Source organism: Nicotiana sylvestris, chromosome 1 (genome assembly GCF_000393655.2).
Source record: "Nicotiana sylvestris chromosome 1, ASM39365v2, whole genome shotgun sequence".
Taxonomy (NCBI): domain Eukaryota; kingdom Viridiplantae; phylum Streptophyta; class Magnoliopsida; order Solanales; family Solanaceae; genus Nicotiana; species Nicotiana sylvestris.
In genome coordinates this window covers 179084806-179156086 of record NC_091057.1, presented here as the reverse complement: position 1 = coordinate 179156086, position 71281 = coordinate 179084806, and the positions used below count along the sequence as shown (strand labels likewise).

Sequence of the window (71281 nt, the reverse complement as noted above, 5' to 3'; positions counted from 1 at the left end):
ATATTCTGATATCACTAAAACCCCAGAAAAGCCTATAGGTTTACCAAAAGGTCGATATGGGTGGACGCAGAAAGCTGATTCCAGCTCGAGTACTGTGGAAGCAGGGGATGACACAACTACATGTGGTGGTCAATCGAGGGTTGGAGCAGTCAATGCTACTCCTCGGTCCATGAGGACGATAGGAAGGGCGAATTCTGGCTATTCGGAGAGTCATTCTAATCAAACCACACCATCTAAAAGTGTAACTAAGCCTCCAACTCCTTCATTTTGTTTAGCTGGTGGTTCCAGGCCTTTAGCAAGTGGAGGTGCCCGGATGGCCAATTATGCAGCATTGTATAGGGGAATACCGAGCAGTGGTAATTCGTTGACTGTTGTTGATACAGTTGAAGTTCCTCATTTTGACCTCAAGGAAAATCCATCATTCTGGATGGAGCACAATGTACAGGTACGCTGACTTCTATAGCATGCCTTTAAGATTTGGATTTTCTCAGGATATATTTTGTCAACCTGTCATTTTGGTGATCAAGTACTAAACTGCATTGAATTACTATAGGTTTTGATACGAATGCGTCCTCTCAATAACATGGAGAGAAGTACTAATGGGTACAATAGGTGCTTGAAGCAGGAAAGTGCACAATGCATCACCTGGATTGGGCAACCTGAAACTCGGTTTACATTTGATCACGTGGCATGTGAAACAATCAACCAGGTCTGCTATAATTAATATCCAACTTAGAACAATTAATGGGTGCTATAAGATGCTGAAGATGATGCAATTTTATTTTGAAGGAAACACTTTTCAAAATGGTTGGTTTGCCAATGGTGGAGAACTGTTTATCTGGATATAATAGCTCCATCTTTGCATATGGACAGGTGAGGCATATGATATTTGATGAAAAACTATTGGGGTCACTGCTTTTGAACTTGTGCATGAATAGTGTTAAAAGTTGTTACTCCACGTGCTTAAACAAAGTTAACCTAAATGTTTAGAAGGGACTGGAAAAGGGGTTCATGGAGTTTCATTGTCTGCGCGCAACTTGTAAGGAATTTTTCAACCTGGCCTCTGCAAATTGATGTAGAATTTCTCAGGCATTTTAGTGGTTCGAGGAACCAGGATGTGATTGTATTCAGCCAGTTACTTGATCAATTGAATATTGAGTATCCACCACCACCACCCCTTCCAAAAAAAAGAAAAAAAGAAAGAAATCAAATCTCCTAAGTGCTTAGACTGTTATCGTTACATTCAATACAACTCCTTTTGAAGTATCTGCGAATGTTTAGATGCTAAGGCAAGTAGGAAACTGGACACTGTGTATTTATGATTATTATTGTCCATTTATCTTTCTAGTTCTCAAAGCAATGATATCTGTTCTTGATTCATTGTCCACTCACAGTTTTTACTTCTAAAGTTAAGTCAAAATTAGTAGCGCATTCAGATATAACTTCTTCTTGCAGACTGGTAGTGGGAAGACACATACAATGCTTGGTGAGATTGAAGAACTGGAAATCAGGCCGAGCCCCAACCGAGGAATGACACCGCGTATATTTGAATTCTTGTTTGCAAGGATAAGAGCAGTAAGTGGGATATTTATGCCTTCCATTCTTAATACAACTTCTAATTTAGAAATTGTAGGTCATTGCTTCTGTAAACTTCACTTTTGATTTCTATTTTTCAGGAAGAGGAAAGTAGAAGGGATGAGAGACTACAATACAGCTGCAAATGTTCTTTTCTAGAGATTTATAATGAACAAATCACCGATCTCCTTGATCCTTCATCCACAAATTTAATGGTAATTTGTCAATCCCGTATCTGAACTTGAACTGAAAATAAGATGCAACGTACTGCTGTTGGTTCACATTCATACTTTTCTCTTGTAGTTGCGAGAGGATAGCACGAAAGGTGTGTATGTTGAAAATCTGTCCGAATTTGAAGTCCAAACTGTGGGTGACATTCTTAGGCTCTTGACTCAGGTGACAATATCTGTTTTGAGTTTCTTCAATAATATCTTACTCTTTTCGTAGCACACACATGATGCAATTTTTTGCAAGTAGCATAAAAACGTTCTCATGAATTTGATTAAACTTCTTTCAGGGCTCTTTAAACAGGAAAGTAGCATCAACAAACATGAACAGAGAAAGCAGTCGCTCCCACAGTGTTTTTACCTGTATAATTGAGAGTAGGTGGGAAAAGAACTCTACTGATAACTTCCGTTTTGCAAGGCTCAATCTTGTTGACCTTGCCGGTTCAGAAAGGTAATTCATATATGGATAAGAGCAAAAATGTTATGTATTGCTAAGGAAAGAAAGAACTACAAATATTTCAGACATATCATTTACGTGGCCGTTACCTATTACAGACAAAAGACTTCTGGTGCTGAGGGTGAACGTTTGAAGGAAGCTGCAAGCATCAATAGATCTTTATCAGTTCTAGGGTATTTTTCCTGATAACCCTTGCCTCGTCTCCTAGGTCTTTTTCATTCAGTTGACAGAGCATTTCCTTCTGCAGTCATGTAATAATGGTTCTGGTGGACGTGGCCAATGGGAGGCCAAGGCATGTTCCTTACAGGGATTCGAGGTTGACATTTCTACTTCAGGTGAACTTTTAAAACACATTTTCTGCTCAGTGTTTAAACCAGAGCATATCGGCATCCTTCTTATAGTATTGAAATGCAGGATTCACTGGGTGGAAACTCAAAAACGATGATTATAGCCAATGTCAGCCCTTCTATCTGGTTGGTGTTATTTTATCCGTTTTTTTTAATCTTATACTGAGTAGTTTAGGTGAAAAGTTATTGGACTATGCTAATTTGCTTTCCTCAGTTGTGCAGCTGAAACACTGAATACATTGAAGTTTGCTCAGCGAGCAAAACTTATTCAGAACAATGTAAGCATATAACATAGCTGATGACAAAGTGGTGAACCTACATTCAGCCTCAATAATTTGACTTTGTTCCTTTTGTCCTTTTCAAACTGAAGGCTGTCGTCAATGAAGATTCTTCAGCAGATGTCACTGCTCTTAAACATCAAATAAGACTTCTAAAGGTGGAAAACCTCTTTTTAAACATTTATTCTGCAATGGCAGAAGTTAGCGTGAGCTTAAAACCTGATGGAAAAGATTGGTGAATTTTTTGAAACAGGAGGAGCTTTCTTCTTTGAAACGTCAGAATGTATCTAGAGCTTTGTCATTTGGTCAAACAACTATTTCAGGAGACTGTAGGACAGAAGATGACAGCAGTTATGCTGAGAAGGAACTTGAGACAGATCAGCATGGTAGTTTGATTACAAAGGAAGCCAAGGGCATTGTAAGGTTGTCCTCCAAACAGGTACACCATATCTTTTTAGACTGCTTTTCTATGTTGCTCGTCATCTCATATCATATCTTTTTCTTTCATGAATGAAGTTTGCAAGTCAAAAGTATGACACAACACCTCCAATAAGTTTTCAAGTTAGCATTCCATATGCTGCTATCTCACCTCCTGATGTACAAAATACTGAACAATAATAATAGCATTCCATATGCATTGTAAGGTTGTCCTCCAAACAGGTACACCATATCTTTTTAGACTTTTCGATGTTGCTCGTCATCTCATATCATATCTTTTTCTTTCATGAATGAAGTTTTCAAGTCAAAAGTATGACACAACACCTCCAATAAGTTTTCAAGTTATCATTCCATATGCTGCTATCTCACCTCCTGATGTACAAAATACTGAACAATAATAATAGCATGAAAACTATAGTTCAGTTACATTTTACATTTACCAAAGTCTAAAGTTGCAGAATGTGTTGAAACTCAGAAGTCTTCAATGAGAATAGCATGATAATTGATAGACAACAATGTAGCAAATAGCAATAAGATACAGAATAGGATGAATGAACAGAAGAGTGTTTAGATGTGCTATGTGATAGAGAGAGACACATGGTGAATAAGTTCTATAGAACTGTTGTGAGATCAATGATATTATCTTGGAGTGAAGATGAATGTCATATAAATGAATATGTGGTCATAAATAATAAGATAAGAGTAGAAGTGATCATATATGACAGATGGTGCAAGTAGCACACATGGAGGATAAAATGGAAGTAGCTTGAGATATTTTTGGTGTGTCCTACATAGATTTCTTAGATACATCGGTTCATAGGTGTGACAATGTGATGATTGAAGGTTATAAAAGAGGATGAGTTGTACCTAAAATCACATCGAGGAAAGTTGTTTTAAAAGATTTAAGATATCTCAGAATCAATGAAACTTAGTTAAGAATAAACCGCAATGGGAGTAAAGGATCCATACAGGAGATACCAACTAGTTGGGATTAAACTAATTAACTGTGTGGTGTGTAGGATAATTGTGGTCAGAGAACTCCTAATTCTATGTAAGAAGGCAAGTTATTCAATATCAGTATGAAATGGATTTGAATAGAGCGAAATGGCTAGAGGATTCATATAACCGACTGGTTGATTGAGACTAATTGACAAGTATGAGTGCAGGAAAAGAGGAACTATACCTATTCAATCATTGTTTTCTTCTTCTTTCTGATTTTAACTCAAGACCTTCATTAGATAGTTACTTTTCATAGTATCTGAAAACCAGCAGACTCTGCTTCTTTGCTTGTCCCAGCTTGGTTCACTCTGATTATTGCATCTCTATCTGGTGTTCTTACATTCTTGCATCATCGTGGCTAAATAATCAGACCTCACTTTCCAAGTGCTTATCTACTCTGCTGCGCAATGATTCCTCTTGCTTTTATTTCTTTGTTTTTCAGTTGAAATCACTAGAGACCACTCTAGCCGGTGCTTTAAGGAGAGAGCAGATGGCCGAAACTTCTATCAAACAACTTGAAGCTGAAATCGAGCAGCTTAACCGTCTGGTGACCCACTTCTCACTTTTTTGCCTTCCCTCCCATTTCTTTGTTTTGGTTTGACATTTGCAATAGTGCTGCAATAAGATAGCTAACTTTGTTGCTGAATACTACTGTTATTATACTTATCTCTTAGGTTCGTCAAAGGGAGGAAGATAATAGGTGCAATAAGATGATGATAAAGTTCAGAGAAGAGAAAATTCAAAGGATGGAGTCACTTGTCAATGGACTAATACCAGCAGATAGTTATTTATTGGAGGAAAACAGTGCACTTACTGAAGAAATTCAGTTGCTTCAAGCTAAGGTTGATAGAAATCCAGAAGTTACTCGATTCGCATGTGAAAACATTAGGCTTTTGGAACAACTGCGGAGGTAGAATGTTCAAACGGAAATTCAATATAACCGAATGTTGAAGCTCATTTCCTTTTTATTCGTCAATAATGTTCAACTTTGTTGGGAATATAGATTTCAAGACTTTTATGAAGAAGGAGAGAGAGAAATTCTGTTAGCTGAAATTTCGAACTTGCGGGATCAGGTAAACACGGTGCTTTTGTCTATTGTAGTTCTTTTACTTGTTTGAGCCTATAATGCTAAGACAATGTATGTGTTTTCACAGCTACTTATCAATATTGATGGGAGCTTGAAGCAGCACAGCCATTTGGACATGAATATTCCATCTCAGGTAATGTACATTGTAAAATAGATAGAGGATTGAGCAATTTCAATGTCAAGAGGTAACAAGTATATTTACAAGTACATAGAGCCCTAACTATAGAAATAATCAAAAAGGAAATCCTATAGATTTGTTGTGAATCCCTATAATTCTTCTGCTATGTACATTACATAAGAGTATATCTATATTCATTAAGTAACAGAATATGTCGACGTTCATTATGCAACACTCCCCTCAAGTTGGAGCATAGATATTAATCATGCCCAGCTTGTTACGAAGATAATCAACTCGACTTCCATTCAACGGCTTTGTGAACAAATCAGCTGGTTGCTCTCCTGTATTCACGTAGCCAGTGGAGATCAAGTTCTCTTGATTCACGTAGCCAGTGGAGATCAAGTCCTCTTGAATCTTTTCACGAATGAAATGGCAGTCAACCTCAATATGCTTAGTTCTTTCATGATATACCGGATTTGACACCAGAGTTTTGCTGGTATTGGATGCTCCAACCCAATTTCAGTCAAAAGATGATGTATCCACATAATTTCACACGTAGATTGTGACATAGCTCTATACTTGGATTCGGCACTGGATCGAGATACAACACTTTGCTTCTTACTCCTCCACGATACCAGGTTCCCGCTAACAAAAACACAATACCGTGTAGTTGATCTTCTATCAATTTTGGATCCAGCCCAGTCAGCATCTGCAAAACACTCAATATGAGTATGGTCGTGATTGCTATATAATATGCCTAGTCCAGGAGCTCCTTTCAAGTAACATAAAATTTGTTCCAAAGTTGTCCAATGTTTGACCGTTGGTGCAGACATGAACTCGCTAACAACACTTACCGCAAAAGCAATATCTGGACGAGTCACAGTGAGGTAGTTTAATTTTCCAACTAACCTCCTGTATCTCTCTGGATCATTAAAAGGCTCGCCATCATCTTTCATAAGATGTTCATCAGGAACCATTAGAGTGTTACAGGGTTTAGCTGCCAACTTTCCAGTATTTGCAAGCAAGTCAAGAATGTACTTTCTCTCGGACAAAAGAATTCCCTTCTTGCTTCTATTTAGTTCTACTCCCAAAAAATATTTCAACATGCCCAAGTCCTTTGTATGAAACTTCGTATGCAGGAAAGACTTGAGGGAAGAGATCCCCACAGTCACTTCCTGTGATAACAATGTCATCAACATACACAACGAGGAGAATAGTGCCAGCTGCTGATTGCCGATAGAAGACTGAGTGATCACACTTGCTCATTTTCAGCCTAAACTCCTGAACTACTTCACTTAACTTACCAAACCAAGCTCGAGAACTCTGCTTCAAGCCATACAAAGACTTCTTCAAATGACAGATTTTCCCATACTCCCCCCGAGCAACAAAATCGGGTGGTTGCTCCATATACACTTCTTCCTAAAGGTTACCATGAAGGAATGCATTCTTGATATCTAACTGATGTAAAGGCCAATTTCGGAAGCAGCTAGAGAAATAAATAAGCGAACAGAAGTGAGTTTGGCAACTGGGGAGAAGGTATCAGAATAATCCACCCCATAAGTTTGAGCATACCCTTTAGCCACAAGTCTAGCCTTAAATCTTGCCACGGAACCATCTGGATTCACTTTACCTATGAAGACCCTCTTACATCACAAAGGTTCCTTTCCTTTGGGTAAATCCACCAAGTCTCATGTCTGGTTCTCCTCTAAGGCATGTATTTCTTCAAGCATTGCATCAGACCACCCAGGATGATTCAAAGCCTCCTTCACTGTTTTGGGTATCGAGATGGAGTCTAGAAAAGAAATCATAGATCTAGACGCAGAGGATAAGCGATCATAGGAAATAAAATTAGCAATGGAATATATGGATTTGCAAGTACGTATACCTTTGCGAAGAGCAATAGGAAGGTCAAGGTCTTCTGGACGACTAGGCGGATGAGGATCTGATGACGAAGAAACTGTTGCAGGACATGTCTCATTTGTCTCTTGCCTCCGCGAGTAAACTTGAACAATTGACGGTCTTGCTAACATAGTTGGAGCAGGTGCTAAAGGTACACTAGTTGATTGGTGTTCAGTAAAAGAATTAGGAGCTGGAGGAACATCGTCTGGTTGTTCTGTTAAAGCACGAATAACCTGATATGTTAGCCACTAGTCTTCCTCCCCCTGATTAGTAGAAATAGGAGGTGCATAGTAAAATGGTGTAGTTTCTGAAAATACCACATCTGTTGACACCAAATATTTGTCAAGTTCAGTAGAATAACATCGAAACCCCTTCTAAAGGCGAGAATAGCCCAAGAAAACACACTTCAATGCCTTGGGATCCAACTTGGTAACACATGGTCGAACATCTCGAACATAACATGTGCATCCAAATACTATAGGACTGAAATAACTCTGACATTACCACCAAGCACAGTAGATGGCATGCGATTAATTAGAAAACAAGCCGTAGAGACCGCATCATTTGGAACAAAAGTGCCCAAGTAGATGCCTATTCTTCCTCTCCGCAACTCCATTTTGAGAGGGTGTATCAACACATGAAGACTGATGCAATATACCATGTTGTCTCATGTAGGACTGAAATAACTCTGACATGTATTCTTTAGCATTATCACTCCTTAGAATACGCATCAAAGCATTGAATTGAGTTTTGACTTCAGCACAAAAGGCAGAAAAGTGAGTAAATACTTCAGAACGACTCTTCGTAAAATAAATCCAAGTCATTCGAGAAAAATCATCTACAAAAGTGACAAAATATTTATGCTCAATTTTGGAAACAACAGGACATGGTCCCCAAACATTAGAATGAACTAACTCAAAAGCTGATTCAACTCGCTTATTTACCCTTGGACCTAACGAGATGCGATGATGTTTTGCAAATCGACATGACTCACAATCCAATGAAGAAATATTCTGAAACTGAGGACAGAGCTTCTTCAACAGAGGTAGAGAGGGATGTCCCAATCGACAATGTGCTTCAAAAGGAGACACGACATTGGAACATGCAATAGACTGTGGCTCCCATTCATCAAGAATGTAAAGATCACTAGATAGATATCCTTTACCAATAATAGTAACTGGAGAGGGTGCTTTGTGTGAGGGTGGAGAGGGTGCTTTATGTGACGGAAAGCTAGAAAAAATATATGGATTACCTATCATGTGATTTGTGGAACCTGAATCAATCACCCATTTTTTTGAAGAGGTAATAAGTCATGTTTTATCTGACCCAGCAAAAGCAGTTGAATTGAATTCTGAAATTGAAAAATTTTTAGAAACTCATCCGAAACCAAAATTGTTGGGCTAGGTAGGAGCTGTAGTATTATTTCCTCCCTGCATACTATTTATGATCATCTTTCCAAAAACTCCCCAAAGTATCAATATAAATGTTAGAAAAGCTAATAAAGCTCAAAAGTTCTCCACCAGAATAACACTATCCAACGAAACAGCGAACGAAAGACACCCAATGAAACAAAGAAACAGAACTCTAATAGAGCCAATCTAATAGAAAATAATCAATCAAAAGTCCAGCCAATAATGGTAAGAATCAGTAACCAAGAATCACTAACCAACAGATGAATCTCAAAGCTTTATAACCAAAGTTCCACACACAAAGTTAGTTCACTACTAAGGATCAGGCAATCACAGAAGGAAACAAAATTTGAACACAACAAAGAAAAGATGACAAAACCTTGACACTATGAACCGAACCTGGGATGGTCAGAGATTTTCCTGGCCGAGGTTTCCTGAACAAACAAACACCATAAGTTGGACGAAAATGTAAAGTCGATGCCGGAGAACCAAGTCGATGCTTAGTGGTGATGGTTAAACTTCAAATTCCAAACCCTTCAAAAGTATTCTGACCCTAACTGACAGTTCCAGTAAGTTCTCTATCTAACTCCGGTAAAGCCGGAGAACCCGCTTTGTTACCATGTAAAATAGATAGAGGATTGAGCAATTTCAATGTATATTATGTCAAGAGGTAACAAGTATATATACAAGTACATAGAGCCCTAACTATAGAAATAATCAAAAGGAAATCTTATAGATTCGTTGTGAATCCCTATAATTCTGTTATGCACATTACATAAGAGTATGTCTGCATTCATTAAGTAACAGAATATGTCTACGTTCATTATGCAACATAAAACAACAGCTTGTACAGCGTGTTCTTTCCTGTTTCAACTGCTTAAAGGGTCAAAATCAAGCCTGCTTATGTTCAAGCATATTTTCCATGGTGCAGGATTCTACATATGTTTGCGATGAGCAAACTGCACTTCATTCAGAGGTTGGTCTCTAGTCACCCCCTAACTTGAAGTAATTGAACAATCTTGATCTCTGATATGGATTCTCATGTTTCAGTTAAAAAAGACTTTGTACGAGTTGGAGGGATGCCGGACTAACTTAAACTGTTGTTTGGAGAAAAATGAAAAACTCAGCAGGTTAGTGAACCTTTTTAACACCTTACTTTAGTAATACTATCTGTGTTGTGTCTTGTTCAGCTGAGCTTCTATAGACTTTCCTGTTGTTTAACATATTGAAATTCAAACTGCTGCAGCTATTAGTGCCCTCTAACTTGCTCTCAATACTCCTCAGGGAAATAGATGAATTGCGAGGTTCATTAAATAGCATCAGTTCTGCTGACAACGATCACAATGGCGGGAATGAAGTCAGAAAGGTAATTCTCTTTCTGAGTTCCAAACAAGCATGTTTCTGTCATTATATAACTACAAATAAGAGAAAAGAAGAAGAAGAAGAAGGATGATTAGAGACTTTTATCATGATTCAGAAAGTTATTGGACATTTGAATTACAATAAACTTTTCTGACTTAGTAATGAATCTGAGATGAGAATATACCACAATTTGGCCAGAAGAATGTAATCCCACGAAACAACAGAATAATCTTGAGTTGAAGTTGCGCTCAAGCCTCAAAAGCCTTTGGGGTAACGTAATGCTCATAAGTTGACCAATCAAATACACGATATTAGAGCAGTCAGTCCAAGTTCCTACTGTTTTCTGATGATTTTTGACCATGTATTTTGCTTATAGGATCGCACTGAACATTCTATTGTATGATTTACTTTTTTTTTTCATAACTCAAGTTTGCTTATGTTCTTTATGTGGATGACTATAACCATAATTTTTCAGGAGTCAATACCAGAAGCTCTGGCTACTGATGGCAAATCAACAACTGCTGATCAGAAAGAGAAGGAATATACGAGGAAAGAGGATATGATGAAGAAAATTGAGGAGATTATGGATTTGCAACTTGAGTTGGACATTCTGAAAGTTATAGTTCAAGAAGAAAGGTTGCATCGCAATGAATTGGAGCAAAGTGCTCAATCCATGATGCAAGACCTAGAGTCATCAAAAGAGCAGCTTCTGTTAGTGACCAAGAAATGTGAAGATGTTCAGGCAGAACTCAGGGAAGCAAAATCCATTATTGAAGCTCTTGAATCTCAACACCTCTTAGCAATCACTGAGGTAGAAGATCTAAGAAACAGTAACAGCCATTATGCTGAATTACTGCAGAAACAGGAGCTTGAAATCTCTTCCTTGAAGGAGCAAATGATTCGTCAAGAATTGAGAGATCTCTCATCTTCGAAGCTCTTAGAAAGTGATGATTCTCCTTTGCAAGCAAAGCTTAAAAAGATGCATGATTCCCTTGAGAAGGCCAAAATGTTGAATCGGCGGTACCAAAATAACTGTGAATTTCAAGTCTCAAATGAGGAAGCGATGGATGAAATAAGTAGGCAGGCTGAGGCAGAAACTGCTGAAGTGATTGTATGCTTGCAGGAAGAACTCCTTCTTCTGCAGCAGGAAGTCAGAAATAGTAGCTTGAAAGAGATGGAGAGCACAAAGAGGTTAACTGAGCTGGAAACAGAGGTTAAAAGTTTGGAGGCAAAATTGTCTTTGATGACAGAAGAAAATCGAAAACTTGGTGAAATTGTACATGACAAAGAAAAAGAGTTAATAGATATGGCTGAAGAATGGGCACAGGTAAACAGCGAAATTGAAGCTATTGTAAGTGGGGGGAATGAGGCTCTCAAAGATGCATGTGAGCAACTGGATTTTATTTCCAGTACATTTCCAGATAAGAGAAGTAGGATATCTGAACAATTTGGCAGAATGACAAAATGCATTTTTGAAAAGGATTTATTTATTGAAGAGCTCAATCAGAGTCTGGAGAATGCTCTCAACAAAAGAAATGATATGGAATCCATGTTGAGATCTCTTAGAGGGGCAGCTTTAGTTATGACGGAGGCGCACCAGCTAGATTGCCGTGAAAAAGATGCTGAGATACTTTCTTTGACATCCCAGTTAAGCTCAAAGGCACATGTCATCTCAGAACTTGAGAACAAGATTAAGCATGGGGAGGATCAACTCAGAAAGGCGTCGGTCAGTGCAACTGTTGCTTTTGTGGTGGTTAACTGGTTGTCTGAACAGAATTCCAACTATATTGATGCTTTAAGCCAGAAGGACATGCAGCTTAAGGAATATCTAGAAACAAGCAGACAGAAGGATGTTATTCTCTGTGATCAGGCCTCAGTAGTCGCTGCTGCAGAGAATCAAAATGAGTCTCTTGAGGAGCAAAGACAAAAGCTTGAAGAAAGTGATCTGTTGAAAACGATTGAGAAACTTACAGAGCTGCAAGCAGGTGTTTCAACAGTACGTTCGCACCTGAGTGAGTGCGTTGAAATAAGTGGAAGTCCTGGAAAAGATATTAGCAATGAAACTGATGCATCTTTTTCTTCTATTTACAAGTTAGAAACACGGGTAAGTTTTCCGCCATTATGTTTGAAAATTACTCATTCTTATAGTCTATCTGCTTCTTAAGTGGCATGGTAGGTTCCTTTGTATTATTATTGTAATCCAACTTTAATGTATTGTTGCAGACAGGTACTGAGATAAGACAACACAGCCAGCACCTAGAGTCATGCATTCTTGAAGATAGGACAGCTGAAAAACCAGACCATTCATCCGACAAAAGCAATAACATGCTTAAATCAGTCAGCAATTGGAAAACTTTTCAAATGAATTGGAAGGATAAGAATGCCAGAGATGATACAATTATTCTACTAAGGAAAGAAATGGAATCTGCTCTTGAATGCTTAAAAGGAGTGCAAGCTGAAATGGCCAAATTATGCGTTGAGAAAGAAGCATTGCGGTCATCTGAGCAAAAGAGTAGAGAGAGCATTGGAGATTTTGTGACTGCGGTAACTTCTCTACAGACCTATATGGATAAGTTTGAACATGAACTTGAATTTAAAGTGGAGTTAGTAGATGATAAATTACAGAAAATAGAAGATGCTGTGCAAGAGTCCTGCAGCTCCTGGTACGAGCAAAAAAAGGTTAGGCCCATATCATAGAAACATCATACGTTTACTGCTCATGACTTGCAATGTTGAAATCCATCTTTTTGACTGTTATATTACAATTTTATCACTCTAATCCTTGATAACGATCAACTTGACGAAATAAATAATGCGTCATAAAATATAAGCATAGAATTCAATGTAAAGGACAAACTCCTGCCATTAAAGTAGGTGTGATATATAACCAACAATACAGTCTGATCTGCTCTCCTGGAATCCTTATCTGCAGCTACTTGAAGATGAACTTTGTGATGCTAAGGCAGTGGCGGCCCAGAAAACTACGGAAGCTTTATGCATTCTAGCCAAATTCGAAGAGGTCCAAGACACCATGAAAGATGCAGACATCATGATAAATGAACTGATGATAGCAAATGAATCCTTAAAGCTTGACATTAAAGAGCTTAAGAGGAAGGAGATCAGCTTAGCTGACCAGAGAGATATCCTTGTTAATGAAAATCAAAGCTTGCAGTCGGCTAATGATCTAAAGAACATGCATTCCCAAAGACTGGAGCATGAGTTTGAGTCAGATCTGGCAATGATGCAAAGGCTGGTATTGGAGATGGAGGATATAGTTTCACAAACAGCAACCACTTCCACAGATGAGCTGAAGTCTGTAACTACTGATCTCCTTATCATAAAGTCTCAGGTTCATGAATCAACTAAGTGCATGAGGTCATGGCTTGAGGAGATCTGGTCAGATCTTATCGTCAAGGACTGCGCTCTGTCTGTCTTGCATCTTTGTCACATGGGCATTCTCTTAGAAGCTGCTGCTGGATTGAATGCAGAAAATGGGCTACTCCATCATGGGCTAAGTGAATCTAACTCATTAATATCGAAGTTGAAGGAGCAGAACATCAAAGCACAGAAAGAGCTCGAAATGTGCAGAACACTGAAGGGGAAATTATTGGCTGACATTAAAAGCAATTTTGATCGCGTAGTAAGGAAAGAGTCTGATGCAGGGGAATTCACCTCCAAACTTGGATCCTTCGAGAAAAAAATATTAGATCTGCAGTTCCAGGAAGAGTCAATGTTAGCAAGGTCCGAGCAAATGGGATCCGAGCTTGTTGAGTTAATGAAAGAGATAGATCTCAGCAACAAAGCTGTCTTGACATCTGTTATAGATAAAGAAAGGGTGCTGAAGGACAAAGAGGAAGCCTTGACATCTCTGGAAGATAGTTTGGCAATGGAATTTCTTGCAAAAGGCTTTGAGTCATTAATTTTGTCATCCGAGTTAGAAGAGAGCACCATATTAATATCTGAGTTGGAGAGAAAAACTAAGCATTTTTGTAAAGTCGCCGAAAGTTTGAAGAGAGAAATCATTTTTGGCAACCTAGATGTTGCATTAACTGCATCCATCCTACTTGACAAGGAGGTTGAGGTTTCTATCCTACAGCAAGAAGTTGCAGAAGCAGGAATGAAGCATCAGAATATGTTGGCTGAGCTTACTGAAATGAATTCAATGATTGCCAAAGTTCACTCTAGAAATAACGCTCTTGAACAAGATACTTGCTCACTGATGGAAGTTTCTTGTTTGAATGAGACATTGAAACGTGAACTTGGTGAATTGGTGGAAGCAAAGACTGTTCTGACAACCCAGGTCCAGGAACTTAGCTCTGAAAATGAGAAGTTGCTTGAAGAATTACAAACTAAGGATTCAGCCCTTGAAAGTTCTTCAAGTCGCATCTTCTTCCTTGACCAACAAAACCAGATGTTGCAGAATGAAAGCTGCTTGCTGGAAGCTGCATCATGTAGACTCCAGAATGATATGGAAATGAAAGATGCAGAACTTAGAAAAATGAATTGTCTTGAAAAGGAGATTGAAGCACTGCAGCATGAAATAACAGAGTTAAAAGGAGAACGTTGCCTACTCTTCCAGGAGTTGGAGGTCAAAAAAGCAGATATGGAATCTTGTGATCTGAAACCACAGATTGAGAGAATCAATGCTTTGGATGCAGAGAATGCTTCCATGAGAAACCAACTCAGATCTCATGAGAAGTGTACATATGACACTTTCGATATGGTGCTCAAAGTAAACAGCATTGGGAGTAAAGCATTTTATGCTTTTCAAAATAAAAGTGCTGAATTAGATACCATGTTACAGGATATACATAAAGAAGTTGAGAGGGGATCCAAGTTTTTGCAAGAGTTTGAATCATTTAAGAATTTCGCCGAAGAGATTTTATTACAAAGCGCTTCCCTGCAAAATGAGTTAGTTCGGAAGGATGACGTCATCAAAGGAATGCTATTTGACCTTAGCTTGTTACAAGAAGCGGCGTCTAACCACAAGGATCAAAAGGATGAAATTGATGATTTGGTAGCTTCTATTAGTACTTTGGAAACTGAGCTTGATGAAGCTGTTTGTAAAGGTCAATCGCTTGAAGTTCAGTTGCAGGAAAAAATAAGTAAGATAGCTCTTTTGGAGTCGGATATCTCGCAAAAGTGCAAAGACATAGAATTGCTTTCAAGCGAAAACTCGGTGCTGACTGCCAGTGCCAAGGAGACCATCGAAGCAAAATGTTCCATGGAGGAGGAATTGTTAGAGAAAAGGGAAGTTTGTGAGAACTTAGAAATAGAACTCACCAAATTTGGTGATATTGTTAGTGAAATGAACAATTCAATCGAATGCTTGAGGAGAAATCTGAATGACGTTACTAGTGAGAGGGATGACCTCCATGGAGAAATTGTCAGATTGAAAAGGGAGCTAGATATGGCACAAACGCTTGCAGAGGAAAGTGAAGCAATTGCCATAGAAGCAAAAGAGGTGGAGTCATGTTATAAAATACTTTCTTTAGTTATTGACCTCCAATGTCTTCCGTTTCCTTCACCCCCCCCCCTTTTCTTACAACAATATTCTGTTAATTTCAGGTGGCAGAGATGGCAAAACTCCAGGCTGAAGAGAAAGAAGAGGAGGTTACATTGTTAGAGAGGTCTGTTGAGGAACTAGAGTGCACAGTGAATGTACTAGAAAATGAGGTACTCATTCTTGCAAATTTAACGTATTCATTTATTTATTTATTTATTATTTAATAACATTATATGTCCCACTTTATAGGTTGAATTTGTCAGAGGAGAGGCTGAGCGGCAGCGTTTACAGAGGGAGGAGCTTGAACTGGAACTTCATGCTATCAAGCAACAAATGAACAATGTAAAAGGCAGTGATGTCGACATGAAAAGGTTTCTGACAACCTTACCATGTGACATGAATTCTCAAAAATGGGACCCTTTTAGGTTTCTAAATGTTTTGATTTCTATTTATACAGGCATCTAGAGGAGAAAGAAAAAAATCTTCAAGAAGCCAGTCAGCGCATACAACTTCTTGAGGGAGAAATCATCTCAAGAGATGCTGAAGTGAGTTTCATCCTCTATTATCTTTACAAAGTTTTGTTCTTTAAGCTCAGTCAGCCAGTCGTTATTAAATGTCAGTAACTAGTTAGATTAACTTTATTTCATTTTATTAACAGATTTCCCACTTCAAGGCTCATATATCAGAACTAAATTTGCATGCTGAGGCACAGGCTTGCGAGTATAAGGAAAAGGTAATTCCTCATTCATTCTGATGATTGTGATAGTTGGTGCTGGTTGCTAACCTGTGATTTTAACCTAATGTAAAAAAAAGTTCAAGGCATTGGAAGCAATGGTAGAAAAAGTCAAGATGGATCCCCATGCCACCCAAGCTCCAACTTTATCATCAAGCAAATTGGAGAAAAATGCTTCAAAGCCTAGGGGTTCCGGTTCCCCTTTCAAATGCATCGGAATAGGCCTGGTTCACCAGTTAATGTCTGAGAGGGATGAGGATCATAGTGCAGAAAGACATCGTATCCAAGAACTTGAGGCTCTTGCTGCAAGTAGACAAAAAGAGGTATGTTACATCCTATAACAACGTGACTTATTTTTTGTAAAAAATATCCTTCACTTAATTGTGTTCATAAACTCATTGCAGATATTCATGCTGAACTCAAAATTAGCTGCTGCCGAAAGCATGACCCATGACGTAATACGTGATCTATTGGGTTTGAAATTGGATATGAATAACTACGCGGTAATTTAGCTTAATCTATATCTTTTGCTTGAGAATGTTAAAAACTAAAGGCCATTTCCTTTTTTCAGTTCTCTAGCATGACCTGACCATTTCACCTATATTTTTGCTTGTGTGTGTTATCCACCAGACTCTGCTGGATAATCAGCAAGTGCAAATGTTGACGGAGAAGGCTCGACTCCGTAATTCTGATGCTCAGTTCAAGGTCACCTTAGTAATGATGCTGTTATCACCAACTAATAGTCTGGACTTATTTAATATTATTAACTGATTCTTTGGTTTGCAGGAGCAAGAGGTTCTTAAGCTGAAGCAACAGCTAAATGAGTTCATAGAGGAGAGGAAAAGGTATTAATTGTCAATTAGATTCTGAGAGTACCCTTGTTGTTTTTCGGATAAGTGCATTTCTCATTTTTTTTTGTTGATTAGATGGATTGAGGAAATTGAGAGAAAACAAGCAGAGATGGTGGCTGCACAGATTGCACTAGAAAAACTGCGCCAACGAGATCACTTGCTTACAACTGAAAATGAAATGATAAAGGTTGGAAATGTTGTGAATTTTTTTTTCAATTAGACCTCGGCAGGTTGTTAATATATCAAAGACCACTTATTTTCTGGACATTTTCTCAGATGGAGAATGTAAATCATAAGAAGAGGGTCATGGAACTTGAAGCAGATATAAAGAAGTTGTCCGGTCAGCAAAACCTTCAACAACGTATCCACCATCATGCTAAAATAAAGGTACATACCTTTTACCATGCTTAGACTTCCCAGACTCTGAAGATCATTGCAATGAAAATGCTAGTTGCATCTTTTGCTACAGCACTAATCTCACTGCTTGTGTTTATCTCGTCACAGGAAGAGAACAATTTACTGAAAAATCAGAATGATGACCTTATTGTTAAGTTGCGGAAAGCTGAAACAATTCTTTCAAGAGTCAGGGAAGAGCTGGCTCACTTCCGTCAAACTAATGGAAGAAGCCCCTACATTAATTTTGATAAGGAGCAAATACTGGAGAACAAGTTGAAGGTTAGTATTCTCCAGAATTTAATGTTGCCTAGGACTAGGAGTAACCCCAATGTGGCTGTGGACATATGCTAGGACAGAGAGAGAAGAATCCTATTGTTGTATATATAGGACTTAAAACAATTTGTAATTTGTCCAACAGGAAAAGGAAGAGGAAAGACTGCAATTGGCGCAGAAGTTACTTGGCCTGTGCGCTACTGTGCTGAAGGTCAGGAGAACTTCATCTTTCATTTACTTAAGGATATGTAGTTTTATAGCTACAGTTCTTTGAATTTTGTCAATTGGCATTGGTTTTCTTATCATTTGGAACATATACTGTAGGCTGCTGGAATAACTAGACCAACATCCGAGGTTGGGATCTCAGCAGCTGAAGAAGCACTTGAGCAGCTCAAAAACAAATTGAATGCACTGGAAAGAGAACTACAAGATGCCAAATTTAAGGTAACATACTAACATCCATAATATTTCAATCATTTTGTTTCATTGAAAACCTCAAAACACAGTTCGTATCAAACTAACGATGCCAAGTCACTAACAAATTCACTCACCTTTACCAGAATAAAATGACTAATGAACGAATCCGATTGTCTGAGATCATGCCACAATCTTCCCCTCTAAGAATAGATGAAAATGAACAGACTTCAAACAGAGGATCTTCCCCTCTAACAGTCTTCGATCGGTGAAGCTTCTTTACCAACTTAAAGAGGCAAAATTTATATGTACATTGTGTTAGTTTTTTGCTAGCAGTTTGTTCATATGTTCTTTTGTATGTATACACTTCCCCACAAAAGTTGAAGATCATGGAAATCTGTAAATAGTGTATCCAGGATTTTGTATTATATTCTTTTGAAAGTACTTATGTAATTCATTTATTTTGTAAATCTCCTAGTGTAAACTTCTACTTATGTTGTACAATCAAAGTGCTGTCACATTTATGTTTTATTGGTGAAAAAGACAATTTGGACGTAACAGTTATTTCTCGTTCCATGTTAAACCCTACTCCAATTTTTTCTTTTCTCGTCGGCAAGTACTTCAAAAACTTTACTCTTTGCTAATAAAGAACTTGACATCTTTTCCTTAACAAAAAATAAATTTACCCCACATCAAATATTCTAGGAGTAATATTTTTATAATTTTGAATCTTCGTTCATTTAACATTTTAACTACAATCATACACAAAAAGGAAAAAGGAAAAAAAGAAGAAGAACAGACTTAGGAAAAAGAAACCTATATATTCCCTTTTTCTTAAATTAAGAAGAAGATAGGTGTAGAGACGACATGTTGCTCTTTTTTCCTAGACCAGATTGTTTTAATTATATTTATTATACATTACACTATCTTTATCTACAATATTAGTTTTAGAAAGATAAAAATATGTTCATTTGGTGCTCTATATGCATCGGTTAGGAGCCAGCAGGGGGTGACGTTGCGTCGTCTGTGTATACAGCTGAGGAAATCGAAGAAGATAGAGTCATTCTCTACCTTGAATTTGGTAATCGTCAAACCAAAGGACCGATTAAATGAATCTAGACTCTTCATGTTACTCAATATTATACAAAACAAAAATGATAAATTTGAAAATTGAAAGTATTAGAAGTGTTCCATAATTTCTATTGATATATAAATTTCCAACATGATTATAAGACTCATGGATAACATATGACCTAAATGTAAACATATTACATGATTAACACTCGGTCCCAATCAACTATCCGGTATATATTTGACTACCGGATTGTTTGCTTTAATTAGATATATAGGCTATAGCCATTTTGGTGAATGATGTACAATCACAATGTTATAAAAATTATGTTTTGTTGGTGAAAAAAGGCATTTTTGTTTGTTGTGGATGTAACATTTATTTTTCGTCCCAAGTAAAATTCACAATTTTTTTTTCTATTCTTATTTTATCTGTTTATTATAACTTATAAGTAAACAATCCTACAAATCTAACTTTTTTGCACCTCGTACTATGACAATAGGTTGGAGAATCGCCTCCAAATACCATACGGCCTTCTCCTTAATAAAATTATGAGTTAACAAATATTGAGGCAGAAAGATTCAAAATAAACCTCTCAACTTACCGCATATTTTTAGTTCCTATAGCAAAGGTTAATACCTTATTTATTTTAAATAAAAATTATTTTAAAAAATTATATTCTATAGATACCTTTTAATATTTATAGCAAAATATCTAATTTTGGTTACCTCCTATCCCTAAGCCACTAAATACGTTATTCAGTTACTCTATTTTCTTTCTCTCTCTACTTTGATACATGTCATTCTCTTCCTCCATTCCCTAAAAACACGATGCTCAATCTCAAAATTCCTCTCACCCACATCACTACCATTAGTCAAAAACCCCACGCTCTCTCCTCCCCTTGCACTTTCAGACAACTCTTCATATCTTCAACATAAGGAAAGGGAGGTCCAAAACACAGAAATAGAGAGAAAAAGAGAGAGGACGCAGTACATTTCAAGTCATACGAAGATTCATCTTCATTATTATTTAGTAAATAGATGAAGAATTAGAGTCAAAATTAAAACTTGGAGACAATGAATTTTGAGCCAGAGGAAGACAATATGAGGGACGAAGATCTGCTGGGTTAATGGTTTTTGCGATGAAAAGAGTTGTTGGTTCTTGGTTTTTACGTTGTATTTTAATGTATTTCATTGTATTCATTGTCTTTTTTTTCATTGTAATTCAATGTATCTCGCTGTATTTCATATATTTCATTATATTCACTGTCTTTTTTTCATTGTATTTCAATGTATCCCGCTGTATTCTATGTATTTCATTGTATTCACTGTCTCGCTATATGCCATGAATATATTCGTATGTTTTGTTAATTAATATAATTTATGTATTCAGATGTATTATATAATTTCTCTGAAGATTGCTATGTTTTTTGGGGTATTTTTCGGTTAAGAATCTTTTTTATAACTGAAAATACAAAATTTGTATGTTATAATTGATTTTGTTGAGTTATATAAGGAGTATATTATATTAATTGATTCATTTGCCGTTTAAAAACAATGTAATCCCATGTTTCACGCCGTGAATACAATCGAATACAATAATCTGTCCAGCTGTACTCGAATACAACAACTAATTAGTTGGACTTCCCTGATTCACGCCTATTTTGCGACTGTATTCATGAATACAGTAGCTTAAATACACCTAATACATCTTATAACAATAGAAAACGTATCTACAATCCGTAATATAGCAAATGGTATATATAGATAGTTAATTACCACTAAAAGATAGTGTTTTATGAAAATTTCTCTTTTTAATATTCTCTGTTGAAGATTCAAAATATTTAATTGGAACGACAATACTCAAATAAACATTAGTATTGCCACAACAAAAAAATAATTCCTTTTGCGTCCTATAAAATAACTTGACATTTTTCTCAAATAAACATATCTTTTCCCAACAGTTAAATCCAATATTCAGTTTTTTCTCATTCGTATGTTAATCTTTCTATTTTGGCATGTGGCAAAATGTTTGAGAAGGCCATAGAAAATATTACCTATGAGAATATTGACACAATAAACCCAAGATCAAACATGATATTAAGACACAGAATAAATCAAGATTAGCAAGAATGGTTGTGTACCTATTTGAGCCATATCGTGGATTGAGAATATGGCGGCGTCAATGAAACAGCTACCACACACAACAGATGTTATGAAATAACTCTGACTATATGTTTATATAAGGGCTAGAGAGATGGCCTAGCTGTAATTAATGAAAACCTGACGGACCCTCCCATTACGGACCTCATTAGGTTGAGCCTACACTTACTGTCGTACTAGACCCACCGAGCACACAAAGTGCACGTCCCAAGAACCAATTATCACACTTATAATTGAGCTCACATTTATGAACTATTATCAAACCTGAATATTTAAATATAAATAAAATATTTAATAACGTAAGTCCATTTTCTTACATTACCTTCATAGTTTCACAAGTTTCGGAATTTCTTAATTTATTTAACTAATCAATTTTTTATAAGATATATGTGACAAAATTTACACATCGCCGAATAATGTAGATGGGGTCTTTCAAACAAACGTTTCGTAAATAAGACAATTAACTTAGAAGTTGAACATAAAACTTACACTTTGATCATCATATCATATCATATATCATATATCATATACTATATTATAAGTGTGAAGATTTTTAGATAAAATTAATTTACTAAAACGATCATGAAAATTAAATGACTATTGTACCCCTCATTTAAACACAATTTCAATAATATTTTTATAACAAAAGTCTACCTTCCAATAAATGATAAAATTAAGTTGTACAACAGTGAATCAGGTAAATGGGTATAGAAACGGGTGGGATAATTTCCTTACAACATCCACTTAGCAGCCTATTCAATGCCTTAAAGTTGCTTTCCAATAAAATGATAAAATTATTTGTCATGCTTGCTCGTTTTAGTTGAAAAAATAAGGTTGCAAAAACCACCTCAATATTTAGTTATTTAATGACCTTGAGGTAAATGCAAATGATTCTTGAAAGAATAATTTTGTTGCCTTATATGCATAAGCTTTTTAAAATTCTCACCGGATAATATGTGTTGCGTATGCACGAATTGTGAATTAAAAATTACATAAATGTCAAGAGTTATGGTTATAACATAAAAGTTGAAATGTGTGAATGAGATATATACTAAGAACATCATTTCAAAATAAAATATTAGATGTGAGATACGATTGTATTACATGTTTGAACCTAATAACATCAAAATTAATTTCATTACACATTGTTACATTGCACTTACAGCCTCAACTTCACAGATCTAGCAGATATCAAATAATGTTAGCATTAAAGTTTCATGTTACTCATCACACTCATGTATACTTTAATACAATAAAATTATTTAAAAAAAAATTGTATTTGATATCGGATACACGTGCAACTCACGTATCCAATAACTAGTAATATTAAAAAATATGAATCTTAGTGTAGGCATGTAAATTTTATTAGAATTAAATCCGTAAAATAATTGGGACTATATTTTAAATTCAAGATATATTAATTCAAATAAACTTATTGGGCGAATATAACTGGATTAGTTATATAAGTCTAATATATATGGATTAAATAAATAAGTCTTAATCCATTGGGCTAGCCCCTTTAATTGGGCTAAAGTGATGAGCCCAATTTATTAAGCCCAAGATGTCATCTTCCTAGAGGCCCAATTTAACGCCACGTGTCAAATGACGTAGCGCACCAAGTCAAACGGAGAGCCAATGGGATCATGCCACGTGTCAAAATGACAAGGCGTGCCAAGTCACATTAAAAGGCCAATGAAACTGCGCCACGTGTGCAAGTGGCATGTTCTGGCCAATCGAATGCGGCCATGTCACACTTCAATTTGATTGGCCGGAAAGAGTTTGTTCTTATCACAACTCCTCCCTTCCACAACTATAAATAGGGGTCTTCATCAAGAAATCAAGTTCAAGAACGAAGAACAAATCGAGTTCACGTTCAAGAACAAAGAACAATTCAAGTATTCAAGATCAAGAACGAAATCAAATCAAATACAAGGCGTTCAAGATCAAGGCTACTTGTTCATGATACAATTCGTGGCATCAATCAAAGTGTTCACGACGGATAAATCAAATTAAAATTCAAGATCAAGCTCAAAAGCCCTTGAATTTATATCGGAAAGTAGAATCAGAGGAATCATAGAGATTGTAACATTCAATTATTTGAAATAAAATACTACGATTATTGCGATATTTTTCGATCTTGATTTTATTTTCTCAACGCAAATTTATTGTCTACGCTTAGACTTCTTGGTCTACACCTCTGACTTAGAATTTGGTAATCAGCAAACCAAGGCTCATTAGCTAACTAACCAAAATTAAACATAATATTTCACTCCACCAAACTATAATTTTGACCAATAATTTTAGGGTTTTTCCGCTATAATACAAATCCAAAGTAATATGAACTTGTGTCGCACACTTGCACCAAATGGTAAGGAGTTTAAAAAAAAACTTTATTACAACAACAATAATTACATATTTCGAACAAGTCGAAATTAATTATATGGATCTCCCCTCAACCCTCATCATATCACTTCATTAAAGTTCATGTCGAACTAATAGTATATCCAGAAAAAACAAAATTCTTGACTAATTAATTAATAGGGTTGCTTATATAGATACTAGGGGTGTACATAGGTCGGAGTGGTTCGGATTTTACAATTACCAAATCAAACCAATTATATCGGGTTATTAAATCTAAAGACCAAACCAAATCAATAAAACTCGGGTTTTTCACTCTCGGATCTTCTCGGGTTTTCGGGTTATTCAGAATTTTTTTCGGTAAAATCTTTGTAGAACAAAACATATAAATTGTGCTCAAAATATTTCTTTAATCCTAGTAAGATACAACTATATAAAGTATTTCCAAGAAAATAATACAAAATATGAGATGTGTCATGGCATTATCCTAAAATATTCAACAATAAAGACAATAAAATTATGTAATATAAATATTGCTAATTAAAAAGCCATAATAAAAATAAACATAATCTAAAAGGACTAAGTCATGCTAAAATAAGTAGACTAATAAGGGAGTATTAATTACATAACTAAACGCTAAAGAAAAAATAAAAATATGTTATGCATTTTTATCTAAATTATTGCAAAACAAAAAATAGATATTCAATATATTCCCGTTCGTAGTATTGAATTGAATGTCTTTTGTTAGCATTCGTATTGATTTGATTTGGTTTGAGCTTTTGTTAGCATTATTTAATTTACTAATGTTAATGGCTATAAAATTTATTGGAACATTCAAAAGTTCTAAGTCCAACCTTGAAATAATACCTTAAAAAAAAATTATGAAAAATTTAAAGAAAAATTTATAAATTACATCACAATAAGTATATTTATATATTAAATATATCTAAAATTTCTATATATGTAATGTCGGGTTTGTTTGGTTTCGGTTTGACTTTCTTTAGTTAAAACCAAACCAAACTAATTATGGTCGGATTTTTTTTCCAACACCAAACCAAATCAAACCAAACCATAGTTGGGGTTTTTTCTCGGTTTGACTCGGATTATCAGGTTGGTGCGGTTTGTCGGTTTCCTCTGTACACCCTTAATTATTTTTTCATTATGCTCTATTCTTGTTGAGCTGTATGGATTTCAAGAATTAATACCGTCACTCATTATGCTTTCACAGTAATGAATTAAAAAGTCTATTTCTGATTTGTTTGACTTTTTATCCATCAATTATTTCACATTTTTCATAATAATGTTGTGTTGTATTCAATCAAAAGCAATTACATAGTACAGTACCATAATATATACCATAAATTGGAGTAGGTGGAGTCGGGTCAATTGATCTTTATATATTCGACAGTTCTTTACCCTTTACTCTTCTGTTTCCTTATTTTGCATAATTCATACTGGAAGTGTGAATCTACAATGTCTTCTTCATTGGCTGCACTCAGTTCTAGCCACTTCAATGGAGCTTCTTCCCTTTGGAAAATTCAGGTTAAGTACAGCAATCTAAATGCTCAATTTTGAATCCTCATTCATTTAATTCGCAACTGAAATCTCCACCAATCCCAAAATTAGTTAGGGTTAGCTTTATGAAATTTACCTTTCTATTTTCCTGCTTTCTGATTAATGAAGCGATTTGCAGGAGGAACTGAAGGTTAATGAGTTTGGGAAGTTCAGAATAAGAGCTACATCGATGGCGACATCATCACCAGCGCAAGGCTTGCAGTTTGGGGAGGGTAAAGCTAACAAGTTGGACAAATTGCGTATTGGTGTGCTTGGAGCTAGTGGTTACACTGGTACTGAGGTCTGTACAATTTAATCTTGCTCTTTGTCCATTGGCCCCGCTTCAGTTTATTGTTCAATTTGTAACTGTTGGTTCTGTGAATTTTGAAAAGAAATAAGCCCGCAAATAAGTCTTAATGTTATACTCTTTGGACACAATCCAACATTATGCTTATAAGACGATGTCTGATAAATGTTTATTTTACTCGTGCACTAAGAATTACTCCCTCTGTTTCAATTTATGTTAATCTATTTGACTGGGCACTGATTTTAAGAAAAAAGGAAGACTTTTGACATGTGTGGTCTTAAAAATGTTATACCATTTGGGTGGTTATGAAAACTTCTCACTGAAGGTAATAGTGGAAACCTAAAATTGAAGAGTTCAACTAAAGACATATGTTTACATAAATTGAAATAGAGTGAGTAGTTGTTTGTCGCCATTCATTGTTTCTTTTCATTACATTTGAAAACATAAGTTTTTTTTAGCAATTCAGAAAATTGAAGTGCAAAATTGGCACTTCGCAGAGATTGCTTCTTGCCCTTATTTTATTTTATCTATCTCATATGCTTTCTGAAAATTGCTATCATCTTAGCAGCAAGAGCTACATGTTGCCCTAATACTTTTTTAAACTAAGCTCAATAAACATGCTTAGATGTAAAACCGAAAAAAGATCATTTTCAAGACAAACTCTGATTTTGGTCAATGAGGAACCTGGAGCATTGTTTGAGACAATGTTATCAAAGGCAAAAAGCACAAAAAACCTCTAAGGTCTGTTGGGGCCTTAAGCGCAAAGAGCAAATGAAGTGTGTGTTTAATGAAGAAAGGCGCAAATGGAAAAAAGCTACAAATATATATGTGTAATCCAAGACTAATATCTATAAGCATAAATACCAAATATATGGACAAAAAAATTGAAGAAAATTTACGATAAAGTAAAATATCAATTGTTTAATTTTGTATCTTCTATCCTTATGCTCATTGGCAAGGAAAAGTATGTCTTAGAGCCTTGATGACAACAATGAAGCGTCCCCCAAGCAAGGAGGAACACCCAACATGTTTTGAGCCTCGCTTCAGGGCTTAAGCGCGCCTTTGATAACACGCACTCTGGTAATGTAGCTGTTCTGAACTTGGCTTGCGCAAGGTTTGTGGTTTAAGCTACGATGGGAAAGTAACCTTTGCCACTACATTGCTGATCGTCGCGTGCTGTTAAAACAACCAAGGTAGTTTAAATGGTTCCTAATATTTAGGAGGACAAGTCGCTTTTCTTGTTATAATGTTTCAAAGAGATTAAACATGGTGAAATTTATCGGGGAACGATATGGAAAATGAATCTTCAGTTTCTTCTAAAAATTTGTCTGGATAGTCAAATCGTTCTTGGAGATCTTACATAGTGGAAGAAGATACTTATTATTCTTAATCGTGATATGCTCGAGAGGAGAGTTTTTACTCTTGAGCATTAGAAGTTATGTGTTATGTGCGGGATAACGATTAGAAAAAGTTATGCATTATGTATGGGATGAAAACTCTTCGAAGATAAATGAGAGAATATTCTTTCCCCCCATTTTAATTTAACTGAAGAACCCAATATGGCTAAAATGTTAATGGCGCTTTTCTGTAACCATTTATCCAGGTAAGTTAATGTTCTCCTTCTGCAGTGCGTGCTATCATGTCATTTTGGGTACTTTTGCTTGGTTACATTATGCTCTTGTTTTCATATATCATTAGATGTATCATGACCATCCCTCCATTCTATGATTTTCGCTTGACAAGTATAAAACTGGTTGCAGATTATCAGACTCCTGGCAAATCATCCACATTTTCATATTACTTTGATGACCGCTGACAGGAAAGCTGGCCAATCAATAGAATCGGTTTTCCCTCACCTGGTCACACAAGTATGGATATTCATATTCACATACTACTATTCTTTCTTATGCTTTTTGGAATTACTTTTGAATTGATGTTATATAGGACTCAAAAGTATTAATTTTACTTCCTCTATATCTTTTGTGCATTTTCAATTTAGACCATGAAGTATTAATTTTACTTCCTCTATATCTTTTCCTTATCAACCATTCCCATTCAGGGTCTTCCGAGTCTGGTTGCTGTTAAGGATGCAGATTTCTCTGCTGTGGATGCTGTTTTTTGTTGTTTGCCACATGGTACAACTCAGGTTTGTAGCAATTCCATATCTCAGATTTCCCAAAATCAATCAGCCTCTTATCAAAGGAAGAGTGGTCTCACTTTGCATTATCATAAATTCTAATGGAGCTCTTGAGACTTGTATTTAAGTTTTTAATTTTTTTAATTAGTTACATTTTGCAGGAAATTATCAAAAGTCTTCCCACAAATCTAAAGATTGTTGATCTTTCTGCGGTATGCATTCAGATTATACTTCAGTTATACTTCTCTGCATCTCAAAAAATTTCTATACTTACTATCATCATCATGGTCATGTAGGACTTCAGATTGCGAGATATTGCTGAGTATGAGGAATGGTATGGCCAGCCTCACAAAGCAACAGCTTTGCAGGTAGAGTAGTCGATTTCTTCTCTCCCTCGTTCCAGAAAAATGATTATGAAAAAGGAACTTCATGTTTGATACAAATATATAGTGTTATATGAAGGTTTACAACCAGAGTCCTAACCAGAAAATTTGGAGTATCATATGCGGAAATGAGAGAATTCTTTCATTAGTTCTCCTCCAATTGAGTATCTCCTTGTGGCCAATATAAGCTCAGCAGTTTGAATGAGTATTCTGTTGACTGATGCAGCAAGAAGCAGTCTATGGCTTGACTGAGATTTCGAGGAGAGAAATTCAAAGTGCTCGTCTGGTTGCAAATCCTGGCTGTTATCCGACATCTGTTCAACTTCCTCTTATTCCCTTGATAAAGGTTTGCATCTAAGTTGAAAACCAAAGCCTATCTTTTATTGCCTGCATTGTGAGTTTGTCAAGATTTCTTGACAATGGAAGTATCTGGTTATATAGGCCTTTTATAATTTGAACACATGTTTTTTTTGCCTTTCTGTTAGCTTAAGGTGCTTGATGCACATTGCTATAGTGCTCATGCTAATGTATTTAGTTTTTCCTTTCCTTTATTTTGGTCCATGGCTCACTCTTGGTTGATTCTGCCTCTGCCTTTATTATTGCAGTCCAATCTCATTGAAGTAAGAAACATAATTATCGACTCAAAATCTGGTGTTAGTGGAGCAGGTTTGTACTTTTTCGTAACCTTTCCTTGTCATGCCAGCCACTTGTACTACTTTAGCAGTAGTAACCAGCTTCTCATACTTTATCTTGAAGGTCGTGCTGCAAAGGAGGCAAATCTGTTCACTGAAATAGCTGAAGGAATACGTTCTTATGGTATAACCAGACATCGGCATGGTCAGTAATCCATTTCAGCTATGCACATATTGAATTGTTTTAGTTACTGTTTCTTAATTTCTTAAATGGAGAAATTTACGAAGGTAAGTGCTACATTAAGATTACTAAATATTGACATATCATCTCACCCCAACATGATACTCTATCAGACCAAGCTGAAGGTTGAACCAATTCAGGAAAAGATAACAGATATTTTAAGAATTTATAAAATTAAAAAAAAATAATAATTCATCTGGCTTTTGAAGTAGCAATAACATGATTCTTTCTTAGAATTGTGGAAATAGTATTTTGCTGTAAAATGAAAGACTATTATTAACCCATTACACTAGGATCAGATCACGTCTAACACAATAATTATTATTTGATAAATACGACGATTTATTTTGTAATTGACTTTAGTTTAGAGGTAATTCTTATATCGGAGAAACACTAAGGCTTTTAACTTAATGGTATTAGTTGAGTAACTTTGATTCTGCATGAAGTTCAATTGCTTATGTCTTCTGTTTTTATTATGTGGTGTACCTCAAGTTTTCAAAAAGTTAGCAAAATGGGTAGTTCATTGCTGACAAAAATTCCATTCTCCTGAGTTTTGCTTAGGAAAAATCTTATTAAGTGTAATTTATACAATTAAGAGTTCTGGTTTTGTTCACAGTGCCAGAGATCGAACAAGGATTATCAGAAGCTGCAAATTCAAAGGTTACTGTTAGCTTCACTCCACATCTTATGCCAATGGTAATAGCTGAACCCTCTTCAAGCTTGTCTAGTTTGCACTGCTCAGCAGGTCCTGCTCTTAGGCTGTGTTTTTATCTGCATTACTTTCTATTCTACAGAGCCGTGGTATGCAATCTACTATATATGTGGAAATGGCTCCAGGGGTGACAACTCAGGATTTGAAAGATCACCTTGTTAACTACTATGAGGTATGAGCTTTCCGCTGCATGACCTGGGTAGCGATTAATTCATGGATTTCATTACCTTTTTTGTTTCTGTACTTCAGCCCGATAGTAACTCCATTTCTCCAGTTAGTAAAATCCCAAATCCATTTCTGTTCTCAATGTATTCTATGGTTGCGTATGATGTCACATCCCAAGTTTTCTTTTTTTCCTTCTCAAATTAGGAAGAGTTTTCAGTTTGTTAAAAGAGGGAGTATGTGGCTTCATGCTAGTCACTGACTCTTAGATACATTTTGTAGTTGCAACTTTTGACAAGAGGTCTTCTTGTAATTGTGAGAAACCTGAAGGAGTCCACGTAATCTATCTTTGTGCAAAGACTACACTTATATTAAATTGTTTGTTATACAATCTGAAGGCAGAAATTTAAAAGTTTTTACTGAATCGGAATAAGAAATGATTGTTGTCTAAGAAGGTCGATAAAAGAAAGGTAAACTTGGGGTTTTAATTTGCTAAAGCTAAAATTACCAAGCTCGGTGATATCTTAGCTGTGGGCGATTAAACCTGCATTTTTTTAGATCTTATGGTCAATGACCACCTAAACGGTTTGATGCTTTAATTTTTAAGAGAAGTATGACCAGGCTGGTTCTTCATTAGGTCTGCCTCATACAAATGTAATTAAAGCTTAGTCTGGATCAAGCCAATTCTTTCAACTAGCCATGCATGAATAATCTGACAGCTGATCTCCCCTTATAAGTACTGTTGCTAAAAGAAGTTGCAGTCAGATCTCAAGTCTCATCTTTCCAGTTTGACCGCAATAGCATGGCTGGAATTAATAGCAATACATATAACACTTCATATAGCTGACGCCAACAAGTTGGGATTGTGACATAGTTGTTGTATTATAACATTTCACCCCACCAAAAGATATTGAGATATTTTTATATCTGTTTGCAAGTGGAGGAGACTAATCCTGTCATCTTTAGAGTCCAAGATAAGTAGTTATGATATTCATCTGCATATGCATAAGAAAAGATTATGTTTTCCCTTTAGGACTGATATATGTATGTATTTCACCTTCTCCAGCATGAAAAATTTGTGGTGTTGCTGAAGAACAAAGAAGTTCCCTATACTCGGCATGTTACGGGGTCAAATTACTGTCTCATGAATGTATTTCCAGACCGGATTCCTGGGAGAGCAATAATAGTATCTGTTGTAAGTTTTGCATCATGTTTTTATAGATTGCATGTGATATTTTGGTTAGATTTGGTGTTGCTTACTAAAGTTAAACTCCCAATTACCTTTTGTAGATTGATAATCTTGTTAAGGGAGCTTCTGGTCAAGCCTTGCAGAATCTTAACTTAATGATGGGACTTCCAGAGAACTTAGGACTCAGTTCCTTGCCTTTGTTTCCTTAGGATATATTTGTGGTTTGATCCTCCTGATCTTTTAAGGTAAAAGCTCTTCATCTAGCAATTGCTTTCTGCAAAATGGTAATGAGCCAGTTGTTGTTGTTGAGTTGTGTCCCACATCGGTGGGTTATGGGTATCTTGGTCTCCTTATATGGTCTTGGGCAATTCTCACCTCACAAGCTAGCTTTTGGGGTTGAGTTAGGCCCAAGGTCCATTCTTATCATGATAATTGGTATCAGAGCCAGGCTCATCCCAATTTATTGTTACCGATGTTGGACCCCCATTTATATTGTCCACGCTTCAGTTGCAGGCATGGGCGGGGGGGGGGGTGTTTGAGTTGTGTCCCACATCGGTGGGTTATGGGTATCTTGGTCTCCTTATATGGTCTTGGGCAATTCTCACCTCACAAGCTAGCTTTTGGGGTTGAGTTAGGCCCAAGGTCCATTCTTATCCGTTGTTAACATGCTATGTTTATCAATGCCACCTCCTTTGACTTTCTTGTTCTCTCTCTCTCATCGTACCTGAATAAAGGAAAAAAAAGAGAGAATCTATAATGTAGCATGAAATGTTTCCTTTGAGGCGACAGGAGTATGTAGTGGCAATAAAATCCTGCCAGTTGTTCTGCATCAGTTATTTTCTCTAATTAACAAAATCATTATTTTCCTCGTTCTCTATTTTTCTCATGTCCTTGTAATTTGAATTGGGTTTTACGTAGCATATTGATGGGTCAAATGCTGTATCTGATGCTCAAATTCAAGTTTCAACTTCAGATATTTACTTTTTGTCCGTTCTCTACTTTACCAAGAACTGAGTGTTTCCTAGCTAATCTAATCATTGAGAGCAAAAATGTTGTGAAGAGCCTATAAACTCTTTGGTTTAGTTACAATTCCTAATTTTTTTTCAACGAATGAGCACTACTTGGAATGTGTATATTGTCATCCTTGAAAGGCAGTTCTGAACTTCTATTGAGATTTGTGTTTTCGTTTGTTTGACATTACATGACAGTAATGCTTCTCCATTCTTTCTGGCAGGTATTTGTGAAGTCTTACTATTTTCCACAAGGAGAGACTGCTTCAAGATTTTTTGTGGAAGAGTTTTGTTTGCTGAGTTTGTAATTTCTGTAGAAGTATTCCCGTGTATCCTGGCGTAGTTTTCAGACGTATCCTATATTTGATTGCTAATTTTATGCCTCAGAAGGAAATTATGTGCCATAGATAAAGTTGAACAGGGGGGTGGATCTGGCAAACTTGAATAAAACCAAAGAATTGATGTGGAAATCTTTTGGCAAAGTTAGCTTTATGTTTTGGTGAAGCACTCAATTGGCCTCTTTTCAGCCAGATTTGGTACTCTTCCACCAGTGAACCAAAGCTCTGTATACTCCTGGTTCAAATAGTATCATTTTATCCTACCTCGCTCACCGCCCCTCAGGCTTAAAAGCCTTTTCGTTGTCACCACTTAACCTAGATTGATATGACTAGTTTTCCAGCGAGATTTTTAGCTTGAATTAAGGCTTCAAAGCCCAAAATCTTGTCAAAACACTGGACCATCTAGATGTAGGGACTTAATACAACACCGAATGCTGGAAAAGAATTATTCACACCTAGTGTTTATATAAAACTATACAACTAATCATGGTTAAGTGAAATATTAAGGTAAAGCTGCACAACAATTAATTATGGTCAAGTGATTGAAGTGTGTAAAAAAATACATGTCATGTATTTATTCCTAACAGTGTTTATTCAAAACTACATGGAGTAGTTAATTTTCTCAAAGCTTTGAAAATTTATCCCACTTAAAAAGTACTCATTCCGTTCCGGTTTATGTGATCCTATTTTTTTTTTGGTCTGTTCTAAAAAGAATAATCTTTTTTTAAATTTGGAAGCAATTTACCTTAAACTTCCAATTCTACTTTTAATGAGAAGCTTTTATAATCACACATATACTCTGGACTCCTTTTTAGCTTGCTTAGGACCACAAATTCAAGAAGTCTTCATCTTTTCTTAAACACTGTGCCCAGTCAAACATGTTCAATTCAAAAAGGTCATTATTACTCCTGTACTATTGTAAATAGTACACGTTTGTCCTCGATTTCACTTTATGTCCAAAACGCACCCTACCGTTAACAAACTTGATAGAATTGCCCCTAACCCTAACGGATCTACACTATGGCAGCTGACCCCTTCAATTTTTTCCATGTCAGCTGCCAAGTCACTCGACCCCACCAAATTAAAACCCCACATACCCCATTACATCACCCGTCGCCCACCTGTGACCCTTCATCAACCCGCCTCAAAATATTTCTCCCAAATATCTCTTTCACCCACTACTAGTGTTGGCGGAGCCGCAGGAAGAAACAACAGACGTACAACGAAGTAAGGCTGGATCGACGGTGCCAGAGATAGATCTGATTGGGAGGTTTTATAATTGGAATCCGCCGGCGATTGTCGCGAATTAATAACGGCCGAAATTTCTGGTAAATGACTGAGCCGCCATTGGTTGATATGAAAAATGGGTAGCGAAAACTTGTGGGTTTTAAGAGTACTGAGCCCTTGAATTACTTCCTAGAAGAAAATGGTTAATTTTTGAGATGAAAGAAGAAAATGGTTGATTTTACGATGACGTCGTCGCCGGTGGATGCTGCTTCCATCTTCGCCCGATTTTCAGACGGATTTATTAATAAATACATAACTTATTATAATACATAATCTACAACCCAAATCCGTTAATTAATCTCTGTAAGCAGAATTTATTTTACTTCAATGGAATACATTAATATCTCTTTATACTTTAATTAATTTTCCCGTTCTTTAACTCTGTTACTGAATGTTTGATTTCTCTTTCATTTATATACTCGCAGTCAATTACTTTACATGATCTAAACATATATTCCAATTGAAATGGTTTAAAAGCTAGTAATTAAATCTATCTCTCTTCCATATTCATGGTGTATGTGTTGGAATATTTTCTTTGGCTTCTAATCTATCTGTACCAATTGGTACAACTAAAAACATATCATGGCTCTAAAACCGATCCGGTCGTGATGGCGCCTATCGTGAAACTAAGCCAGCCAACACAATTTCCAAATCAAACCATTATTCTATAAAAGTCATTTTAAGCCATTAATTAACAAGAAATCTCATAATGAAGTCTAAATGACCAATGCAGAATAGATACACAAGCCCGACATCGGGGTGTCACAAGTCACGAGCAATTACATCTCTGTCTCAATACAATAAAGTCTAAACAAGACTGGAAGACTATACTAAATAAAGCCAAGGAAGATAGGAGGGAGGAGAACAGGGCTGCGAACGCCATGCAGCTACCTTGTCGACTTCGAAATCCAGCTGAATGGACAAATCAATTCTCACTATCGCGACCCGCAACTCTTGGATCTGCACACAAGGTGCAGAGAGTAATGTGAGTACGCCAACTCAATAAGTAATAAAAGTAAATGAAAGTTGAGCAGTAAGAAAACACATAATTTCACGTCATAACACTACAACAAATACAACACATTGCTCAAAACAGTACAAAAACCATTTTTCTCGTAAAAAAATTCAGTTTCAGTAAAAGCTTTCCTTTTAAAACATTTTTCAATAGTTTCAAACGAGTGATGAAAATGATAGAAATGTAAACAATCCATCGGGTAAAAACATGTACCATAAACCGTTCCTTGGCATAATATCAACAGAACCAGCCCTTCAGGCCATCTCACAATCACTCGTAATCAGCCACTCGGGCATAATATCAACAGAACTAGCCCCTCGGGCTATCTCACAATCACTCGTAATCAGCCCTCCATGCATAACTTGAATCAAGAACCGCCCCTCGGGCAAACATGGATCAAGAACAGTCCCTCGGGGCAACAATATGAATCAACAATAGCCTCTCGAGCTACATCACATCACTCACACTAGGTACCCGCGCTCACTGGGGGTGTTCAAACTCTAGAGGGGCTCCTACAGCCCAAACGCTATAACAAGCCATCTCGTGGCATAATCAATCAGCCTCTCGGCCTCACATCACAAAAAGCCACCTCGTGGCATAAATCAATCAGGCCCTCGGCCTCACAATATCATGAATCAGTACAACATGCTGCGGCGTGTAGCCCGGTCCCATAGTATCTTCACAACACAGGCCCTCGGCCTCACTCAGTCAGAAACCTCTCAAGCCACTCGGGCAACAGTAAAACAGAAAACTCAACCCAAAATATCATTTAAAGTATCAAAATGGAGTAAATACGGCTGAGTTATGAAATCAGTAAAATACAGCATGACTGAGTACAGATAATAAGTCAAAACAATGAGGAATAGTAGTAAAAAGCCCCTAAGGGTCCAAAACAGTTGGCACGAGGCCCAAATATGGCATTCAACTCAAAACATACATAGTAATACTTTCCAAAACATAATGATATCAAACAGTTTTCAAACAAAGACGCGACTTAATAGTCGTACGAGACGGACCAAGTCAGAATCCCCAACAGTGCATGACCACATGCTCGTCATCTAACGTGTGTGTCGCCTCAAAGTAGCACAACGATGTGAAATCCGGAGTTTCATACCATCAGGACAACAGTTACAATCATTACTTACCTCAACCTGGTCCAAACTCTAGCCCCCAATGCCTTTGCCCCTTGAATCGGCCTCCAATTGCTCCAAATCTAACCAAAATCAGTATCATACCATTAATACGCACTAAAGGAACAAAGATCAAGCAAAAATAATCAAATTAACTCAAAAATCCGAAATTGGCCAAACCCGACCCCCGGGCCCACTTCTCGGATTTCAATAAAAATTACATCACTAGAATTCTTATCCTCCCACGAGTCCATACATACCAAGAACATCAAAATCGAACCTCAAATGGTCCCTCAAATTCTCAATTTACACTCTTCAATTTCAAGCCCTAATTCCCCAGTTTTAGGCTTTAAATACCACCAATTTCATGTATAATTAGGTGATCACCATAGAATTGAGTATTTAGTTCAGAAATCTTACCTCAAAGTGTTTACCTTCGATTCCCTCTTCAATCCATCTCAAAAAACTTCAAAATCGCTCAACAGTGATGGAAAATAGACTAAAAATCGCGAAGGCAACTATTTAAACATTCTGCCCAGGGATTAATTCCTTCTTCGCGAACGCGGTCAAAGCGTCGCGTTCGCGAAACAAAAAAATCACAGATCAAACCTTCCTCTTATGCGAACGCGAACACTACCTCGCGAACGCGATGCCTTACTCATCTTAGCCTATGCGAACGCATTCCTCTGGCTGCGAGCGCGATGCCTTAGGGCCTTATGCTCAAGCCTGCTTCACCCTTCTACGCAAACGCGAACTATGCCACGCGTCGAGATGCACCTTCACGAACGCGGGACTAACATCGCGAACGCAAAGGGCAACTCGCCTGCCTCACTCAACATCTGCATCGCAAACGCGACGTCCTTCTCGCGAACGCAAAGAACAAAACTCTGCAACAAAATACCAGAAAATCTGCAACTCTCCAAAACCAAGAATTGGTCCGTTAACCACCCGAATCTCACCCGAAACCCTCGAGACCTCAATTAAACATGCCAACACATCCCATGACATCATTCAAATTTGTTCCAACCTTCGGAATACTCAAAACAACATCAAAACATCAAATCACCCTCAGATTCAAGCCTAAGAACTTAAAAACTTTCAAATTCCACAAATGATGCCGAAACCTATCAAATCAACTTCGAATGACCTGAAATTTTGCACATACGTCAAAAATGACAATACGGACCTACTCCAATTTCCTGAATTCCATTCCGACCTCTATATCAAGATTTTCACTGCCGACCGGAAAATGCCAAAATTTCAGTTTCGCCAATTCAAGCCTAAATCTACCACGAACCTCCAAAATACATTCCAGACACGCTCCCAAGTCCAAAATCACCTAACGGAGCTAACCAAATCATAATAATCCAAATTCGAGATCGAATACTAATAAGTCAAAACTTGGTCAAACCTTTCAAATTTAAAGCTTCAAGCTGAGAATTGTTCTTCCAAATCGATTCCAATTATCCTGAAAACCAAAACCGACGATTTACATATGGTACATTATACGGGGCTAGTCATGCCCGAGAACTGGCGAGCAAAGTACAAATGCTCAAAACGGCCGATCAGGTTGTTACATCCTCCACCACTTAAACATATGTTCGTCCTCGAACGTGCCCAGAGTTGTTCCAAAAGCCAACAAATCGTTGTATAACCTTACCATGCACATACTCGGGGGTGATCCCACGTCACCCTACCCCATATAGGTCCGATAATACACCATAACTGAAATTTCACAATCCAACCTAGCCCGTTAACCTTAATACCCAATTTCCACTCCCAAAATTATCTATAAAATTAGAACCTCACATCTATACTCTGAATAAGTCCGAACAAGCTGTAACAAACCATATCTGCAACCCTAGATGCAATTACATGATATACCCCATAACTCAGACACCCATAGCGATAACTTCTAATCACAACAGCTGCACATAACAACCGAATACCGATAATAAACCTCTTAACAATTAAAGTCTCATTCCAACACTTTCGCATACTGCCAATACCCAATACCCTTCCTACTTGAATTCCAGTATGAGACCCTAATAGAACCGCACCATATGTGCCTATAACCAACAACTCATAACGTTTCGCAACACAAAAAAGTAACTTATAGATCCCCCCCAAACACTGATAAACTCAATATTAATCGAACCAACACATCCCTCAACAATAGCAACTCGGAGTCAACAAAGCCAACTCGATGCAAAACACACATCCATATTGACCTACCAATGAACCCCTTGTCAAGGAGTTCCTGAAGATGCTTCTCCAAATCCTTTGACTTTGCCGGTTCCATACGATACGGTTCCCGGCACCAAATCAATACCGAAATCAACAACCCTGTCCGGCGGCATGCCCGGTCGCAGGAATACATACGGAAAATCCCTCACGAAGGCCAAATAAGAAGACAACCCTTCCCAACCATCCGCTGGGTCTTCAAAAATGAAACCGCCCTACTAGGAACATAATCCGTCGAACCTCTCCACTCAATTAGTGGCATCCCCGGCATAGCCAACATCGCCGTCTTGGCGCAATAGTCTAGAATAGCACGACACGGAGACCACCAATCCATACCTAATATCACCTCAAAATCCACCATATTAAGCAACAAACTATCCACTCGGGTCTCCCAACCTCCAATAGTCACCACACAAGACCTATATACTCGGTCCACAACCACGACATAACCTGTCTATGAGAACTCCCAATCTCCAAGTCCATAAAGCACATAAATTACCATATCTGATCCTAACTCCACTGCTCGAACATCTAATACACATCTGATACTCAATCATTCCACGAGGGATACTCCTAAAATTCTTCTGTGCTACCAAGCAAACTTGAATATCAGTAGTCGATCCAACAAGAGAGTGCCACAATACCAATGAAGTATCCTTAACTCAAACACATTGCCCTTTCTGAAATGTATGCCCTCATCAAGCCGCACCAATTAGTGATATTATTTACCTAGTCGTCTGAAACTGCCCATGTTGTCTAAGAATTTATGACCTTCCTTTCAGAACTGAACCGCGACCTTACACATGCAAATTTTAATCCTACACAACATACCGCATATACCATCCTAGGATAAACACGAGAACTTCATATCCATTTTAAGCCACAAGCAACTACGTACTCAACTAGCCGAGAACATTCCATTTGATCCCATCTAGAAGAAAATCACTATTCATCACATGCTCCTCACACTAGTAGAAAATATAAATCTCTAACCGTGGTAGAAACCATCAAGAATTCTCCGAATCCCATTTGCACCAAAACCAAACCGTCAGGACTGAATCCTTCTAGCTCAACCAAGCTACGTAGGTCACCAAAAACCCAAGAGCATTTCCACGAGACACCTGTAAAAACTCATTACCTCATAAGCACCCAAATAACTAATCATATCCCTTACCATACCGATCCGGCCTACTACCAAGCTATCCTATTTATCCAAGTTTCTTCTGAATTACCTTCAAATTGATACTTCTCCTTACCATAATACCGCAATCCTCAACCCAGACTCACCACACGATACCCAAGCATAAAACCACACCGTCTAAGGCTCATAAGCCGCCGAATACTCTCTTAAATATCCCCGAAAGCACCACATTCAAAATACCTACTCTGATGAAACTTCCTGCGAATCCAAGGCCTTTACCTTCACCTTCCTGATACTGATATGTAGAATCCCATAATTGATATAGAAATGCCATAAGTCTTGACACCCTCCAATGTAAACCCCCGTTCCTAGCCAAATATACATCCTGAAGATCTCTAATTACTACATGTAAATCTTGAATCCTTCAAAACCATTCTCGGGAGTCATCCACTCTACTCAGGTTTCAATTAGACTAATCAAATGAACCGAACGACCTGTGCCCCATTAGAACAGCAACACCTATGGAAGTAACCCCACCTTAATGCAACCAAATAAATTCCTGCTCTACGCGCCGTACATCCTTCACATTAACCACTCAAGTCATTCCATGATTCTCATTCAGCCATAAAGCATAACATAACCTTTATTAAAAATTTCCTTTACTCGAGCCATCCTCGATCTCAACCCCTGCAAGCCACAACTAATTCACTAGTATACCTCAAACTGAAACCGATACAACACATAACCGTGCAATAAACTAATCAATAACAGACTCCCCCACTTGACTTAAAGCCATAGGTCAAAACACACAGAACTCACAATGCCCATATTCTACTACTGCCATAATACCATGGTGAGATTAAACTAAATCATTCATAAGCTCATGCAACACAAACCATCTAGTACTCAAATCATCTGTAAATATCGTATTCATCCTCGTAACAAACAAGCCCACTCTCAAGCGATCCAAATTCAAATTGCAACACATATATTTAACTGGTAATAAAGATCTCGCTACAAAACATGATAGGTATCACACAACTTCAGAACATTCCGTAGGAGATAACCCACCTGCTTCGCCTCAAACTAACATCTCTTTATACCCTTCCACCATCATAAACATCACACAATCACTTAATCTTCCCGAGTTTGAACTCATATCGTAATATGAAATCTACTATACTCTCTAATTAGACAACACGAAAAGATCCTTCAACACGCGCACAACTCGGGCTATACATCAAATCACGACGAAAATCAAGTACCAAATAGTTCTTTATACCTTCAAGCGGCCTCTTCTCGTCACAGTCAAATCATATGAACACATCTCGCAGTCACATCATACTCATCACGTAGCCATCCAGTCATCATTTCTACTAATAGGAACACTATCAAAGATATAAATCCAAAAGCACACGCTCACACAATCAATGCCTCAATGCTCAAGCTATAGGCAAAGCCCGGCTTCAAGTCCTCCAGACTGGCCCAACATCAACACACAGAAATCACATCTCGCCCTTCGATAAGGGAATCACAAGCCGTCGATGCACAACTGATACCAAGCGCTCATGTGAGCATATGAATGTGTGGAAAGAATTCAAAGAATCACATTTCAAGCTGAATCAATGTCACACGATAAGAATTAGAGAATGTGGGATTTTCTAAAGGTTCTGCAGCCTCTCAAGGATAAGTATAAACGTCTCCGTACCGATTCGCGAGACTCTACTAAACCTGCTCATGACTCGTGAGACCTATGTAACCTAGGCTCTGATACCAACTATCACGACCCTAAAACCGACCCGGTCGTGATGACACCTATCGTGAAACTAGCCAGCGGACAAAATTCCCAAATCAAACTGTTATTCTATAAAAGTTATTTTTAAGCCATTAATTAACAAGAAATCTCATAATGAAGTCTACATGACCAATGCGGAATAGATACATAAGCCCGACATCGGGGTGTCACAAGTCACGAGCAACTACATCTCTGTCTCAATACAATAAAGTCTAAACAACACTGGAAGACTATACTAAATAATCCCAAGGAAGATAGGAGGGAGAAGAACAGGGCTGCGAACGCCATGCAGCTACCTTGTCGACTCCAAAATCCTGCTGAATGGACAAATCAATGCTCACTATCGCGACCTGCAACTCTTGGATCTGCACACAAGGTACAGGGAGTAATGTGAGTGCGCCAACTCAGTAAGTAATAAAAGTAAATGAAAGTTGAGCAGTAAGAAAGCACATAATTTCACGCCACAACACTACAACAAATACATTACATTGCTCAAAACAATACATAAACCATTTTTCTCGTAAAACAATTCAGTTTTAGTAAAACCTTTCCTTTTAAAACATCTTTCAACAATTTCAAACGAGTGATGAAAACAGTGAGAAAAGGATAGAATCATAAACAGCCCATCGGGTAAAAACATGTACCATAAACTTCCCCTCGGGCATAATATCAACAGAACTAGCTCATCGGGCTATCTCACAATCACTCGTAATCAGCCCCTCGGGCATAACTTGAATCAAGAACCGCCCCTCGGGCAAAACACGGATCAAGAATAGCACCTCGGGCAACAATATGAATCAACAACAGCCCCTCGAGCTACATCACATCACTCACACTAGGTATCCACGCTCACTGGGGGTGTTCAGACTCCGTAGGGGCTCCTACAGCCCAAACGCTATAACAAGCCACCTCGTGGCATAATCAATCAGGCCCTCGGCCTCACATAAAAACAAGCCACCTCATGGCATAAATTAATCAGGCCATCGGCCTCATAATATCATGAATCAGTATAACATGCGGCAGCGCGCAACTTGATCCCATAATATCCTCACAACACAGGCCCTCGGCCTCACTCAGTCAGAGACCTCTCAAGCCACTCTGGCAACAATAAAACAGGAAACTCAGCCCAAAATATCGTTTTAAGTATCAAAACGGAGAAAATACGGCTGAGCTATGTAATTAGTAAAATACAACATGACTGAGTACAGATAATAAGTCAAAACAGTAAGGAATAGTAGTAAAAATACCCTAAGGGTCCAAAATAGTTGGCATGAGGCCCAAATATGGCATTCAACTCAAAACATAGTAATACTTTTTAAAACACAATGATATCAAACAGTTTTCAATCAAAGACGCGACTTAATAGTCGTACGGGACGGACCAAGTCACAATCCTCAATGGTGCACGACCCAACGCTCGTCATCTAACGTGTGTGTCACCTCAAAATAGCACAACGATGTGAAATCCGGGGTTTCATACCCTCAGGACAACATTTACAATCATTACTTACCTCAATCCGGTCCAAATTCTAGCCTGCAATGCCTTTGCCCCTCGAATCGGCCTCCAATTGCTCCAAATCTAACCAAAATCAGTATCATACCATTAATACGCGCTAAAGGAACAAAGCCCAAGCGAAATAATCAAATTAACACAAAAATCCGAAATTGGCCAAACCCGACCCCCGAGCTCATGTCTCAGATTTCGATAAAAATCACATCACTAGAATTCTTATCCTCCCACGAGTCCATACATACCAAGAACATCAAAATCGGACCTCAAATGTTTCCTCAAATCCCCAATTTACACTCTCCAATTTCAAGCCCTAATTTCCCAATTTTAGGCTTTAAATCTCACTAATTTCATATCTAATTAGGTAGAAATCACCGTAGAATCGAGTATTGAGTTCAAAAATCTTACTTTCAAGTGTGTCCCTTCGATTCCCTCATCAACCCCTCTCAAAAAGCTTTAAAACCGCTCAACAATGGTGGAAAATAGACTAAAAATCGCGAAGGAAACTATTTAAACATTCTGCCTAGGGATTAATTCCTTCTTCGCGAACACAGTCAAAGCGTCGCGTTCGCGAAGCACAAAAGTCACAGCTCAAACCTTTCTCTTACGCGAACGCGATGCCTTACTCATCTTAGCCTACGCGAATGCGTTCCTCTGGCTGCGAACGCGATGCCTTAGGGCCTTATGCCCAAGCCTGCTTCACCCTTCTATGAGAACCTGAACTATGCCACGCGTTCGCGATGCACCTTCTGACTTAACCTTCACGAACGCGGGACCAACATCGCGAACGCAAAGAGCAACTCGCCAGCCTCACTCAACATCTGCATCGCGAATGCGACGGCCCTCTCGCGAACACGAAGAACAACATTTTGCAACAAAATACGAGAAAATGTGCAACTCTCCAAAACCTAGAATTGGTCCGTTAACCACTCGAATCTCACCCGAGGCCCTTGGGACCTCAACCAAACATACCAACACATCCCATAACATCATTCAAATTTGTTCCAACCTTCGGAATACTCAAAACAACATCAAAACATCAAATCACTCTCGGATTCAAGCCTAAGAACTTAGAAACTTTCAAATTCCACAAATGACGTTGAAACCTATCAAATCAACTTCGAATGACCTGAAATTTTGCACACACGTCACAAATGGCACTATGGACCTATCCAATTTCCGAAATTCAATTCTGACCTCTATATCAAGATTTCCACTGCCGACCGAAAAATGCCAAATTTCGAATTTCGTCAATTCAAGCCTAAACCTACCACGGTCCTCCAAAATACATTCCGGACGCGCTCCCAATTCCAAAATCACCTAACGGGGCTAACCAAATCATAAAAATCCAAATCCGAGATCGAATACTAAGAAGTCAAAACTTGGTCAAACCTTTCAAATTTAAAGCTTCAAGCTGAGAATTGTTCTTCCAAATCCATTCCGATTAACCTGAAAAGCAAAACCGACGATTTACATAAGTCATAGTATATCATAAGGGGCTAGTCCTACCCGAGAACTGGCGAGCGAAGTGCAAACGTTCAAAACGGCCGATCGGATTGTTACAAAACACAACAAAGACAAACCTATCTCTATTATTCTTACCCTGAATAATTTAATTGAAGTCTATCCATCCAACCAAGTTTTACTTATAAATGTGCATAGGGGTGTGAGGTAAATAGGCTTGGGGTCGTGTGAGCTCTAATTCTTTGTCAATGGAGAATGTAATGAGGTCTGTGGGATTTTAATTTGGTAGGGTCGAGTGATTTGGCAGCTGATATGGAAAAAATTGAAGGAGTCAGTTGCCACGGTGCAGATCCGTTATGGTTAGGGGCAATTCCATCAAGTTTGTTAGTGGTAGGATGAGTTTTGGACGTAAAGTGAAACGGAGAACAAACGTGTACTGTTTTCAATAGTACATGGGTAATAATGGCTTTTTCCCTTTAATTTAACACTGTAATATTTTCTTCAGACTTTCAAGTAGTGAAAATTTTCCGTCCTCCTTTAATGGAACTGATCTTTCCCCCCAACCTTTTCAATTTTCATTCCTTAGCAGTTTATACATAGTGTATTCATTTTGTAAGAATTAACCTGTTTGGTTTGGTCGTTTTAATAAAAATTTTGGAGTTCTACACTCAGAATCATTTTGGTCAGTGCATAAAATATTATTTATGTCAAATAATTAACTTTTTTCTTCTAATGAAACCAATCAAATTTAAATAAACTATAATCATATCCCAATAATCGTAATTAAAATCAAAATCCAAACAATATTTTAAAAGGCGGGGGCGTGAGGCGAGGCGAGGCATTTTACCTCTGACGAGGCGAGGCGTAAGCCCTGAGACATGAGACGTAAGTCCCAAGGATCTTTAAATTTTACTAATTTCAAGAATTTTAAGATAGTATAAAATAAAAAATAATTATAAAAATTACATTAAAATTACAAAATTATAATAAATAATCTATTTAAAATATTTATAAATTATAATTCAACTATGAATAATACGAAAACTATGACATATATCATAATATGCAAATTAGCTGCAACATCGTTACAATTCAAACATCAAAAGTAATGTATTCGATACGAAATCTTATATGTATCTCTTAAGGAGTAATGAATTTTGAAAGAATTTCGATATTATAATTTAATATTTTTTTAAAATACTCCTTTTATTTAATATGCTTTCTAATTGTAAGAGAATTTGTATAAAAATATAATTCACAATTTAAATATGATTATCTTGCATAATTTATTTTTAAGTTTCAACAAGTTAATAAAGCATAATTCAGCATACAGTACCATGATAACTAATTATTTGCAAATAGTTACTAGCTAATGCTGAACTATTAAATTAATAAGTATTATATCTCGTAAACATGAAAAAAATAATATTTAGAAAAATGATAATAAAAAATTATAGCCTGTTATATAGTAAAGGCATACCAAAAGTTAATAAATAAATATTTTTTTAAATTAAAGATTTATTTAAAATTAACTATCATAGCAGTCTTAGTAGATAACGTGCAATAATTTATATTTTAATTATGACATAAAATACTCTCAATTTAATGATTTATGATTAAGAAAAAAGTAATTTTGAATAGTCAACGATTTATTAAGAAAATTTGAGAATTTACAAGATTAGTTACATACAATAGCATAATGTTATATTAGGCGAGCCCAGTACGTTGGGCGTTGGGCGCGTCCGGGACGTAAGCCCCGAAATCAATGTATAAGTCTCATGGAACTAAGCCCCACACATAAACCCAGGGCCTGGGCGAGTCCCAATCCTGCCTTTTAAGACAGTGAATCCAAACCATGTCATCTTTCCTTGAACAAAGAAAGTAATGTAATATCTCATGAATTGTTAAAAAAAATTGGAAACTCAACATTCATAATTTTCTTTTTTAACTTCAGCTCAAATACTTGGAGTGCCTTCTTTATTTTGCGAAGGAAGAACTAGAAAAATTTCATAACTTTCTATTTTTCAGTTTCAATAGTATACTTTCCATAAATAGACGGCCCATTTAAGGCTCTACGGATCATCCAAATTTGCTTCAGTGGGTTTATCCGGATCGGACTCCACTCTTCCAAGTTCCAAGCAACACCCCTTAAACCCCTCAATTTCATGCCTAAAAAGACCTTATCTTTCATGGCGTTTCTGAAAGTAGTTTAAAAATGGCAGTTTCTTATACACAGTTTTCGAGTGTATCTGCACAACTTCAGTTCCCTACTATGATGTCTCTCAAACTTAATTCTCCAGCCGCCAATGGCTTTCAGGTGACCCACATCACATAAAGAGATTTTTATTTCTCAACAGTTCGTTTTCTGCTATGTACACAAGTTTAGAATTACACCCACTAATAAAGTTCTGGTCGTTTTGCAATTTAGCAATTTTTGATTGCTTAGCTCGTACTTTTGTGTTTCTTGAATATTTAATCATGGATATGACTCTAGGTTTAAAGTATTGGATGCTAGACAATTAGTGGAACATTGATGTACGGTGAAAATTTTTAATGTCTGCTGGAGTTACTCTTTGCTAGTATTGCTGTAATAGTAGGTGTGAAAAATCGAATTTTTACTTTACTATATAGCACCACATTGACAAAATATCTCGACTTTGGCAAATGATCATACAATGGAAAGCTGAAGTTTCAAATATGTCGAAAACAGCTTCGATGATTAGGTTAATCTTCTGCTGACAATTTTTTTTTTTGGGTATTTCTCCGCTAGAAATAAAAAGGGAAATGTATTTCAATTGCTCTTTGATGGTTAGCTGAACTCTCGTATATTTTCCATGTAAAGTTTTCGTACAATATTCTCATATCCATGTTGAGTTTACTAGCGGAAGACTTATTTAATTCATCTTTTTTCTGATGTTTGATATTATTTTGGTCATCTGTTCCTATGCTATATATATTGAAACCAAGCTACTGTTTGCATTCTATATTTTACATCCAAATGGGAAGAACATTTACTTAGTTCCTTTTTGGTTTGACAAACCAATTTCAGAATGTTTGTAGTCCTCCATTAAGATTACTAGGTTAGTGGCTCTTTGTTGTTTATTCTTCTCTTGTCCTTGTTTTGGTTCCTTTCTCTTGTTTTTATTGCGTTTTGTTTATTGTTATTGTCTTTGTTCTTTTTATTCAATATTTTTTCTGGCTTGCTTCTTTTCTCCTGTTATTCACTTCACTCAATCTGGATGACAGTCGCCTTCTATCTTGGCAGATTTTACGACCGTTGACTAAGTCTAATATGTGCATTTTGAGCATCAGATCATATGGGACACGTTCAATTGCAAGACCTAAAATAATCTGCAATATGAACATAGCAGCTGGACAATCCGATGAACCTCTAAAATTTAACTTGGAGAACATAATAGACCGGGCAAGGAAATTGTGGGACAGCGCTCCTGCACCTGTCAAGAGTTTCCCTTGGAATAGAGCAGCGGACAATTTCGTTCAACTTATTCTTGACATTGTTTTGACAGTCACCAAATACTTGTATGTACCAGTACTTATAGTTACCTCAATCAGTGAGTTGTCTTATTGTGCACATGAAAGGAAGCTTTATATCACGCTGCTTCCATTTCTTGTTGGTGTTGGTGTTGCTGGCATATTAAAGTCAGCAGCTGCGGAGTCCTCTCCATCTCCCAAGGTGATCTTTTTTGCTGTACATAGTTCATGAAATTCTAGCAGAAGAATATATATCCAACATTACCAATTAAGTGCTCTATTAGATATTTTCTCAAGGAAAAGAAAGTACATCTATTAGATTGCCTCTGGAGTTTCACTGTCTCCTAGTTGCTAAAACTTGGAAACAGGATAGATGAAACGTTTGCAATTATTGACAAGTTGAATAAGGGACTCTTCCATCTCTATGTCATTCTGCTTTGCTATCCCTTATTCTCTTTTTCCCCCCAGTTCAACTTGTCCCTGTTTGGCTTTTTGCAATTATGGACTAAAGTTTGTGCTACATGTCTAGAATTGATCTGCTTCTTTGTCCAAGAAGAAAATAACATGAATGAAGTCTGGTTGTATACTGACATGTTTCTGCTCAATTTACAATGTTAGAATGCAGAAGTTCCCTGGCATTTGATTGCCATTGGCCTTTTCTTCACTCTGCTAAAGTTGCCGGGACCATATTATCCATATTGGGGTCGAATTTTTATTCCACATTTTGCAAATGGTGCATTGTTCAGAACTCTGTGGTTTGCTTTCCTCTGGTACAGAAGGCCTAGGAAGTCACTAGAAAAGACCCTGCCTGATTCAGTAGTTCTTGATCCTGAACAGAAGGAGCTATAACTTTTTCGGCGACAAAGTATTTGAACTGGTAATAACATTTGTTCTCCTAGAAGTAGTTTCATCTGCATATTAAAACTCGCTGCTACTTGCGCCCTACAGAAAAAAGATGCAGGCGCCTTTCCTTTGTTTTTTTAAAAAAGAAAAATAATACAGGCGCCAATGCTTGGCCTAAGGTGTTCTATGAATGAGAAAGGCATTGTATTTGTTTATGACTTCTATTTGCCTGCTGTAAGTGCTATGTGCTCTTTTCTTATTTTAAGGGGCAAAGGAAATCGATAATCCAATCCTTTTGTAGTAAGTCTGCTTGATAGATCTTGCACTTTTATAAATTTTGTTCTGACTAGTGTCAACTACCGTGCATGGAATCTCTGAATAAAAGGAACTTAATTAATAACTATGATCAACTCTAATGATAATAGTTCTGAGAGACAAAACCCCTTATTCCTTATGCAGTTGCATTAAGCTGATTTTCTGCCCTTTTTTTGTTCTTTCCAATTAAATGAATGTCCTTTTTACTAAGGTCTAGGCTGTACTTTAATGCTTACTCAGAGAAGACGTTTCTCTTGACAGCTCTTGCATACTTTACAACAATTTGAACTTCCAACTTCAAAGACTTTGTAAGACTTAACTAAATGATATGACAAAGTCGTCCAATAATGTGTATGGTTTCTGAAGTATGTTTAAGCATACTTGTAAATTGTAATCCCTTTGTAATAGTCAGTATGGTTAGGCTTTCTCTTTACTATTTGACCAATTGGGTATTTAACCTTTAACTTTTGGATGTGGAATTTCAATTATGAATCTCTAAAATATTGGTAGTGGAAGCACCAGTTGCCTTGATATTTAAGCTGTTAAATGTAGTCGTGATAGCAAGAGGGATTCTTTGATTTGGGTATCATAGTGTTGCAATTGGAAGTTTCTTTCGTAGTTCAGAAAATTAGATATTTGCAAGGCACTGTTATCGACTGATCAAATTATTTTTGCAGGGGCAAATCACTATTTTTGGCAAATTGTACCACAGCAGATCCAGTCAATTGGTCTGTCTATTGGATCGACCAAGTTTGAAGATCTTGGATTTTCACTTTTAGAGGGGCTTTGGTTTTTTGTTCTAGAGAAGAAAGCTTCTTTCCAATCAGAAAATAGGTATATCAGTCAAAAGTTTTCATTGTAAAACATTCAGTCAATGTAATGCTCAATCTTGTAAGGAAGTGTCTCCCTTCTACTCTTTTTAATTGTATTTTCTTATCATTATAATTGGATTCTTATCAGGTTACTTACTGTTAACCAGGTCAATTGGGAAGGCAATCTTGTTTCTGATACTAAGTTTCTTACAAACAGTTGAACCCTTTTTGTCAATCTCAGGCTTAAAATTAAGGTTGAAAGATAAAAACAGGATAAACAGATAAAGTACTTAATAAGCATCAACTCATCTCTAGAAAAATATTTGAATTAAATCAGGATACTTTTATTTGATAATGAATCAAAAGAATTGTTACTTGTTACAGAAGCTAAGAGGGGCATTCCCCTGTACATACAAACCAATGAGGGACTACTCTTAGAATCAAACACAATAGTGAGAAGAATTGAATGCAGAAAACTGACTTAGACAAAGAGTAAATGCCTAAAAACAGAAGACATGTCTCCAACTCGTGCAAGAATCCTGGAATGACGCCTTGTTACTGCTGCTGCTGTTTCTTCTCCAACCTTCAATTCTGGGAATACAAATCCTTTCTTGCTGAACAGCGCATCGATCAGGTTCTCCAAAGCCTCGGGTGTCAATCGAAATCCATCCCAATATAAATGTGAAGCCCTTTCAGAACATACAGCTACCCCTTCCTCTCCACACTGCTTCTGTGCATCAAAATTGAATGGACCGTTGTCACTTCCACAACATGCCTTCATCAAAGTCTTTGTCTTGAATCCCAGGAACGCGTGATTTTTAAGAACAGCCATGAATGCTTTGTAGTAATCTGCATATATGATGTGAACATCAGGGTATTTTAGACGCAGCTCCAGAATTGCTTGCCATAGGTGATCATTGTGAAGCTTCGAAAACATATTCAATCCCTTATGGCATCTGTTTTTGCCAATTGAATCGACCTCGGGAAACAGAGTCCTAAAACCAGGAAAGCAGCCCACGGGTAGAATTCCAGAAACCATGAGAGTTTTGGCCCCAGCTTCGTTGATGAGTCTCTCTATTGAATTCTTAATTGTCTCCACCACTTCAGGCACGAGAAGAGACGCCTCTGAAATAGATTTTCCATGTAAGAAGGCATGCTTGTAATCATTGATGCCGGGTTGATCCATAAAGATGAGCGCCTTCGGAAGAACCTTGTTATTTCTGCCGCAGTCATGAAAAGAGAAGCAGTCTTCATAGAAGAACCTCATGAAGGTAGAAATCTGAGATAGGTCATGTGACTGTGGAGGCGCTGGGATGCCATTCTTGAGGAAGAAAAAGGGCTTCATGAAAGTCGCTCCAGGCGTCGCAAAACTCAGGCCAGACTCGAAGAATTCAGTGCCTCGTTGAGTGTATGGTTGGGGAGAAGGCAAACTGAGGGTTGCAGCAACATGATCAGCAACTGATGATGAAGAATCTCCGAAAGTGTATATGGAATTAAAGGGACCAACAGCTTCTTTCGCCAAAGAGAAAGACGAAACAACAACAACAAGACAGGAAAAGAGTAATAGCAAGACAACCAAATGATGGCTGATGCAAACGGAGGCCGCCATATTGTAACAGAGAAATCTTACAAACTAAAGGAACAATCAAAGAGAAACTAATGAACTCAAAGGAGGCGTGAACTCTAGTTTATGGTACGTACTGTATTTATAGAGTTTGTAAGCTTGGTGTTTAAGCAAAGTTATTGGTGTTTCCTAAGTTGACTAGAATTAGAGTTTTTATTGAATTATTGAATTTTCCTTTTTCTTTCTTTTATCCCAAGTTTCTTAAACCAAGGGGCACTCCCGATTTACTATTTTCATAACTTTTTAAGAAAACAGAATTCGCTTTTCCTTTTTTACAAACTAAGTTTGAGGAAAAATGGGATACATTTTTTTGGGAGCAAAACTTTGGGTCTTTATATATATATATATATATATATATATATATATATATATATATATATATATATATATATATATTTTGTGAGAGAATTTTTATGATATTTCTATATAATTTTTTTGACTTTCCAAAACAATTTTTATTTTAGCATATTTTAACTGCATTAAATATTTGAGTCATCTCTCTTTTATTCTCAATTTAGTAGGTGGAGTTTCGAGTTACGATTGGCATTAGTGAAATTACTAAATCAGAGCAATTAATTTTTATTTGTATTTTGTTACTTTAAAAAATTTCATTGTTCAATGTTATTTAATACTCTACTTGTTAAGTATCTTTTTTTTACTCAATAGATAATAATTTGATTTGTTACATAGGTGGCTTCAATAACATAGCTAAGAAATGCTAGACATGGTACATGTAGGAATTGTGTAATTCAGATTTAATCATAAGTTAAAGAAAACTTGAGTTTCAAACCTTATACAAGTATATGTAGTTATATGCAAAGCCTAGATTATATTTTCCTCGAAAACTCTAGTTGCTTTCTGAAGGAACAACATATTTAGATCTAGTACAATGTTCTTTGACAAAAACTAATTTGGTAGTTATTACAGTAGTAATTAATTACTATAAGAAACATTGTTCTTTTATCGACAATTTTAATTTTATAAAGCTAGTCCCAGTATGTAGTATATTAAGAGTTGGATCTAGGATTTTGAGCTTCCGGGTGCTACAACTATTTTGTTGGTTTAAGCAACTTTAGACTTCGGTTCGGATTACTTGTTTTTTTGGTATATAATATAAATCAATTAAATGAAGATATATAGTACTATATTTATTATAGAGCGAAGATTTGCAAAGAAAATATTATTTTAACTTTGTAAGAAAAAGGCAAATACTTAGACACAAAAAGAAAGTCAAAAGTTAACAAATAAAGTAAGATAGTTAACAAAAATTACATAAGAAGAAAAATGAGAACGGAATATATAGAATTAGGAGTGTACAAACCGAGCCGGAAAACAACACCAAACCGAAAAGTCAAACCAAATCGATTAAAAAACCCGACTGGGTTTGGTTTGATTTGGTTTGGTATGAGTAAAAAGCCCCGAACGTAACCAAATCGACATATAAATATATAATTTTAAGACTTTATATAGAATTTTCTTTACAAAAATTCTAGAAATATTTAGGATTCTCTTATGGGATGTAATATTTAGTACTAGAATATGAAGTATGTCATTTTTATTAACCTTAAGTAATGAGTTATGTTACAACCCATATCCACATGTGTTAGTTCATGCCATATATTAGTTAACATAAATCCAAGAAGGAATTATCTTTGAGATGATAAGAAGTCAATCCTATTGGTCTTAAGTGATACAAGAGTGTATAAGGGTGATTAACCAATATTAGAAGTTAAACGAATCAAGGATGTTGTAACTCGTATTTTCAGGTAATCTAGCGGTGCTTAATACACTCAAGAGGTCATTTATTAAGGTATTTTAATCATATAATATCCGTATCATAAGTCTTGAAGTCAAACGAGTTATGAAACAAAAGTCGACAAAAGTTGTCGCAACTTAGGTTCATAATTTTACTTAAACATTAGGTCAAATGTTTCTAATCTTTTCTCATAATTTACAAGGAATTACGGGGTTATCTACCCACCAAATTAAAGATCTATGAGTCTAGTTTCCAACGCATTAAACCGTTCATCGATACGATCTCGGAGTAGAGAGATATTCGCGTTTTCGCGAGACTGCGCCAAGCACCTCTCTATGGGGCCCACTAAGTCGGTTTAAGATATTTGGACTTATATAGGATGACCACAACCCGTTTTTAGTCATTTCTTTTCACTATTTTCAGAACTTAGAACCCTAGGAACATCCTCTCAAGGTTCTCTCAAGATTCAAGACCCAAAAAAGGGCAAACAACACAAATCAAGTGTCGGGAATTCCGTGGCGCTAGTAAGTCTCTTGTTCTTCTTGTTGTTGCTCATTTTTGTGTCGTTCCAACTCGTGTGGGAGGTTGTTTTAAAGGGTATATGTTCTGTAAATACTCCCTAATGTTCTTAATATTAATCCTAGGTGATTTCAAGCCTTCTAAAGTGATTCTAGTGCCGAAAAACACTAATTGATCGCTAGTTTCATTTTTTTGTTGTTGTGGCAGCATTGGAGGGATATTTCTTGGAAATTTAAGGTCAAATTGGAGTTGTTCTTTCTGTATAAAGGTAAGGAACCTCTTACTCTATATGTATTTAAGATTATCCAAGTTGCGGCTAAGCCATTGAAGCTAGAACTTGTGAGATATATATCGAAAGGTTTGGTAGTAGTGTTATTGTTTTGTGGACTGTTTTGCGTTGTTGTTGGGCTGCGTATTTTACTACTATCTTGTGGAGTTTTGGAGGAGGAAGGGTGTGGAGAAACACCATATATATGTAGGTTTATGGGCTGATAGTTATTCGTAACATTTCCAGGTTGTTTGACACGACTACGGTGGTCGTCGTATGTATGGAGTGATTAGGCTGTGTGTGGACTATTTCGGGAGGCTCAATATGTTTATTATTGATGATGTTTGGGCTGTTTGGTGATTGTTTTGAATGGTGTGAGGTCATATATATAGGGGAGGTGCTGTCCGTTTCATCGTAAAATAGGTTGTGGTCGATACATAATAGTTATGACGCTTAAATGATAACGATAGTATCGTTTCTCTTATTGTAGACTAAGGAGTTTTGACAATTGCATAGCTTGAGATTGGGGCAGTATATACAAGGTATGTGAGGCTATCCCTTTCCTTCTTTTGCACGACTCCGATTGTACATAATGTAATGAACGAGCTTCCAAAGATACTCTACTCTTAGAAGCTAGCAGTACTTACATTGTTTTCCCTCTTATGGAACGATTGATGTTAATGTTGCTTCTCTTATTCTTATGTTATCAATGTTGTTCATACTTCCTGAATCTTATAAGGTTCATAGTGAAGACTTAGTCCTAATAACGTGTACAGAGGATACCGACCTTACGTCACTCCGAAAGGTTTAGAATGTGATTCCATGAGTCGAGCATGCATTATATATATGTATCTATTTTACTCTACCGAGCCACGCTATAGTTGGCCGGGTACGGCACCTATTGTGCAACCACTGATCAGTTGGGTTTTACCGAGCTCCACGTGGCCGGGTACGATTCTACCGAGCCTATTATGGCCGGGTACGATATGATGATGATGATGCCCACAGAGGCGAATGCTTTAAAGGTTTATGTATTTATACATATGTATCATGCATTTCATGTAAGTAGCCCTCAGAGGTACTAAGATGTTACAGGTTGTATATTCTCTATCCTTGCTTACATTACTGATCGTATTTATGGTTCCTTGCCTTACATACTCAGTACTTTATTCGTACTGACGTCCTTTTATTTGTGGACGCTGCATGTCGTGCTGCAGGTCCTGATAGACAGGCAGGTACAAGCTCCCCCACCACAGTAGATCAGCGGTGATTGGCGAGATCCCTTCTCCGGACTTGCCTTGGTCTTGGTATGCAATTTTTGTTATAGACATTATGGGTATGTCGGGGCCCTGTTCCGGCTATGTTGCAACACTTATGTTCTTTTAGAGGCTCATAGACAGGTGTCGGCTCATGTATAGTTTGGTATGCCTTGTCGGCTAGTTTTTGTTGTATAGTCTTTCATAGTAGCGTGGTAGCTCATACCTTATATGTAGTTTCTTGATTGTCTGGTCATCCCCTGCTATGTATATGCATGCCATCATATTTTATTGCTGGTTGTCCATGATCTAGGTCTACCATTTATATTGATCTCGTCAGCCTTAAAAGATAATAATGAAGGTTAGATGAAATGTATGTTGGTGCTCGGCAAGTGTGGTCGGGTGCTAGTCATGGCCCTTCAGTTTGGGTCGTGACAAACTTGGTATCAGAGCAAGTCTGTCCTAGGGGTTGTCTATGAGCCGTGTCTAGTAGAGTCTTGATTATGGATGTGTAGCGCGCCACATTTATAATCAGGAGGCTACATGACATCTAGGGTTGTTACCTTCTTCCTGAATCTAGATCGTGCGTAGAGTTGAGTCGTAAGTGTTTGTCTCTAATATTCACCTTGTTTTTTTTCAGTGATGCCTTCGACTAGGAAGCAAACGATTAGTAGGCGGCTTGATACAGCAGCGGGAGAGGGTACCAGTCAGGTGCCCCAAGTCAGAGCAGGACAAAGTGAGGCTCAAAGTGAGATGCCCTCTCATACCTCATCTACTCCATCTCCTCCAGAGGATATTAGAAGGCACCCAGCGCCTCCAGTTCCTTCGTCTGACACTCCAGACCAGGATATGCGGAGTGCTTTGCAGTTATTGACTAGCTTGGTAGCTGCTCAGGCTCAGAGGCAGAATACAGGTGCTGCTGAGAAACCAGTTAGTACAAGAGTTCGTGATTTTATTAATTTAGACCCTCCAGTGTTTACCGGATCAGACCCCAAGGAGGACCCACAGACGTTTATTGACCAGGTTCATCGTACACTTCGTGTTATGCATGTTAGTGATACAGAGACAGTAGAGTTGGCTTCTTATCGGCTACGGGATTTAGCGGTTCTCTGGTATGATAGTTGGGAGAGATCCAGGGGTCCGAACCCTCCTCCAGCTGTGTGGAAGGAATTTTCTGAGGCCTTTCTTCGTCACTACTTGCCAGTTGAGATACGACGAGCTAGAGCTGATAAGTTCTTGAACCTTAGACAAGGTAATATGAGTGTACGAGAGTACAGTATGCAGTTTGATTCTTTGGCAAGGTATGCTCCCCATATGGTGGCCGAGATGAGTGATAGGGTGCATATGTTCGTGAATGGGTTGGGACCACATCTGATAAATGAGTGTACGACAGCCTCCTTGGTGGAGGGCATGGATATTTCCCGTATTCAAGCTTATGCCCAGACCCTAGAGGATCGTAAGCGCCAGCAGAGGGCAGTTAGGGAGCAGGATAGAGGCCAGCATAAGAGGGCGAGATTTGCAGGGTATTCTGATGACTTCAGAGGCCGCATCAGGCCACAGTTTTCGAGGAGTTCGGCGCCACCTGTAGCTAGTGCTCCTCCACAGTTTCAGAGGCCTCGATATGATCGATCCTATTCTGGTCCAGGTCAGAGTTCGCGGGCATCTGGCTCGCAACATCACAGGGATACTAGTCAGATGAGACCCCCAACACCACATTGTGATCAGTGCGGCAAGGCCCACTTTGGACTGTGTCGTCGAGGTTCTGATGCATGCTATTCGTGCGGGCAGCCTGGCCATATGATGCGGGATTGTCCTAATAGAGGAGGTGATGGTATGGCTCAGCCGACTGGATCTGTGTCTGGTTCTTCCTCATCAGTTCGACCTCCAGCACGGGGTTTTCAGCAGTCGACAGGTCGTGGTAGGGGTAGAGGTGCAGTGCCGAGTTCGAGTGGTGCTCAAAATCGAACCTATGCTCTAGTAGGTCGACAGGATCTCGAGTCGTCTCCAGATGTTGTTACAGGTATTATATCTGTGTTTTCTTATGATGTATATGCGTTGATTGATCCGGGATCTACATTATCATATGTTACACCCTTTGTGGCTAATAAGTTTGGCATTGAACCTGAATTGATAAGTAAACCCCTCGCGGTATCTACTCCGATAGGAGATTCTGTGATTGCTAGAAGGGTATATAGAGGTTGCACTGTGATGATTTGTAGTCGTCAAACCTCGGCAAATTTATTTGAGTTAGAAATGGTTGATTTTGATGTGATAATGGGAATGGACTGGTTGGCCTCATGCTATGCAAATGTTGACTGTCGTACGAAGATGGTTAGGTTCCAATTTCCGGGTGAACCCGTCATTGAATGGAAAGGGAACATTGCTACACCGAAAGGTAGGTTTATTTCCTATCTTAAGGCAAGGAAAATGATCTCAAAAGGTTACATTTATCATCTCGTTCGCGTTAGGGATGTGGAGGCGAAACCGCCTACTTTACAATCAATCCCTGTGGTCAACGAATTCCCAGATGTTTTCCCAGATGAACTCCCAGGCCTTCCTCCTGAAAGGGAGATTGAGTTTATGATGTGTTACCTGACACTCAACCGATCTCTATTCCTCCATACAGAATGGCCCCGGCAGAGTTGCGAGAGTTGAAGGTGCAGTTGAAGGACTTGCTGGATAAGGGCTTTATTAGGCCTAGCACTTCACCTTGGGGTGCACCAGTCCTATTCGTGCGGAAGAAAGACGGGTCGTTACGGATGTGTATCGACTATCGACAGTTGAATAAGTCTACTATAAAGAACAAGTATCCACTTCCAAGAATTGATGACCTGTTTGACCAACTCCAGGGTGCCAAGTATTTCTCCAAGATTGATTTACGTTCAGGGTATCATCAGGTAAGGGTTAGGGAGAAAGATATTCCAAAGACGGCCTTCCGGACAAGATATGGGCACTTTGAGTTCTTGGTGATGTCGTTCGGGCTAACAAATGCCCCAGCAGCTTTTATGGATCTCATGAATACTATATTCAGGCCCTATCTTGATGTGTTCGTGATTGTATTCATTGATGACATTCTAGTGTATTCTCGTTCGGAGGCGGAACACGCGGGCCACTTGCGGATAGTATTACAGACGCTTCAGGATCGTAAGTTATATGCTAAGCTCTCCAAATGTGAATTCTGGCTGAACTCAGTAGCATTCCTTGGCCATGTGATATCTGATGAGGGTATTAGTGTCGACACTCAGAAGATCGATGCAGTAAAGAATTGGCCGAGACCTACAACACCATCAGAAGTCCGCAGCTTCCTAGGACTAGCAGGATATTATAGGCGGTTTGTAGAAGGATTTTCCTCTATATCATCACCATTGACTAAGTTAACACAAAAAGCTACCAAATTCCAGTGGTCTGACACTTGTGAACGTAGTTTTCAGGAGCTGAAGAATCGATTGACATCTGCACCAGTGCTCACTCTTCCTGAAGGAACAGAAGATTATGTGGTATATTGTGATGCCTCAGGTATAGGTTTGGGGTGCGTATTGATGCAGCGTGGGAATGTGATTGCTTATGCATCAAGACAATTGAAGAAGCATGAAAAGAATTATCCAACCCATGATTTGGAATTGGCTGCAGTAATATATGCTTTGAAGATATGGCGGCACTACTTATACGGCGTCCATGTTGACATCTACACAGATCACAAGAGTTTACAATACATCTTCAAGCAGAAAGAGTTGAATTTGAGGCAGCGTAGGTGGCTTGAATTATTGAAAGACTACGACGTCGAGATATTGTATCATCCCGGTAAAGCCAATGTTGTGGCAGATGCTCTCAGCCGTAAATCAATGGGAAGCTTAGTACATATTGAGGCGGGTAGATGGGGGTTGATTAAAGAGCTTCATCAGCTAGCCAATATGAGAATCAGATTGTTAGACTCTGATGACGGAGGTGTTACTGTACAGAATACATCAGAATCATCTTTGGTAGCCGAGGTAAAAGCACGACAATATGAAGATCCTATCTTAGTACGATTAAGAGAAAGCATTCAACAGTGTAAAAGTATGGCTTTTGGGATCGGAAAAGATGGGGCACTGAGATACCAGAGCCGATTGTGTGTGCCTAATGTGGCAGGGTTGCGAGAGAAGATTATGAATGAGATTCATCAATCCCGATATTCCATCCATCCCGGCTCGACAAAGATGTATCATGATGTCAAGGAGCAGTATTGGTGGGATAATATGAAGAAGTCTATTGCAGAATTTGTGGCCCAGTGTCCCAATTGTCAACAAGTAAAGATAGAACATCAGAAACCCGGTGGATTGCTTCAAAATATAGAGATTCCGACCTGGAAGTGGGAGGTGATTAATATGGACTTCATTATTGGATTACCTCGCTCTTATCATAAGTTTGACTCCATCTGGGTGATAATTGATCGACTTACAAAATGTGCCCATTTTCTGCCAGTGAAGACAACTTACACGGCTGAAGATTATGCGAAGTTGTATATCAAGGAGATTGTTAGGCTTCATGGTGTGCCCATATCTATTATATCAGACCGAGGAGCTCAATTTACGGCTAACTTTTGGAGGTCTTTCCAGAAGGGTTTAGGCACACAAGTAAATCTCAGCACTGCATTTCATCCGCAGACTGACGGACAGGCTGAACGTACCATTCAGACACTGGAAGATATGCTACGAGCATGTGTTCTAGATTTTAAGGGGAATTGGGATGATCATCTTCCACTCATAGAATTCGCCTATAACAATAGCTACCATTCCAGTATTAAAATGGCCCCATACGAGGCACTATACGGGAGGAGATGTAGATCACCAGTTGGATGGTTCGAAGTCGGTGAAACAGAATTATATGGGCCAGATTTGATTCACCAAGCTATTGAGAAGGTGAAAGTGATACAGGAGCGATTGAGGACGGCACAAAGCAGGCAAAAATCTTATTCTGATGTCCGACGTCGTGATCTAGAGTTTGAGGTTGGTGATTGGGTTTTCCTGAGGATCTCACCAATGAAGGGTATTATGCGTTTTGGGAAGAAAGGTAAGCTGAGTCCAAGGTATATCGGGCCGTATAAAATTCTTCGACGGATTGGACAGGTTGCTTATGAGTTAGAATTGCCATCCGAATTGGAATTTGTCCACCCGGTATTCCATGTATCTATGTTGAGAAAATGTATTGGAGACCCTTCTCGAGTCGTCCCTATCAAAGATGTACAAGTTACAGAGGACCTATCATATGAAGAAGTGCCAGTGGCGATATTAGATCGGCAAGTCCGCAAGCTGAGAACAAAAGATGTAGCTTCCGTCAAAGTATTGTGGAGGAACAAAAATATGGAAGAAATGACATGGGAAGCAGAAGAGGAGATGAAGTCTAAATACCCTTACTTATTCCAGAATGAAGATAACAAGGATGCTGGTGGAAGACAGGATACATTGGAAGAAGAAACGGCTTTATGAGGTAAGCAATAATTTGAGAATACTCCTCCTTAATACAAAATGGTGATATGTAGATAATGTAAATACGCATAATGCTTTGTGTAGCCTTGTGAAGCCATATGTTGGGCTTAATTACATGCAAGTTTTGCTAGTGACCATTTTATAGGGGAAAATTGATCGGAAATTTCCATTGGAATCCACGGTGATTTAAACTCCCCCTAAACCCTTACATTCGAGGACGAATGTTCCTAAGGGGGGGAGGGTGTTACAACCCATATCCACATGTGTTAGTTCATGCCATATATTAGTTAACATAAATCCAAGAAGGAATTATCTTTGAGATGATAAGAAGTCAATCCTATTGGTCTTAAGTGATACAAGAGTGTATAAGGGTGATTAACCAATATTAGAAGTTAAACGAATCAAGGATGTTGTAACTCGTATTTTCAGGTAATCTAGCGGTGCTTAATACACTCAAGAGGTCATTTATTAAGGTATTTTAATCATATAATATCCGTATCATAAGTCTTGAAGTCAAACGAGTTATGAAACAAAAGTCGACAAAAGTTGTCGCAACTTAGGTTCATAATTTTACTTAAACATTAGGTCAAATATTTCTAATCTTTTCTCATAATTTACAAGGAATTACGGGGTTATCTACCCACCAAATTAAAGATCTATGAGTCTAGTTTCCAACGCATTAAACCGTTCATCGATACGATCTCGGAGTAGAGAGATATTCGCGTTTTCGCGAGACTGCGCCAAGCACCTCTCTATGGGGCCCACTAAGTCGGTTTAAGATATTTGGACTTATATAGGATGACCACAACCCGTTTTTAGTCATTTCTTTTCACTATTTTCAGAACTTAGAACCCTAGGAACATCCTCTCAAGGTTCTCTCAAGATTCAAGACCCAAAAAAAGGGCAAACAACACAAATCAAGTGTCGGGAATTCCGTGGCGCTAGTAAGTCTCTTGTTCTTCTTGTTGTTGCTCATTTTTGTGTCGTTCCAACTCGTGTGGGAGGTTGTTTTAAAGGGTATATGTTCTGTAAATACTCCCTAATGTTCTTAATATTAATCCTAGGTGATTTCAAGCCTTCTAAAGTGATTCTAGTGCCGAAAAACACTAATTGATCGCTAGTTTCATTTTTTTGTTGTTGTGGCAGCATTGGAGGGATATTTCTTGGAAATTTAAGGTCAAATTGGAGTTGTTCTTTCTGTATAAAGGTAAGGAACCTCTTACTCTATATGTATTTAAGATTATCCAAGTTGCGGCTAAGCCATTGAAGCTAGAACTTGTGAGATATATATCGAAAGGTTTGGTAGTAGTGTTATTGTTTTGTGGACTGTTTTGCGTTGTTGTTGGGCTGCGTATTTTACTACTATCTTGTGGAGTTTTGGAGGAGGAAGGGTGTGGAGAAACACCATATATATGTAGGTTTATGGGCTGATAGTTATTCGTAACATTTCCAGGTTGTTTGACACGACTACGGTGGTCGTCGTATGTATGGAGTGATTAGGCTGTGTGTGGACTATTTCGGGAGGCTCAATATGTTTATTATTGATGATGTTTGGGCTGTTTGGTGATTGTTTTGAATGGTGTGAGGTCATATATATAGGGGAGGTGCTGTCCGTTTCATCGTAAAATAGGTTGTGGTCGATACATAATAGTTATGACGCTTAAATGATAACGATAGTATCGTTTCTCTTATTGTAGACTAAGGAGTTTTGACAATTGCATAGCTTGAGATTGGGGCAGTATATACAAGGTATGTGAGACTATCCCTTTCCTTCTTTTGCACGACTCCGATTGTACATAATGTAATGAACGAGCTTCCAAAGATACTCTACTCTTAGAAGCTAGCAGTACTTACATTGTTTTCCCTCTTATGGAACGATTGATGTTAATGTTGCTTCTCTTATTCTTATGTTATCAATGTTGTTCATACTTCCTGAATCTTATAAGGTTCATAGTGAAGACTTAGTCCTAATAACGTGTACAGAGGATACCGACCTTACGTCACTCCGAAAGGTTTAGAATGTGATTCCATGAGTCGAGCATGCATTATATATATGTATCTATTTTACTCTACCGAGCCACGCTATAGTTGGCCGGGTACGGCACCTATTGTGCAACCACTGATCAGTTGGGTTTTACCGAGCTCCACGTGGCCGGGTACGATTCTACCGAGCCTATTATGGCCGGGTACGATATGATGATGATGATGCCCACAGAGGCGAATGCTTTAAAGGTTTATGTATTTATACATATGTATCATGCATTTCATGTAAGTAGCCCTCAGAGGTACTAAGATGTTACAGGTTGTATATTCTCTATCCTTGCTTACATTACTGATCGTATTTATGGTTCCTTGCCTTACATACTCAGTACTTTATTCGTACTGACGTCCTTTTATTTGTGGACGCTGCATGTCGTGCTGCAGGTCCTGATAGACAGGCAGGTACAGCTCCCCCACCACAGTAGATCAGCGGTGATTGGCGAGATCCCTTCTCCGGACTTGCCTTGGTCTTGGTATGCAATTTTTGTTATAGACATTATGGGTATGTCGGGGCCCTGTTCCGGCTATGTTGCAACACTTATGTTCTTTTAGAGGCTCATAGACAGGTGTCGGCTCATGTATAGTTTGGTATGCCTTGTCGGCTAGTTTTTGTTGTATAGTCTTTCATAGTAGCGTGGTAGCTCATACCTTATATGTAGTTTCTTGATTGTCTGGTCATCCCCTGCTATGTATATGCATGCCATCATATTTTATTGCTGGTTGTCCATGATCTAGGTCTACCATTTATATTGATCTCGTCAGCCTTAAAAGATAATAATGAAGGTTAGATGAAATGTATGTTGGTGCTCGGCAAGTGTGGTCGGGTGCTAGTCATGGCCCTTCAGTTTGGGTCGTGACAAGTTATATGATCACTTTCTTATCAAGTGTTACTAAAACACCAATTTCTTTGTTCTTCCATGTTAATAAGTCAAGATTTATTAAATTCTTATATGTTTTCGAATTTGAAGTGGTGTTTCGACAATCTAAAATTAAATAGAACATATCATTAATTAGGTATTTTAATTAGCAAATTCGTTTAACCTTGAAAGTATACATCAACAAAAATTATTGTCAGGTTAAAAAAGTAACTATCATGTGCTATTAACAAAATTCTCCCATAAAATTATTTTAATAGATCATATGTTTGTCAATTTTTTCAATTTTTACTAAATATATATTTGCTTATAAAAAATTTAACAAAGTAAGATTGAAATAATATTCATGTATCAAAAAACCCGAAAAACCCAACAAAATGGAACCAATCCAAACCGATATAGTTGGTTTGGTTTGGTTTTAATAAAAACCGAATCAACCCGGTCCATGTACATCCCTTTATAGAATGATAGAAAGCTTAACGTGATGTAGCAAGCCAAAAGGTTCAGAAATTGTTGCCAGTTGGGTTCAATCCTTCACAATCAAGGTGGAATCTCCTACCTTTTGTCATTGGCACCTTTGTATAAATTGTTACTGTGGATAGCGCTTTAAATATATATACAATTTCTTACACACACACACATATATATATATATATAGAGAGAGAGAGTTTTGAACGAATCTTGCGGGTGGCTTAACACCCCCTCGGGCCTTACTAGATCAGCCCCTGAGTATACTTGAGAAATAATGTCAGCTACAATGCATATTTGTGAAAATTCATTGAATTCCACTGTCTTGAAGTCATATGGACTGACCGGTAAACTCTAATATAAGGATACAACCATTGTTGGACATTGAGACGAAAACTGAAAGATGTACATCATTTATCAGGGGCGGCTCAAACACATACGTGGCCTAAAGCCGAAGTTCAATGTGAGACCTAATAATCGAGGAGTACGAATGCAATTTTCTTCAAAAGAATATATGTAGCATGCAATAATTCTCGTTGATTTATCATACATTACATGTTATGAACACAGCAAAATCACGAACTATTCTGAATTTTATTAATCTTCTGTTTCTTCTCTTTCTCGTGGAACTGCACCAAAGTTGTTAACTAGTAAGTCCACAACAAGTGGTACCAAATCATCACATGGAACAACCTTTTTATATACTTCTCCCAAATGTGAATCACTCCCTATTCTGCCTCCTAAGAAAACATTGGCGCCTTCCACAGTCTTCCCGTTCTTATCTCTAGTCAGGCATCCCATGAATCCAATGTCTGCAACTTGAACTTGTGCACACGTTTTCGGGCAGCCTGTCCAGTGCATCCTCACTGGCCATGTCAAAGAAACTTGCCTTTGAACCTCTTCAGTTATTTTCAGGGAACGAGCTTTACTCTCGATTATTATCGCTTGTCCACAAAACTGGTTACCAGTACAAGCCACTAAACCTTTCATGAGAATAGGTGGATCAGGTGAAAATGTGCTCAGAACAGGCTCTTTGAGCAGTGCCTCAATTTTTGAGTTCTCAATGTTGGGAATAATAATGTTTTGTTCCACAGTAAGCGGGATCTCTCCTAAACCATACTCATCAGCTAAATGAGCTAGCTCATCCATATCGTCTGCTTGAACACGACCCACTGGAATGTGAAGACCAATAAAGTTGTAGCCTTCTTGTTTCTGCGGATGTACACCAAGATAATCTCTTCTTTCCCATTGTTTCTGAACCAAGTCTTCTGGAGATGCTCTCTCAAGCTGTTGCTGAGGCATTCTCTTCTCGACCTCTGCCCTGAATCCTTCTACACCCTGCATTAGTTGAAATCGTTACAACTTAGACCAGCTAATTAAAACTTTCTCTACCTGTACAAGATAGGGGTAAAGAATGCGTAAAGATAACCCTCTCCAGACCCCACGTATGGGAATATGCTGGGTATGTTGTTGTTGTTATTGTTGTTGTTGTTGTTAATAGACACATAGCAGATATCTACCTAGAGGAGAATGTATCTTTCAGTCTCCACCATTACATGAAGTAGGACTTGCTATAAAAGACTACCAAATCAGAAAATGTATTTTACCTGAAAATAAGGCCCTTAATATTTAGTCAAAATAGTTATACAATGACAGCGAGGAGACATAGCTGAGGCTATTTGTTAAATCATAAGACTAAATAAGCATGAAAATTGTCAATGCACCAATGTATCACTCACCAGCTCATCGATTAACCACATCATTCTACATTTCTGTCTGTTCCCTCTAAAACCAAGATCTCTGAAAGCTTCTAGTATTGCTTTGCAAACCGGAACAACATCATCGGCTGGAACCCATGCATCAAGAGGAATTGCCTCATCACATCTTTTTGCGCTGAAGAACCTACCCACAAACAGGTTAAATCCAAATCGCTCATCTTTTGTGGCAGGCATGTACGCGAGATCATTGATATGGGTGTATTGGGAAAAAACTGAATTTACATTGAAGGTGACGTGGCATGACACGAGGACTGGTCAAATGGTCAAAGCATGATGATCAGTTAAGAGGCACGAGTGACAACAGATGCTGGTCAAATATGAATTATGTCATTTTTATTAACCTTAAGTAATGAGTTATATGATCATTTTCTTATCAAGTGTTAATAAAACACCAATTTCTTTGTTCTTCCATGTTAATAAGTCAAGATTTATTAAATTCTTATATGTTTTCGAATTTGAAGTGGTGTTTCGACAATCTAAAATTAAATAGAACATATCATTAATTAGGTATTTTAAGTAGCAAATTCGTTTAACCTTGAAAGTATACATCAACAAAAATTATTGTCAGGTTAAAAAAGTAACTATCAAGTGCTATTAACAAAATTCTCCCATAAAATTATTTTAATAGATCATATGTTTGTCAATTTTTTCAATTTTTACTAAATATATATTTGCTTATAAAAAAATTTAACAAAGTAAGATTGAAATAATATTCATGTAACAAAAAACCCGAATCTTATATATATATAAGCAAATGTATATATATATTTGCTTATATATATATATATATATATATATACACATATATATATATATACACCCAGAGTTTTGAACGAATCTTGCGGGTGGCTTAATACCCCCTCGGGCCTTACTAGATCAGCCCCTGAATATACTTGAGAAATAATGTCAGCTACAATGCATATTTGTGAAAATTCATTGAATTCCACTATCTTGAAGTTATAGGTGTTGAATATGTCAAAAGTCCCACATCGGTGGGTGATATATTTAGTTGGGATTTTTTCCCTATAAAAGAAGGCCTAATGTTTAGGATTTAAATGCACCTCTCATTTGCCTTCTTATCTTCTTAAGGCATTTGTATCTTCTCTCTTTAGTATTATTTCACTTGTATTTTTGGAGTGAAATAAAATATTGGTTGTGTCCGAGGAAGTAGGCAAAATTGGCCGAATCTCATAAATTCTGGTGTTCCTTTTATTGTTACTTTATTGTCTTATTTATTATTTGGTGGCTGTCATAATTTTTGGTATAGTAGTTGTGACTCATTCACACTATATACATTTGGCTTTCGCAACAATTGGTATCAGAGCCAAGGTACTGTCTAAGTATGCTCTGTGGTTGCAGCATAGTCTGATCTTCCACATCAGAAAAGATTTATCTTGGTAATTGAGTCAAGGTTCTATCTGAGTATGCTCTGTGGTTGCAGCTTAGTCTGATCTTCCACACCAGAAAGGAAATAATCTTGATTTTTGTCATCGGCTATTAAATAATATTTGTGTCAAAGATGGGAGACAATAAACAAGAAGAATCTACATCAAGTGTCAACAATACGTCATCATTGACATCTTCGCTTATGACAAGAATTTTGTCAAATGCGAAATTTCAGTAGAAATTTTTGACAGGTCAGGACATTTTGGGATGTAGCAAGGCGAGGTTCTAAATGTCCTTTTTCAACAAGGTCTAGATCTTGCCATTGAAGAAAAAAGACCAGATGTTATTGGAGAAGAAGATTGGAGAATTATCACCGTGTTGCTTGCGGTACCATTCGATCCTACCTTGCTAGAGAGCAGAAATATCCATACACAAAGGAAACTTCTGCAAGTAAATTATGGAAAGCACTGGGGGATAAATTTTTGAAGAAAAACAGTCAAAATAAATTATACATGAAGAAGAGACTGTTTCGCTTCACCTATATTCCTGGTACCACGATGAATGAACATATCACCAGTTTCAATAAGTTGGTCACAAATTTGCAAAATATGGATGCAACTTTTGATGATGGTGACTTGGCCTTGATGTTGTTGGGGTCACTTCCTGATGAGTACGAGCACCTTTAAACTACTCTACTCCATGGGAATGACAAAATTTCTCTCAGAGAAGTTTGTTTGGCTTTGTACAACTATGAACAAAGAAATGGAGAAAAACAGAAGGGCGGAGAAAGAGAAACACTGGTTGTGAGGGGCCGTCCTCAAAATCAAACGAGGACAAAGAAAGGAAGATCCAAGTCAAGATCTAGACCCAGCAAAGATGAATGTGCCTTTTGTCGAGAAAAGGGGTACTAGAAGAAAGACTGTCTGAAGTTGAAGAATAAGGCCAAACATAACAATGAAAAGGCCATTATGGATTCAAATATAGCTGATTGTGATGATTCAGACTTCTCATTAGTTACAACAGAGCCATCAACATCATCAGACATATGGTTGATGAACTCGGCTTGTAGCTATCATATGTGTCCCAACAGGGACTGGTTCGTGGGTTTTTATGAAGGACAATATGGAGTCATCCACACAGCGGACAACAGCCTCCTTACCTCATATGACATTGGTTTAATACAATTAAGGAACCATGATGGAATGATCAGAACATTAACAGATGTTCGATATGTACCGGATTTGAAGAAGAATCTCATCTCTATGGGAGCCCTAGAATCAAAAGGGTTCAAAATAATTGCAGAAAATGGAGTGATGAGAGTATGCTCTGGTGCACTAGTGGTAATGAAGGCCAATCGGAAGAACAATAACATGTACCGTTATCGCGGTAGTACAGTTATTGGGATATCGACAGTGACATCCAGTGACGACAAAGAGGCAAAAGCAACCAAGCTATGGCACATGCGTTTGGGACATGCTGGAGGAAAATCCTTGAAAACTCTATCAGATCGAGGATTGTTAAAAGGAGTAAAGGCTTACAACTTGGAGTTTTGCGAGAATTGTGTCAAAGGGAAACAAACAAGGGTTAAATTTGGTACAACGATCCATAATACTTAAGGCATTTTGGATTATGTACACTCTGATGTTTGGGGTCCTTCCAAAACACCTTCATTGGGTAGGAAGCACTATTTTGTAACCTTTGTTGATGATTTTTCTCGAAGAGTGTGGGTGTATACAATGAAGAGCAAAGATGAAGTGTTGGGAATTTTTCTCAAATGGAAAATGATGGTGGAGAATCAAACAGGCAGGAGGATCAAGTGTATTCGCACAGACAATGGAGGTGAATACAAAAATGAACATTTTAATAAGGTTTGTGAAAATGATGGCATCGTCCGACACTTCACTGTTAAACATACATCACAACAAAATGGAGTGGCAGAATGTATGAACTGGACCTTGCTGGAGAAGGTACGGTGTATGTTGTCCAATGCTGGCTTGGGCGAAGAATTTTAGGCTGAGGAAATTACATATTCATGCCACCTTATTAATCGTCTACCATCTGCTGCTATTGATGGCAAGACACCATTTGAAAAGTGATATGGAAAGCCTGCTGTAGATTATGACTTTTTGCACGTGTTTGGCTCAACCGCATATTATTATGTGATAGAGTCAAAATTGGATCCAAGAGTAAAGAAGGCTATTTTTATAGGGATTACTTCTGGAGTCAAAGGATATCGCTTATGATGTCCTATGACAAAGAAAGTAATATTCAGTAGGGATGTTACCTTTGATGAATCTGCTATGGTAAATAAGGTAACAGAAGATACCAAACAAAATGAGGGTGCTTCTAAGCAGGTAGAGTTTGAGGGAAACTTTATGTTACACCCCAAGTTTTCATACGTGAGAGTACGTCGTAAGTCATTGATGTAAGCTCAGAAATGAGATTATATTTGGAAGCAAATAAAGTAAGTTAATCATGTTACCTTGGAGGTTACAAATATTTAAGATCATGAATAACGAGTACCAAGAGGGTTGGAAATCTTAGAAGCTAAACCAATTGAAGAAAATAAGTTTCGTCGAAAGTCGACAAGTTTCGAATGTTATAACATGTACTTTGGGGTGAGACTAGGGTTATTAACATGATAAGGAGGTTATTCTATGAGTTATTTTAGTCGTATGATATTCATTTTCTACATTTTGAAGGCAAGCAAGTTGTGGAACAAGAGTTGGCAAAGGTCATCACAAGTTACATTCATAAATTTGCTAAAATTTAGGTCAAATGTATCTGAGAATTTCTCCAAATATACTTGGAATCATGGGGTGTTATACCTACCAAATTGAAGATCTATGAGTCTAGTTTCTAATGCATTAAACCGTTCGTCAATAAGACATTGGAGTAGAGAGATATTCGCGTTTTTGCGAGACCACGTAAGCAGCTCCAATGGGACCCACTTAGGCGGTGGTTGACCTACTTCAATTTATAAACGATTTGGACGCCTATTTTTGCTCATTTTTCAACTACAATTCGTCTCCAAACTTCTCCTAACCCTCCTAAACATATACCACAAGGGTTTGAAGTGATTCCAAAGTGATTACACCATATTTCAACATCAAAACTTAGTTCTAGTGAAGAACAACACCTCTTTGAGGTTGTGTTGTCATTGAGGATTATTGTGGGCTGTATTTGGATGAAATTCCAAGTTGTTGCTGCTGTCTAAGGTGATTATAACAGCCTACTAATTGTGCTTAATCTTTCTTGTATTTTTGTTAAGTTGTTAGGATGATAAACTACAAGATATTACTTGGATTAACTTAAGTCACTTCTATGGTGTTGTATTGCTATTGAGGGTTGTTGTAAACTGAATATAACTTGGATTTTGACTTGAAGTTACTGTATAAGGTATGTATATTGTTATCTTTCTTGTGCCTAAGGTTATATTGATGTTGATTAAGTTAAATGGATGGGCAAGACATGAACTAGTGAATAAAGTTGCTAATTGAGGATAGTTGATGTTGTGGATTATTTTCGTTGTTATAAATATATGGTTTATAGATGGAATCATTAATTAATGACTTAATTATCATGTTAATGATACTTTTATGTTGAAGTAAGAAGTTTATAAGGATTGATAAGGGGTATACGGATTCCAATCGGAGCTTGCCGCTCGTCGTAATGTAGTTGTGACTTGTTGTTGTTATATGGTGTCTTGATATTGATAATTATGTATTGATGGATTACTCTGGTCATTGTTGTTTGTATATGGTATTGGAGGAGGCCCTTGTTACAAGGGAGATGCTGCTAAAATTTACGTAAACGAGCTACTAGCTTAAGTTATAGACTTAGCCTTTGCTCAGCATTGATTTTGAATCTCCTTATACCATGATAGATTGAGTTGACTTGTTTGAAGAGTTGCTTGGAAGTAATTAAGGACTCAACGGGTTTAAGGTATGTTAAGGCACTTTCTTCTTTCTTTTGGCATGATCTAAAGTGAAATGAATACGCTAATTCATAACGGATCTACTCCTAGAAACTAAGGTTGTCCATGTTGTTCTTTCCTTATAAAGTTATTCTAAACAAGTGTGTATGATCCTTAAATCCCACTAAGGTTCATATTGATGGTAGGGATGTCCATAATGTTAATCGAAGGTGCAATGACCTTACATCACTCTGAAAGGG

The 71281-nt window shown here is 37.5% G+C and overlaps 5 protein-coding genes and 1 long non-coding RNA gene across 6 annotated transcripts in view; 3 read left to right on the top strand and 3 right to left on the bottom strand.

The window, feature by feature from the left end:
* Positions 1 to 18900, top strand: part of LOC104234134 (kinesin-like protein KIN-12D) — a 20023-nt gene extending 1123 nt beyond the window's left edge. Inside the window, exons 2-38 of the mRNA XM_009787634.2 lie at positions 1 to 445; positions 554 to 709; positions 790 to 873; positions 1456 to 1575; positions 1677 to 1790; positions 1879 to 1971; positions 2093 to 2253; positions 2358 to 2432; positions 2507 to 2594; positions 2674 to 2732; positions 2821 to 2884; positions 2977 to 3042; positions 3138 to 3323; positions 4764 to 4868; positions 4996 to 5231; positions 5325 to 5394; positions 5476 to 5541; positions 9766 to 9810; positions 9885 to 9964; positions 10119 to 10200; positions 10672 to 12300; positions 12420 to 12875; positions 13129 to 15660; positions 15765 to 15872; positions 15952 to 16073; positions 16160 to 16247; positions 16361 to 16435; positions 16516 to 16758; positions 16840 to 16938; positions 17066 to 17140; positions 17222 to 17280; positions 17362 to 17473; positions 17563 to 17673; positions 17791 to 17961; positions 18101 to 18166; positions 18280 to 18399; positions 18516 to 18900. The exon at positions 1 to 445 is cut by the window's left edge and continues 243 nt beyond it. Of these exons, the coding sequence (XP_009785936.1) occupies positions 1 to 445; positions 554 to 709; positions 790 to 873; positions 1456 to 1575; positions 1677 to 1790; positions 1879 to 1971; positions 2093 to 2253; positions 2358 to 2432; positions 2507 to 2594; positions 2674 to 2732; positions 2821 to 2884; positions 2977 to 3042; positions 3138 to 3323; positions 4764 to 4868; positions 4996 to 5231; positions 5325 to 5394; positions 5476 to 5541; positions 9766 to 9810; positions 9885 to 9964; positions 10119 to 10200; positions 10672 to 12300; positions 12420 to 12875; positions 13129 to 15660; positions 15765 to 15872; positions 15952 to 16073; positions 16160 to 16247; positions 16361 to 16435; positions 16516 to 16758; positions 16840 to 16938; positions 17066 to 17140; positions 17222 to 17280; positions 17362 to 17473; positions 17563 to 17673; positions 17791 to 17961; positions 18101 to 18166; positions 18280 to 18399; positions 18516 to 18641 (8587 nt within the window). The 3' untranslated portion in view covers positions 18642 to 18900. The remainder of the gene's footprint in view (positions 446 to 553; positions 710 to 789; positions 874 to 1455; positions 1576 to 1676; positions 1791 to 1878; positions 1972 to 2092; positions 2254 to 2357; positions 2433 to 2506; positions 2595 to 2673; positions 2733 to 2820; positions 2885 to 2976; positions 3043 to 3137; positions 3324 to 4763; positions 4869 to 4995; positions 5232 to 5324; positions 5395 to 5475; positions 5542 to 9765; positions 9811 to 9884; positions 9965 to 10118; positions 10201 to 10671; positions 12301 to 12419; positions 12876 to 13128; positions 15661 to 15764; positions 15873 to 15951; positions 16074 to 16159; positions 16248 to 16360; positions 16436 to 16515; positions 16759 to 16839; positions 16939 to 17065; positions 17141 to 17221; positions 17281 to 17361; positions 17474 to 17562; positions 17674 to 17790; positions 17962 to 18100; positions 18167 to 18279; positions 18400 to 18515) is intronic.
* LOC104234133 (uncharacterized) lies at positions 16650 to 18595 on the bottom strand. The gene is made up of 3 exons (XR_712884.2): positions 18507 to 18595; positions 17682 to 17805; positions 16650 to 16738 (listed from the first exon to the last, which is right to left on the bottom strand). It is a non-coding gene; the product is annotated as an uncharacterized lncRNA (long non-coding RNA).
* A 6443-nt stretch (positions 18901 to 25343) lies between the features above and the next one.
* LOC104234135 (probable N-acetyl-gamma-glutamyl-phosphate reductase, chloroplastic) lies at positions 25344 to 32755 on the top strand. Its single transcript, XM_009787635.2, has 14 exons — positions 25344 to 25500; positions 25652 to 25813; positions 27580 to 27687; positions 27879 to 27965; positions 28118 to 28168; positions 28253 to 28324; positions 28566 to 28685; positions 28945 to 29005; positions 29096 to 29176; positions 29829 to 29908; positions 30007 to 30096; positions 31153 to 31281; positions 31377 to 31520; positions 32510 to 32755. Exons 1-13 carry the CDS (start codon positions 25432 to 25434, stop codon positions 31482 to 31484), a joined length of 1218 nt encoding a protein of 405 aa, XP_009785937.1. The 5' UTR covers positions 25344 to 25431; the 3' UTR covers positions 31485 to 31520; positions 32510 to 32755.
* Positions 32756 to 46178: 13423 nt separating this feature from the next.
* On the top strand, positions 46179 to 49842 carry LOC138889064 (uncharacterized). The gene is made up of 4 exons (XM_070171629.1): positions 46179 to 46525; positions 47474 to 47902; positions 48319 to 48577; positions 49536 to 49842. The coding sequence occupies exons 1-3, from the start codon at positions 46424 to 46426 to the stop codon at positions 48547 to 48549; spliced, it is 762 nt and encodes a 253-aa protein (XP_070027730.1). The 5' UTR covers positions 46179 to 46423; the 3' UTR covers positions 48550 to 48577; positions 49536 to 49842.
* A 309-nt stretch (positions 49843 to 50151) lies between these two features.
* Positions 50152 to 51279, bottom strand: LOC138877413 (GDSL esterase/lipase At5g03980-like). The gene has a single exon (XM_070157024.1). It carries the CDS (start codon positions 51277 to 51279, stop codon positions 50152 to 50154), a length of 1128 nt encoding a protein of 375 aa, XP_070013125.1.
* A 13207-nt stretch (positions 51280 to 64486) lies between these two features.
* On the bottom strand, positions 64487 to 65893 carry LOC104237541 (ferredoxin--nitrite reductase, chloroplastic-like). The gene is made up of 2 exons (XM_009791708.2): positions 65681 to 65893; positions 64487 to 65279 (listed from the first exon to the last, which is right to left on the bottom strand). Exons 1-2 carry the CDS (start codon positions 65891 to 65893, stop codon positions 64539 to 64541), a joined length of 954 nt encoding a protein of 317 aa, XP_009790010.2. The 3' UTR covers positions 64487 to 64538.
* Positions 65894 to 71281: the final 5388 nt, after the last annotated feature.

Bases quoted from the DNA above. Each gene is read 5' to 3' on its own strand.
- LOC104234135 (XM_009787635.2), top strand. From the start codon at position 25,432: ATGTCTTCTTCATTGGCTGCACTCAGTTCTAGCCACTTCAATGGAGCT. The intron at 27,688-27,878 runs GTATGGATATTC...ATTCCCATTCAG, and splicing joins TCCCTCACCTGGTCACACAA to GGTCTTCCGAGTCTGGTTGC. The intron at 28,686-28,944 runs GTTTGCATCTAA...TTATTATTGCAG, and splicing joins CTCTTATTCCCTTGATAAAG to TCCAATCTCATTGAAGTAAG.
- LOC138889064 (XM_070171629.1), top strand. From the start codon at position 46,424: ATGGCAGTTTCTTATACACAGTTTTCGAGTGTATCTGCACAACTTCAG. The intron at 46,526-47,473 runs GTGACCCACATC...CTATCTTGGCAG, and splicing joins CAGCCGCCAATGGCTTTCAG to ATTTTACGACCGTTGACTAA. The intron at 47,903-48,318 runs GTGATCTTTTTT...TTACAATGTTAG, and splicing joins AGTCCTCTCCATCTCCCAAG to AATGCAGAAGTTCCCTGGCA.
- LOC138877413 (XM_070157024.1), bottom strand. From the start codon at position 51,279: ATGGCGGCCTCCGTTTGCATCAGCCATCATTTGGTTGTCTTGCTATTA.
- LOC104237541 (XM_009791708.2), bottom strand. From the start codon at position 65,893: ATGCCTGCCACAAAAGATGAGCGATTTGGATTTAACCTGTTTGTGGGT. The intron at 65,280-65,680 runs GTGAGTGATACA...CAACTAATGCAG, and splicing joins TGTGGTTAATCGATGAGCTG to GGTGTAGAAGGATTCAGGGC.